This window comes from Aquarana catesbeiana, linkage group LG02 (genome assembly GCF_042186555.1).
Source record: "Aquarana catesbeiana isolate 2022-GZ linkage group LG02, ASM4218655v1, whole genome shotgun sequence".
Classification (NCBI taxonomy): domain Eukaryota; kingdom Metazoa; phylum Chordata; class Amphibia; order Anura; family Ranidae; genus Aquarana; species Aquarana catesbeiana.
Window position 1 is genome coordinate 697,522,245 of NC_133325.1, and position 72,089 is coordinate 697,594,333.

Genomic DNA, 72,089 nt, shown 5'->3' on the forward strand with positions numbered 1-72,089 from the left:
GTCCGTCCCTATACCCAATTCCAAATCATCCATGTCCATGAAACATTACAGTAGCAAAACTTTTATTTTTGTAGTGTGCTCTGAAAGTCCCCTTTAATTTAGTAGGCTGTTTTTTGGCTCTGTCCAATATTTGACATTTTAGTTTACCTGTTTACGTAGGATAGTCTAAGTAAAGCCATGTAATGTCAGTGATGTATCCCATTCCAGGTTTCTCTTGAACATAAAAAAACTGTTTACAAAGAAATAAACTTGGAAAGGCCCCCAGGATAGTAAGAATGATAGTGCACCGAGCCAGGATCCACCTTTATACAGTCTGAATAAAATATTTAATGTTTTAGGGTTCATCTTTATTACTCATCTGGACATAAGATAAACCTTGGTTCCTGTGGCACTCTCCATCACACTCCGTCACTCTCCATCACACTCCGTCACTCTCCATCACACTCCGTCACTGTCCGTCACACTCCGTCACTGTCCGTCACACTCCGTCACTGTCCGTCACACTCCGTCACTGTCCGTCACACTCCATCACACTCCATCACACTCCATCACACTCCATCACTCTCCCTCAGCAAGCTCCCAGTATAGACTGACTGCGGTGGCGCCTGAATTGGGCTCGCAGGTCAGATTTGTTCTTTGTAGGGGCATACAGATTCCAGTACTTTATATGAGGGTTTTTCAAAAGGTTTCCACACTTTAACTATATTAAAATATAAAAAAAGTGCAGAAGCTTTTTGAAGATCCCTCGTACTAGGTGTATTGGAATAACAGATCATTGTATGAAATTATGATCTTTTATGACTGCTTGAATCAACTATGATTATTCTGACAGTCAGTTGAGCATTTCCAAATAAGCCATTCAGAAGAGTTAATATATTACTGGAAACGGCACAGTGTTCTGTTAGAGCGGGATATGGATGCTGGTAAATACATCAGCAGTTTCCGGTTATAGTAATCTGAAGCAACTGCTTTTCAGTAGCAAATTTACTGCATTGTGGAGGTGGCATAGTCTGTATAATCATTTAGGTTTAGTGAAATAGGAGATTTAACCATAACTCACATTGCCTGAAATGGGAGGAAGCCTTCCTCCCCCCTCTCCAGTTCACTGTATACCTTACCTGCCAGGCTGATGGACTCTATGAACTACCCACCACCTGAAAGGGGCTCCTGGATTATTGTTTTTGCCCTGGTGAGCCCTAAAAGCATGATATTAAAGTCACCCCCAAAGAGTTTAGATCTACACCATGTAAAATGTTTTATCATTTTAAGGGTTTTACATGCATTTAACAACTGCCATAACTGATTTAACTTAAAGAGTTAAAAATGAAGAGGGTCCAGCTCTTCATAAAGCAGTGGGAGTAGTGCAGTCCTTTCCTGATCTCAAGGGACATAACTGAGTGAGGCCCTTTTCACACAGGTTGGATCTAGTTTTTCTCAGCAGGAGAGCCATTCACTGATACCCTGCTGAGCTGAGCTGAGTAGTGCCGCTGGGTTACAGGTACATGTTTGCTCCACTTATGCAGAGCGGACCAGGTACTGCCCGCTCTGCTCTTATGGGTAGTAAAATGTAAACAGACTGGCTATGCGATCAGATGGAGGAGAACGGATTCCCTTCCGTATGGTTTTATCAGATCGGAGGTAGCATTTTGTTTTGCTTACATCCGACTGCCCATAGAGGAGAATGCAGGGTCCAATTGGGTCCACCTGGAAAGTGAACAGGCGGAGCTGATTGGACCTCTCACATGAAAGGGGCCTTAGAATAGGGTTCCTTCACTAACCAAGGCTTCTATTTTTGCCCTATATGCTGGCCTTTGTACACCACTCAAACACTGGAGATGAACTCTCTGCCGTGATCCCATATTGACCATTCCGGAATACTCATATGGAGTCTGCCATTGATGAGTTTTTTTTTAAATATTTGTTGCCTGGCTGTCTCTGACTTTGAGAGCTTGCCACAAATCTGCTAAATCAATGATTCACGCGCAGTCAGAACTCCTGATGTCAGTGATTGAAAAAGACTAAAGCTATGAGATCAGCCATGATACTCAGGCCTCTGGTACAAGAAGTCAGAAATGGTAGCTCACATTTTCTTTTCACAGCGCTTTCCCTTTAAGTTAACATCTGGACGGAATGTTCAAAATGTTTCACCACAACCAATGATTTCTATATTCTATCATAGAAATGTAAATCTTTGATAAGCAGGGCATTACTGGTCACATCCTGGACAGATTCCCAGTGAGCACATAGTGATTAATCTCCCAGGGCTTGTTCACACCAACATTCTTAAACATGACAATCCAAAAAAATAAACGTTCCATTGCTCTCTACAGAACCTGTACCCACCGTTGTGATGCACGCTGGGAGAAGGGCCTTAATGCCGTATTTTTAGAACAATGCCAAGAGTTGTCCCATTGTAGCCAACTGAATGGAGCACGGTTCAATGCCTGTGAATGTGCACTGCAATGTGTTGTAAGTAAGAACAAGGCCAAATGTGTGCTAAGATAATACCTGACATTTCTAAACTGGTCTTTCAGGGAGCATTAGCGTTAAGAAAACATTTTTAGCACCTATTTACATGAATAGAAGGGCTAACATCCATTCTGGCAATTACTATCAGATTACAACTGGTGCATGTTGCTTCTTGTGGTGGGCAGACTATTCTGTTACAAACCGGTTGTTATTTACAATTATCACTACAGCCTATTGGACCTACCAGCTTTACAATCCGGTTCTCTGTAGCACATAAACATTTACTTATAGGTGTTATTTAGTGTTAAGAAACAAAAAGGAAGTAATGTAACCCACAGCATCCAAAAAATGTTGTTTTTATTTCTTTCCAAAATACAAGAGTGGGTTGCTCTGGGTTACCATTTTATGTCCCATTGTCTTCACAATGGCCTGTTGTACTTGTTTATAAACATGTAATATTTTAATAACATTTTATACCAGAACCCCAAACTTTCAGCACCGGGATCACCCAAGCCCTGAAGCACCAGATTTATTTAAGGATTTATTTGATGTTTTATTTTATTTTCACCAATATTATATTTATAAAGCCCGAATAAAAGCGAGATTTCTCAAGGGATTTAAGAAGAAAAGATGTTATGTATATTTTTATTTTGTGTCTGTACTGTTGCAATGTATGCATATTATTATGAAGTTAGAACGGAAACAAAAATAGCAAGGATAATGTTAGTTAATAAAACATTTAAAAAAAAAAATCTTGTGTTTTGATTTGGACACATCATTTATTTTACAGTGACCTTTCAACATAAAGTCAATTAGCTGCGGTGACATTCTTAGTTCTGCAGATAACAGTGGAACCTCAGCAAACCACAATTACACAGGAGAAAGACAAATGTTGGCAGGAAAGACAGTCTATGTATAGAACTCTGTTTAGTCAGTCTTGTGATTCAACCCAACTGCGCAGCCAAGCAGGTTACAATGCAGTTTCAACTTTACAACTCCAAGTCTCACCCTGCCCAGCTAAAGCCTGTTTATTTGACTGTAAAGCTGCATTATTACATTGGGAAGTAGTCCAGCAATTAAAGTGATCTGGTCAGTGTGGCAGAGCTGTGTAATTAAGAAGGCAGGCTGAACAGAATTACAAAATATGTGGCAGGGAAATAATTGAAATATGTATTTCCATTTGAAGTGTAGATAGTTACCTGGAGTTCCACTTTAAGCATATCCAAATCCCCTAATTGTGGGCATTAATACATTTGTGATCAACCACTGAATAATGGAGCCAATTGCAAGCTTTCAACACCTACATGTGAATAATGGCAATGTTATGGTGGAAAACAGGTTAGATATCCCAATTCTGTATCTCCATGAATACAAGGGTCATTTCCCTAAAGGTTGAAAAAAGCACACAATATTCATTATTAAAGTGTATGTATAGCTAAAAATAAGGTTATGGAAAATCTTTTTCTTGGTGTACATTATAGGACACAGGATGAAGTAATTCAGGAACATTAGGTTATGCTATCGCCTTGGACACTGGCAAAACAAAACTGTAAATACAGTAGGAGTGGATCTTGAGAACAGTGTGGAGGGGACTGTGCTCCATTATGTACTCCAATAAATTGTTTTTTGGAGCAACCCGGGTGCAGATCAGCCTGTAGTACCTTTTATAAAGGGCTCTAGGTGGAAAGGGGGGTTGGGTAAATTGTGCGACCTGTGGTGTCATGCCACACCTGGTCTTCCACCTGAGACTAGGCTCTTCTCTCTCACCCCATCATGGTGGGCATATCCTGGAGGGGTCTTTGACCTCTGGGTTCTATAGGGAGGATAGACCACAGCCCTGGAACTGTAATAGCACCATGTGGCTAACTACACACATTGCACAAAGTGCCAAGGTGAGCACACATGTAAGATCCAGTGCCCAAAGCAACATTACAACATCCCCATGGTATGAGGTCTGGGTCCGGTTCCCAGGGGGGGGTTTCCATTTTTTTTTGTTTTTTTGGGGTTTTTTTTCCGTTTTTTTTTTTTTCCGTTTTTTACACCAAGGTTGCATGAAGACAAGGAGTTGCTTGAAGTTTCTGAAGAAAAATAAACTAGTTAAAGGATAAGTTCACCTTTAAAAAAAATAATAAATGCAAATGTTTTGCAGGTAAAAAAAATATGGATTTATTATATTTTTTGTTAGGAGCCTGTAAAGCTTTGCACCCACATTTATCAGGTCGTGGGTGTAATGCCACGGTCCTGCAGACTGTCTGTATAGCTGTCTGCCAGTACCTCTGATATGGGCGGGCAGTTACACTCTGACAGACTCCATGGACTACCTAGAGTGCTTAACAGCGCCCTGGTAGTTCATTGATAACTACAAGCTGGCTGTCCGTACTTGCAGTTTTCACATTTAACCCTAAATAAATGATGCAGCCGAGTGGAGCCCCACACAGCCGCATTTTTTTTTTTTTTTTCAGATTGTGACAGTGAGTGGGAGAAGGAGATCCCCGCTCACTGTCAAAACGGGGGAATTGAGGGGGCGGGGGTGCAAGGGCAAAAGCTTGCTAGTGTCCAGTCACCTGAAAGTACCAGCCGAAGCTCTGTGAATATTTAGCCTGTGTCTTGTACTCCACGATATGGGGCTTGCAAGTAAGTAAAAAATCCTATTTTCTTAATCTTGTGTTACGAGACAAAAGATGCGTAATTCGGGCACATTGGGACATCCAAAAGCAATCCAATTAAGGGGTGGGCAACACAGCAAATGAAAGGGAACAGGCCCAAAAAAAAAACCAGGTTGAGGGGCTCTTTAGAACCTTACAACTGATCCCGACATCAGATGAGGCCTGAAAATCTACCTGGTAAAACTTAACATGTGAACAGAAGACCCCAGTGTCAGTCTTGCAAATCTGAGAAACATACTTGATGTTGATAAAGCCCTTGAAACACTGACTGATCTAAAGGAGTGTGCTATGACAGGAAAAGGGGAAACCTTGCGTAAATGATGAGCTGTCAAATCCATCAAGAAATAGGTGGCTGTCCTCTAGTCTACAGGGACCTTTGTGAATGAAAGACAGTTTCCCTATTTACTCCAAAACTAAAAATATTTTAGGGTATACATACACTATAGGAGTAGTAACGGCCCTTCTGATCATCAGAAACCCATTATCACTTTGTCCACCACTGCCTATTGTTTCCTTTATAAAGGAGAAGAGGGAACAATAGGATTTTTATAACAGCTTACCTGTAAAATCCTTTCCTTGGAGTACAGCAGGGGACACAGAGCCACAGTAATTACTGTATGGGTTATATAGGCACCTTTAGGTGATGGACACTGGCACACCCTAGACAGGAAGTTTAGCTCCCTATACAACCACTCCCCTTACTGGGAGTACCTCAGTTTTGTAGCAAAGCAATACATGTGTAATTAGAAAGAGGGGAGGGACCTCTGTGTCCCGCGATGTACTCCAAGAAAAACAAGATTTTTAAAAAAGCTTACCTGTAAAATCCTTTTCTTGAAGTACATCAGGGGACACAGAGCCATAGTTACTGTGTGGGTTATAGGCCACCTTTAGGTGATGGACACTGGCATGCCCTAAGACAAGAAGTGCACTCCCTATATATCCCCTCCCACTACTCGGAGTACCTCAGTTTTGTAGCCAAGCAATACACATGTATACCAAGAAGGGAGGGACCTCTGTGTACCCTGATGTACTTCAAAGAAAAGGATTTTACAGGTAAGCCATTTTAAAAATCCTGTTTTCTTTTCATACATCAGGGGACACAAAGCCATAGTAGTTACTATGTGGGATGTCCCATAGCAATGGCAACTGAAGGGATGGAGACACAACAAAAAAAGCTAGGGCATTAAGAGGCTAGAGGACTTATACTGCAGCCTGCAGTACACTACGCCCAAAGGCAATATCCTCATGACCTTTAACATCGATTTGAGAGAATCTGGTAAATGTATGGACTGAAGACCAAGTTGCGGCCTTGCAGATCTGAGCCATAGAGGCCTGGTGATGCACTACCCAAGAGGCACTAACAGCTCTGGTGGAGTGCACTTTAACATGAAAAGGCGGAATTTTCTTCTTTAGACCATAAGCTTGAACAATCACTTGACAAATCCATTTGGTAATAATAGATTTTGATGCTGCTTGTCCTCTTTTAGGACCTTCTGGCAGTACAAACAAAACATCTGTTTTGCGAACCGGAGCGGTCTCCTTTAAATAGATCTTGACCGCTCTTACTACATCAAGGAAAAGTAGTGCCTTCTCTTCCCTAGATCGAGGCTCTAGGAAGAAAGAAGGCAGAATAATATCCTGGTTAAAATGAAAACCTGTCACCACCTTCGGCAGGAATTCAGGATGAGGCCGCAATACCACCTTATCCTTATGCATGATCAAGTATGGCTCTTTACAAGACAATTTCCGATACTTTTCTGGCAGAGGATATGGCAACCAAAAAGACTATTTTTTTTTGTCAAAAGACCAAGGGAATTTCCCGTATAGGCTCAAAAGGCTGATTCTGTAAAGCCGACAAGACTAAATTCAAATCCCAAGGATTTAGAGGTGCCCTGACAAGGGGATTCATTTGTGTTACCCCCTGAATAAATAGTACTTGATAGTTCTTAAGGCCAGCTTCATTTCCAATCCCATTTGCAGGAATTCAAGGATCCTACCTATGACATACTTCCTGGGGTGCCAACCCCTGGATCCACACCAGGAAACCTATGCCTTCCAGACTCTATAGTAAATGACTCTGGAGGCCGGCTTCCTAGCATTAACCAAAGTAGACACTACAGAAGGGGATAACCCACGATCCTTTAGAATGTGGGTTTCAATAGCCAAACTGTTAAATTTAGCGTTTGTAAGGTAGGATGGAATACCGGACCTTGAGCGAGAAGGTCTGGCCACAATGGCAGGGTCCAAGGGACTCCTACCACCATCTTTATGATCGCGGCAAACCAAGATCTTCTGGGCCACGCTGGGGCCACCAGAATCACCTCTTTTTGTTCCTGCTTGATCCTGCGGAGAAGGCGCGGAAGTAGCAGAACCGGAGGAAGCGCAAAGATCAGAGAAAACTGATCCCATGGGAAGACCAAGGCATCTGTTCCGCACTAGCAGATCCTTCGTCCTTGACACAAAGTTGTCGACTTTGTTGTTGAATCTGGACACCAACAGATCCTTGTCCGGAATACCCCATCTTTGACATATCGACAGGAAGATGTCAGGGTGAAGGGACCATTCTCCCAGAAACAATTGTTGGCGACTCAAGAAAATAGCTGATAGGCAATGAATATTTCTTTCTGCCCAAGCTAGAACATGATTCACCACTTTTTGGGCTGCACGACTTGTGCCCCCCTGGTGACTGATGTAGGCCACAGCCGTGGCATTGTCGGATTGAATCCTGACAGGACAATTCCGCAGCCTGAGCGTCCAGGATTCTAGGGCCAGACATACTTCCCGAATCTCTAGAACGTTGATGGACAAAGTTCTTTCTGACTTGGACCATTTCCCCTGTACAGAAGCTTCTTCCAGGACTGCTCCCCAACCTAGAAGGCTGGCATCCGTTGTTACCACTTTGCAGGATACTGGTAAAAATAATTTCCACTTTTGGAGGTTGCTGGATATCAACCAATTGAGGCTCAGATACACCTCGGGGGATAAGTGCATTGGAAAGTCCAAAGCCTGAACCTTCTTGTTCCAGGCTGACAGAATGGTGTTCTGTAGCAGTCTTGAATGAAACTGAGCATAAGGGACGGCCTCAAAGCAGGCCACCATCTTCTCTAACAATTGCATGCACAGCCGAATGGAAGGATTTCTCTTTGCTTTGACAAGCTGAATCAGTTCTTTTATGGAGCCGATTCTTGCATGGGGTAGGAATACCTTCTTTTGTACGGTATCTATGACCAGCCCCAAATACATTAATCTTGATGGTTTTAAGGAGGACTTTTCTAGGTTGAGTATCCAGCCTAGGAATTCCAGGTAGCTTACAGCTGAGATTAAACTTTGGTTTAGACCAGAGACTGATTGATCTACTAAAAGCAGATCATCTAAATAGGCTAGGACAGTTATGCCCTGAGCCCTTAACCTGGCTAAGGGAGGTGCCAGGATCTTTGTGAACACAGGCGGTGAAGTGGCTAGACCGAATGGCAGAGCCACAAACTGAAAATGGCGATTTTCTACCTCCGAAGCGTAGAAATTTCTGATGAGCGGGAAATATCGGCACGTGGAGATATGCATCCTTGATATCTATCGATGCCAGAAAGCCCCCTCCTTGCAAAATGGAAACAACCGATCGGATTGACTCCATGCAAAAGGACTTGATATTTAAGTGCCAGTTCAGATCTTTGAGATCTAGAATGGGTCTTACCTCCCCGTTTGGTTTTGGAACCATGAAAAGGTTTGAATAAAACCCTGAACCCTGTTCCTCTAAGGGAACCTCTTATATCACCTCCGGAGATAAGAGATGATCCAGAGCTAGAAAGAGAGACTTCCTTTTTTCTCGATCTCTGGGAACATTTGATTTTAGAAAACGAGGAGACGGGAATTCTCGGGAACTCTAGTTTGTCACCTAAAGAAACTGAGGAAGCCACCCATCTGTCTTGACATTGTTCCTGGCAGATCTTTGAAAATTGCAGAAGCCTTACCCCCACCCGAGCGAGCGGGGGTGCTCCTTCATAAGGAGGCTTTAGCATTTTGTTTTGCGGGCTTTCTGCCCCAAGTCCTCTTTTGGCCCTGGGACTGCCCCTGAGGTCTTCCTCCTTGAGCTTGATGGTGGAGACCGTCGAGACTGCCTAGAGGCAGATACTCCTGGTACTGGAGAGGAGGCACGCTTAAAGGAGAAATGTTTAAACTTCTTCTTTACCGGTAAAAGAGAACTTTTCCCATTAGAGATTCTTTGGCTATATTTATCTAGATCATCTCCAAATAACCGTTCACCATAAAATGGGAAACTGGCCAAGAGCTTCTTACATGGTGCTTCGGCTGACCAATTCTTCAGCCTCAGGACTCTGCGTGTATGCACTAGTCCTAGCATAAGCCGTGAGGCTTGAATGATAAAATCTTTCATAGCATCCACCGTAAAACATAGTGCATCTGATATGCCAGCCCATTGCTGGGCCTGCTGATCAGGAAGAATCTTAAGTATCTCTACAAACTGATCCTTTAAGGACTGAGATACACCAATTGCCGCAAGAACCGGCTGCGCTACTGAGCTTGCCAGAGACATGTTGTTCTTAAAAAGAAATTCCAACTTTTTATCTGTTGGATCCTTTAACATCTGAGCATTGTCTACCGGACAAGTGAAATTTTTATTCACCGAGGCGATTGCAGCATCAATTGCTGGAACCCCCATTTCTTTTAGAATTCTTCCTCCATAGGATGCAGTGTGGAAAACTTTTTTGGAGGAAAAAACTGCTTATCCGGGTGTTCCCATTCTGAATATATCAGCTTTTTTAGCCATGAATGGATAGGAAAAGCATCCCCAGAAGGGGGAGGCTTTAGTGATCCCAAACCAGAGGTGGGCTCATCAATAGACTGCGTGACAGGCAGCAAAAAGGTTGAGCGAACCAATTTAGTAAGGGAGTGTACCAGCAAACTGTCTTGTGAGATTACTCCCTCCATATTAGGATCCTCGGAAGAGGATATATTAGTATCTTCCAGATCTTTTGGAAGACCTTCCTGATCCCCTGCCCCTTGTACCATAGGATGAGGGTCCTAAGCACTGGATGGGGAACTGCTACGTTTGGACCCACTATGGAGAGTGATCATAGCATCAATCTTCTTTTCCAAACTAGAAATGGTAGAAGAAAAAACCTCCTGTGTGATATATGGGCTGAAGTGTCCAGCACTGCTGCAACACCAGTCTCCCCTGACAGCTCACTCTGACCGGCCGCATCACTCTCAGATGTGAATGACATTCTTTTGGACATGGATTTATGTTGTTGTAAAACAATCAAACCCCTAGAACCCTTTGAGGAGTTCCTGGTCCCTCTTCCACTCATAGCCTGATGCACAAAGCAGAGGCACTACCAGAAAGAATGCATACACTGCTAGGCTATAGTCCAGCAATATAATGCTGCTATTAATGCCCAGACTGAAGCAGTAATAATGTGTCAAGGGAAATGCCTGATTCACCAAACCTGAAGTAATGCTACCTTTTTGCTCTTGTGTCCCTCCACATCCAGCAGCAGCACACAGTGTGCTTTTAAAAGCTTCCTCCACGTGCACCTGGCGTTGGAGAACGCCGATGCCGTTAGCCCCACCCCCCCCCGCATTGCCTATGGCCCCGCCCCCGTTTTTTTTTTTTTTTAAAGGACGGGTTTTCCTGCGCGAGTGGCGGACTACAGGTACCTTCGGACCCAGAACTAGCATGGCGGGGGGTATAAGAAGCCACCGGCCACTGCATTTTTTTTTTTAAAGTGAATCTGGGAATCCCAGCATAGGGGGGGGCACAGGCGGGGAGACAAGTCCCCCCTTTGCTTACCGGAGGATCTGCTGCTTTGGCCAGATGAGAAAGAGGAAGTAATCGATTTCTGACACAGTGCTGTTTCCAGCATAAGGTAGTGAGTGCTCAATACAGCCCCCAGTGATGACACATAGGCATGACAACATTATTTACTTAAAGGAGACATTCATAAGAAAATTCAAAAATATTTCTTAGAAAGCTCCACTTACCTTTTCCCGCCGCAGGGTTTTCTGTGGTAAACCAACAGACCCAATCTTCACCCTTCACGGTGGGCTCTGTAAACCTTCAGGAGCAGGGGAACCTAGAGGTAACCCACAATCCTGGACCTGCAACAGCACCCTGCCAGTAAAACTTTATGGCCTTACTACCAAAAAGTACTGGATCCCAGGGTCCAGCTCTCTAAAAAGAGAAGCATTCGCAGGCAAAACCTCATTTCTTCGGATACGAGGCCCAGGTACCATTAAATATGGCCCAAAAAAGGACACTTTGAATGGATCTGGTCAGCATGGCTAGCTCCAGCAACGATTGCTCCAGTGGAGCTCAGCACAGCACATCTCCACTCGTGACCAACACCTTAGACACTGGAGAAAAAAACTGAGGTACTCCCAGTAAGTTGTGGCCTTGCATATTTGAGCCATTGAGCCCACAAAGCACTAACAGCCCTGGTGGAGTGTGCTTTGATTTGAAAAGGTGTAACTTTCCTCTTCAAACCATAAGCTTGAATAATTTCTTGCCAAATCCACTTAGCAATAGTAGATTTCAACACTGCCTGTCCTTTTCTAGGACCTTCAGGCAACACAAACAAAGCATCAGTTTTCCGAATTTGAGCAGTCGCCTCCAAATAGACTTTGACTGCTCTCACCACATCCAGAAAATGTAGTGACTTTTCTTCCATAGAACAGGGTTCTGGAAAAAATGAAGGTAGAACAATATCCTGGTTTAGATGAAAACCTGAAACCACCTTCGGCAAAAAACTAGGATGAGGACGCAATGCTACTCTATCCTTGTGAATGATTAAATATGGCTCTTTACAAGAAAGAGGAGCCAATTCTGATACCCTTCTTGCAGAAGATATGGCTAACAGAAAAACTAGCTTCCTTGTCAACAGGACCAAGGGAATGTGTTGTATCGGCTCAAAAGGCTGTTTCTGTAATGCTGACAGAACTAAATTCAAGTCCCAAGGGTTCAGGGGTGCTCTAACCGGTGGATTAAGCCGTGTTACCCCCTGTATAAAGCTTCAGACCAAAGAATGCGAAGCAAGTGGTCGTTTAAACAAAATCGACAAGGCGGAGACCTGGCCTTTGATGGTACGCAAGGCCAGCTTCATCTCTAACCCCATTTGCAGAAAGGCAAGGATTCTACCTATGACATACTTTCTGGGATGCCAACCCCTGGATTCACATCAGGAAATGTATGCCTTCCAGACTCTATAATAAATGACTCTGTAAGCTGGTTTCCTTGCATTAATCATGGTAGATATCACTGAGCCTGAAAGCCCACAATTCTTCAGAATGTGGGTTTCAATAGCCAAACCGTTAAATTTAGCGTTTGTAAGGTAGGATGGAACACTGGTCCCTGCGATAGCAGGTCTGGACGTGGTGGTAGGGTCCATGGGGCCCCTACCACCATCTTTACGATACTCTGCATACCAAGATCTTCTGGGCCACAAGAACTACCGACTTCCTTTCCTGTTTGATCCTGCAAAGAAGTCAGGATGGCAGCAAAATAGGAGGGAATGCATAAATCCGTGAGAACTGATCCCACGGAGTCACCAACGCATCTATTCCGTATGTGAGTGGACCCCTTGTTCTTGACACAAAGTTGTCGACTTTGTTGTTGAACCTGGACGCAAACAGATCTACATCTGGGATCCCCCATCTTTGGCATATAGCCCAGAAGATATTGGGGTAAAGAGACCATTCCCCTGGAAAAAGCTGCTGGTGACTTAAGTAGTCCGCCTGCCAATTCTCTACCCCTGGAATGAAGATTGCCGATATGCAAGGCACATGCTTTTCTGCCCAGGTTAGGATATGGTTTGCCTCTCCCTGGGCTGCACGACTTCTGGTGCCCCCTTGATAAAAGCCACTGCTGTGGCATTGTTGGATTGGATCCTGACAGGACAATTCCGCAACCTGAATGTGCAGTATTTTAGGGCTAGGTATGCTGCCCCAATCTTTAGAATGTTGATGAGCAAGGTCCTTTCGGTTCTGGACAATTTCCCTTGGACAGTTGTCTCTTCCAGGACTGCTCCCCAACCCGAAAGGCTGGCATCTGTTGTTACCACTTTCCAGGTAACTGCTAAGGATTTCCCCTTCCCCAGATTCTTGGGTATCAACCACCAACTGAGGCTCTGGCCGGAAAATCTAGTGCCTGGACCTTCTTGTTCCAGGCAGACAGGAAACTGTTTTGCAGCAGTCTCCAATGAAACTGAGCATAGGGAATTGCTTTGAATGAAGCCACCATCTTTCAAGTGAGATCCTTCTCACTTGAAGAGGAGTCATCAGTCTCTTCACGGCCCCATTAGGGAGAATCATCTTCCCTCTCCCACTGTTCCTCTGTTTGAGGGTCCTGTGTGGTAGATGGGGACCTAATGCGTTTTCTTCCACTCTGTGAGGATGCTATTAAAGCCACTAATCATCAATCATTCCAATCATGGCTGAGGAGAAAACCTCCTCAGTATACAGGGGCTGAAATGCCGGAAGCAGTTGCAACCCCTGACAACCCCGATGGCTCGCTCTGACCAGCCTCCCTAGGCCTTTCGGGGGGGGGGTGGCGTTGCAGAGGGAGGGTCCTCAGAGCCTGAGGGAGATCCCTTTGAGCCCCTGTTTTTTGGGGTATTTGTACCTCCCCTTCTGCCCATAGTGCTAAGCACAAATGCAGAGGTACTACCAGAAAATGCACCCACTGCTGAGCAAATAGTCCAGCAACTGCCGCTGCTATCAGGCTCAGGCTGATGCTTAAGTAAATGTTTCCTGGGAATGCATGTGTCACCAACACTCACATGCCCCCATCTGCTCTGTGTCCCTCCATCAGCTGAATGCACCTGCAAAAGGTGTACTTATAGCCTACACAGCCCCTGTGTCTGTGAACGTTGAAGCACGTCAGCGCCACGTTAAGCCCCGCCCCCCTCTGACTTCCCACCGTGCCCCCCCCTCACTTTTTTCTTCAAAAAAGACTGCTTTCCGTGTGAGCGGGGCTCCGATCCGACTGGATCGGCATGTGGGGGGGGGGCTGGGGTGGAGGAGAGCTGCTGGAAAAAAACTGCCATACTATGGCGGTGGCGGTGGGGCACGCCCCCGACTAACCCATGCTCCCTTGGCCTCCTGGAGAGAAGAAAAAAACAGTCCAGGTGGGGGATTCTAAAAGAAAAGCCCCCTTCCAACATCTTACCTGGGGCTTGGGCTGGAGGAAGCGTGCACCTTGTAATGACACAGAGCGAGACTGACAAGCATGGAATCAGGTACGTGCTCTTGACAGTCCCCGGTGGCGACTTTAGGCATGACAACATTTTACTTAAAGGAGAAAACCCATAAGAAAATTCCTTAGGGATCTCCACTTACCTTATCCAGCTGCACGGTTCTGTGGTAAACCAGACAGACCCAATCTTCACCACTCATGCTGGGCTCCGTTTAAAAAAACCTTCAGGGACCAGGGACCCATTTTATGGGGGGATCCACACCCCTGGATCGGTAAAGCACCCCACCAGGAAATATGGCTGAAAAAAGAAAAGCACTGGATCCCAGGGTCCAGCTCTCTAAAAAGAGAAGCGTTACAGGCAAAACCTTGTTTCTTCCGACACAAGGCCTGGGTACCATTCAATTCGGCCTAAAAAGGCACTTTGAATGGATCCAGTTGCATAGCCTGCCCCAACAAGGAATATTCCAGTGGAGCTCAGCACAGCACATCTTTACTCGTGACCAACACCTAAGACACTGGCGAAAAAACTGAGGTACTCCCAGTAAGGGGAGGGATTATATAGGGGGCTAATCTTCCTGTCTAGGGTGTGCCAGTGTCCATCACCTAAAGGTGCCTATATAACCCATACAGTAATTACTGTGGCTCTGTGTCCTGTGATGTACGATAAAGAAAAAGCCTTTACATGTAATGCATGGATCTGTTAGGCAAATCCTGTGGCAGGTCCCTGGTAGCAAGAATGGGCAGATTTTTTTATTTTTTATAGTAATCTATCTTTTTATGCATGGCAACTTTAGATTTTCATCCCAGCCAAGCGACTGTTCTGATGGGAACAATCATTGTCTACTGTTGCCTATAAACTTAACCCCCTTCATGACCAGACCATTTTTTGCCACTGCTTTACTTTAACTGACAATTGCACGCTGTACCCAAATGAAATGTATATACGGTAATTTTTCCCAAATAGAGCTTTCTTTTGGTGTTCTTTGTTCACCTCTGTTTTTTTTTTTAGTGCTTTTAATGAAAATATAGCATACATTTTAAAAAGCAAACAATATTTTTTCCTTTCTCCTATCCAAGAAAAAAGTTATATCAAATTTCTTCATAAATGTATTCTGCTACATGTCTTTGGTTAAGAAAATCCCAATATTGATAGGTTTATGCGAAAGTTAGAGCGTGTACAAACTATGGGATATTTACTGTAATTTTTCTTTTATCTTTATACTAGTAATGGCGGTGATCAACGACTTATAGTGGCACGAATACAGTGATCAGTGCTAAAAATATGCACGGTCACTGTACTGACACTGGCTGGGAAGGGGTTAACATCTAGGGTGATCAAAGGGTTAAATTTGTGCCTAACCAGTGTTTATGTGTACTGTGAGGTGCTAAGTGTACTAAGGCATGTAACGGTTTTTATTCCCTTTGCAGGGAAACAAAAACCACTACATTCCTGCTGACAGGACACAGCTCTGTCCTGTGTTCCTCCTCGATATCCATTGGCTGGCACCTGCTGATAGGTTTGTGCTGTGTCTAATCACAGCACAGCCGGCACAGGCGCCCCCTGCCCAGAAGTGTTGGATCACGTACTAGGTACATGATATGGCTGAGAGTCACTCTGCCACCGTACTCATACATGAGGCGGTTGGCAAGTGGTATAACAATGATTTTCAGGTAGTTATCAGTTATCTACCCTGGTCTAGAAGATGTAGTGTCACCATTGGTGGAAATGGGCAACCGGTTGGTGCAGTGCAGCATTCACTGTGAGTACCCTGTGGCTCTGCCAGGATATGACTAATACTGGACCCAGCAGGGACAAATTTGCCACCATCTTTATCTGCACTGGGTGAATGGTATATAAGTAGGAGAGTCGTTAATAATGGAGCTGAGTGTAAGCATTTATTGTTTTGAGTGTCATAGGACCTGGTGAAGGTGGCAGTTAGGATGCAGAATAAAGCCAGTGCCAACCCATATGGAACTCACACGATTGATCATGTCAGTTCTTTGGATAAATCTCACCTGATTATCTGCACCTGGAGAGAAACAAAAACAGCATTTACAATGTTACTAAACCCAGGAGCCTCCATTCACTATTGCTGGTCTCCCACAGTACACACAACATGGAAATGCAATAATTTTAGTAAATATAAAATGCAAAATACCTTTTCTCATAAGCAGTATAGAGCAGTCTTGTGACTTCTATCAGTGCCTGGTTAAAGATTGTAGAAGGAGCGTTCATACTGCGCTGGCTGTCCTATCAGGATGCAGGACCCCTGACCCTCTGTCTGGACAGTGCTGATCACATGCTCTCTCCCAAGAAAAAAAAAAACTTTCTAGCAATATACACCAAACTGAGCGTGTGCGGCCTGACTCCAGTAACTCTGTCTTATCCAGACATGTTCTGGAGTCAGTGGAAGAGGAGGAGCTGTGCATACAGGATCAAACAGCCTTTTTTTTACACAATGCAGAGGATTAACTCCTTAGGTTCCACAGTGATTATAACAAGCATGCTTTACTGTATATGTATATATATATATATATATATATATATATATATATATATATATATATATATATATATATATATATATACACACACAGACTGATTTTATTGTTGTGGATTTAGTAACACTTGCTCTAAAGACTATACTAGTTAGGAGTTCTTGATGCTGTAACTTTTACTTCAGCTCAGGATTGACCGAGAAATGTTTGTAGAGGATTGTTAGTGATGAGCTGGCTGGAATACAGCTGCAAGCACTTGTGTGGCAGACAACATATAATAAAACACAGCTATGCTTAGTACTGAGCTGGACAGAGCTGTACCAGAAACGTGTTTGGACAATTACTGCACTGTGTCCCATCTGCAGGTGTTCACTCTGTACATCGACGAGGTGGCTGGTTAGCGGCCAATGTAAGCACAAGCTTTTTAGAAGCAACACTATTTACTTTGAGGTTAGAAAGCATAAAATAGACAGAATATTCCAAAGAGTATCTATAATCCAAACAGGAACCTTTTGTGCATCCTTCAGCCCTGGAATGCTATTACCAGAGATGTCCATTCTGCTCACACTGGTTTTGGTCCAGGTTCTGTACAAGAATGTTACTGATTTTCTTTAACAAATCTGACAATGTGCGTCATATCCATCCACCACTGACCTTACTATTCATTCTCCTGTGAGATTGTCTTCAGACAAATTAGAATAAATCACCTTTATGAAGTAAAAGGGGTCATGTCATTGTCACAATAAACCATAAACTCCTTTGCTACATCTAGTTACGAAAGAGGAACTCAGATAAGGGTTCTTGAAGCAGAACCAAACGGATGTGACATCTATGCCCATGTAGGTTTTAGCCCACATTTGGCAGCTGCAGTTTGCGGACCTGTGTTGGATCTATGGGCTGCTGGATGTAGACGGACTTGAGTTCTTCTACATCAGGTTAACGCTGATCCGTTGCCTTTAGTTATGGAAAAATGGGGAAGGAAACAATCCTTTTCCATTATCTTTCCTGACCTGGACTTATTCAGTTAGACAGATGTAAACAGATACATGTGCCTGCCCATACGCTTGGATGGCGCTTTTAATCAGGTCCGCCTGAAAAATTGACAGGCACCTACTAGAATCTAACCTAGTAGCAACCCCCTCCATGTAATAACAGAAGATATTAAAGTCCAAATTTTTTTTCTTAAAAAAAAAAAAAAAAGAATAAACAACGTTATACTTACCTGCTCTGTGCAGAATTATACAGAGCAGCCCCGATTCTCCTCTTCTCTGGTCCCTCGCCAGCACTCCTGGCCCCTCCCTCCTGCTAGGTCAGAGCAAGCACCTTGCTGGATCAGGATGGGGCTCAGGTAAGTACTAAGGGAGGAAAGCTGCTGCTGCACAGAGAAGGTTTTTTACCTGCTTGCATTGAAAATGCATGCAGGTAAAAAACCTTCAGCCTTTACACCCACTTTAAAAAAAAAAAAAACTTTCTGTGATAAACATACAGTTTATAGGGTGTGTATGTCAGGAATACAAAACAAGAAAAAAAAACATGGAGATTTTTGTGTGATTATTAACAGAGGGCCGAGCAAAACACACAGCATCTTCCAACAATAACAAAGGAGAGTGGCTGGACAACAAATTATTCTGGGTATTTGGTTTACTAAAGCTGCAAATTAGCAGCACTCCCACCATCAGAACACACAATTGTTAAGAGGCTATATTTAGAGACAATCATCCGTGTCAATGGAAACATGTAAAAACATCTTTGTTTAGGCCAAATCTCATTTTCTGTGTATTTTGCCCATCCTGAGAAAGTAGTAGGATACAGACAGTCTCAGACGCTTTTACAGGGTCTATGAAAAATATTCACCCCCTGGAAGTTTGTGTAGCCCCTTACTTTTTTTTTTACTGATCATATTGAGAATGGTGTGTCTAGGCAGTGTTTAGTATAATGGGCGAACGGTCCAAGTTTGGTCTCATCAGAGGTGGCTCTAGGCTTGGTGAGGCAAAATTTAGGCATGAGGCCCCACTCACGCCCATAACGGGAAAAATAAGCTCCAGAAGGCTTAGGTTACATGAGAAGTGAGTGTGACATGGCTATTACCGCAGCCAGCGCACAGCAGTTTTAGGGTGTCCTGTCTCCTCTAATATAAAGTCACCTTGCAGAGGCGTAACTACAACCTTCAGGGCCCCGATGCAAAAAGATATGATGGGCCCCCTGTCCCAAGCCTGGTGCCTTTTCTTTATCATCCCACTGCAGGCCCTCTTCCTGCCTGCCTTTAGATTAGAATGCCCCCTTACATCAGCTTGCCCAGTATTCCCAGAGCCCTTTGCATCAGAGTTCCCAGAGCCCCCATTACATCAGAGTCCACAGGGTTTGCCTTACAGTGCAAGCAGGAACTCTACAGACCCTGGTGTAAAGGGGAATCCTGTTTTTTTTTTTGTAATTCTTTATTTCTTTCAAAGACATCACATGTTAATTAACAGATATAAATGTAACAAATGACAGCATATACAGAGATGGTTGAGTCATAGGCATGTCACATAGAGGGTTATAGATCGAATCAGAAGTGGCAAACAAACAGGCCCCTTAATTATATGTTCAGTGTAGCGTATGTAGGGTTACAACCTTATGGTAGGGCAGTCCGAAAACCCAGCCTGAGCTAGGCAAAAAAAAACAAAAAAAAAAACTTCTCAAGTATCATCTTAATAACCCGTTTGAGTCTGCAAAGCAATCAAAACTGACTAGTGATAATAAAATTAGAATAAAAAAAAAAGAAAAAGAAATTCCCCGGCTGGCCGGAAGGGATTACCCCCATGCGACCAGCTGGGTCCAGTCGTGAGAGCATAGATAGGCAATGTGCATCAAGATATTCTCATTATCTGGCTAAACTTTCCCCACAACTGGAGGGGATTGAGGGGGAAACAGAGAGGGGGGGGGGGGGCAGAAAAGGAGGAAAGAGGGGAAAAGAAAGAAGAGGAAGAGAATACAGCGGCGGTGGCGTCCCCCGGCCAGGCAGGCAGCCCAGGCCCCGTAATCATTCAGCCCGAGCCATCTCCTGGAGGTACGATTCAAAGTAAAGTGTTGCCAAGGTCTCCAAGTCTCCCGAAAGGCCTCCTCCCTGTCGTACAGCGTGGCAGTTAGATCCTCCATATTGCGAAGTTCGTTCACTTTAGCATACCACTGCGTTTTTGTAGGTGGGGACTCCGATCTCCAACATAAGGGTATACATGCCTTGGCTGCGTTCAATAATTGAATGGTTAGAGAGGCTTTATATTTCTTGATCGGACGTTTAGAGAGATGCAGCAAGCAGGCCCCAGGGTCTCCCTCCAAAGCAACACCAGTAAGGTGTTCAACTGTGCGTGCCACCTCCAACCAGTAGGGTTTGATTTTGGGACAATCCCAGAAAACGTGAAGCATCGTTCCCTCTCCCTCCCCACATCGCCAACATGAGCTAGAAACCTGTGGGAAAAAACGGTGCAGAGTAGAAGGTACTCTGTACCATCTAGTCACAATCTTATAGCATGTTTCTTGAACCCTGGTGGCCAGGGACGATTTCTGGGCAAAATGTAGAATCTTTTCTCTCTGTGGTTCAGTGAATTGTACGCCTAGTTCTTCTTCCCACTTAGAGAGAAAGGGGGGTACGAATCCTTCTGCTGGTGATATCAGTGAGGAGTATATCATTGATAGACAATGGCGGGTCGGTTCTTTACGATAACAGATTTGTTCCAGCTCTGTAAGCTGGCGCGATATACCCGGAGTCCGTGCACAACGGTGTAGGAAATTGCGAAGTTGGAGGCCGCTCAAAAAGTCTAATGGAGGGTCAGAACCTGCCGACCCGGCGTCCGCCGTGAGCTGGCCAGTCGGGTCTAGAAAATCGTGGAGGTGTGGCCAACTGCCCTCCTTCGTTAAGTGATGGAATACAGGACCCTCGCAACCGGGTGGAAAATCAGGGTTGCCCGGAATTGGCACCATAGGTGAGGGTATTGGGGATATCGAGGAATGCCTGAAGGCATCTCTCGCCACCTAAATCGTGCTTCCTAGAGTGGGGTGAGCAGCGATGGCCTTCGGTATGGGAGTGGTGGTCCAGGGCCAGCTTTTGGCCGTGCCTTCGGAGTCCTCGAACTCCATTGTCACCCACTGCTTTGCCTCCGCATGACCATGCCAATCCACTACCCTGGTGAGGTGAGTTGCCCTATAGTACGCTTTCACATCAGGAAGACCAACCCCACCTTTGTGTTTTGCCATGTGGAGAAGTTGCAGTTTAATGCGCGGCTTTCGGTGTGACCAGATAAAGTCACGGAACAGTGAGTGGATCCGCTTAAAGAAGGGAGGAGGGAGACGAATGGGGAGGGCCTGTAGCAGATAGAGCACCCTTGGCATGGCTGTCATCTTGATGGCATTGCATCGACCAAACCACGTCAGGGTCAAGGAGTGCCAGTGGAGCAAATCCGTCTTGAGTCGAAGGAGTAGAGGAGTGAAATTCGCCTGATATAGATTGGCAGGGTCGGGGGTAATGTCAACTCCCAGATATGGGATAGTATCGGTTGCCCAATGTAGCTGGTACTCTGCGCGCAGGCAGCGTACTATGTCTGTGCCCACCGTGATGTTAAGTAAGGAGGATTTTGTTAAATTAATTCGGAACTGGGAGAGATCTCCATAGATTCGGAGGGAGTGAAGTAAAGTAGGAAGTGAGGCCAATGGGTCCGTCAGGAAAAAGATGAGGTCGTCGGCGAAAGCGGCTACCTTATGTGTCCCAGAGGATTTGTGGTAGCCGATAATGCCCGAGTTCGCCCTTATCCTGCAAAGGAAGGGCTCCAACGTGAGTATAAAGATTAGCGGAGACAGAGGACAGCCCTGTCGGGTGCCATTACGTATGGTAAAGTAGCTCGACCTTGTTTCGTTTACCTTAACTGCTGCTGTAGGATGAGAGTAGAGGGAAAGTATCCAGCTGAGCATTGATGAGCGGAGACCTATATGCTCCAGGGTGGCCTGTATGAAGGACCAATCTACACGGTCGAAAGCCTTCTCCGCGTCTGTAGACAGCAGGAGAAGGGGTCGCCGTGATGTCCTAGCTGCATGAATCAAATTGATTACCCTGATGGTGTTATCACGGGGTTCTCGAAGTGGCACAAAACCTGCCTGGTCCTTATGGATCAAGCTCGGCAAATGCAAAATTAGTCTATTGGCCAGTATCTTGGCAAACAATTTCAGATCAGTGTTCAGGAGAGCTATCGGCCGGTAGCTTCCGCACCGCAAGGGATCCTTCCCCTCTTTAGGGATAAGGGAAATATAGGCTCTTAAAGTGTCAATGGGAAAGGAGTTACCTTCAGTGATCGAATTTAGTGCAGATATCAGGGGTTTAGAAAGCGTCTCATAGAATGTCTTATAGTACGCCGGTGTAAACCCGTCTGGGCCTGGGGCTTTCTTAGGTTTTGAGTTCGCTAGTGCCACATCCAATTCTTCTAAGGTGATGGGTTCCTCTAATTCTTCCTGGACCGCAGTCGGGAGTGAGGGCATACCCGACATGGTAATGTAAGATCGGGGGGTGAATCCCCCGGCAGAATTAGGGTCTTCCAGTGGTTGCCTGTCAAGGTTGTAAAGGCCTTCATAGAAGGATCGAAACTCCGCTGCAATATCAGAGGATGCAGTCATCTTCCGACCAGAGGATGACAGGATGTGGGAGATATAGGTTTTGGTACGTGGGCCACGTAGTGCTCTGGCTAGGAGCGAGCCAGGTTTATTGGAGTACTCGTACATCGTTCGGCGTGCCCACGCCAATTTTTGTTTCGTTTTATGGAACAAAAGTGCGTGAAGCTCCTCGCGGGCTTTAAGGAGGTCATGGTGGGTGGATTGGGCAAGACTGGCCTTATGGGCACCCTCCAGGGTACGGATCTGGGCGAAGAGTTCGTCAATGCGGCGTGTTCTGTCCCGCTTAAGGCGGGCACCTATACTAATTAGCGTGCCCCTAGTAACTGTCTTGTGAGCCTCCCAAACCGTTAACGGGTTAGGAACTGAGGCTTCGTTGACAGCAAAGTATTCCCGCAACTTGGCCTGTATTTCTGAACAAATCTCCTCTGACTGCAACAAGGCTTCATTAAGCCTCCAGGAGGGTGGAGTCCGGATCATCGGCCCCAGCTGGAGTGTCATATGAATCGGTGCATGGTCTGAGAAGGATATGACATCTATGGAGGTATTCACCACCCTGGCTAGATCTTTATGTGTGATCAGCAAATAGTCCAATCTCGAGTAAGAGTGGTGGACTGAAGAAAAATATGTATAATCCCTATCCTGTGGGCGCGACAGACGCCAGGGGTCTATTAGGCGTAGAGCATGGAGGTCTGCCTTCAGTCGCTTGAGGCGTGCGTAAGAAAGATGGGACGAGCCGCGTGAGGCATCTAGCAAGGGATCCATTGTAAAGTTAAGATCCCCCCCAAAGACAAGCACCCCCTCCGAAAACTCCAGTAGCTGAGGTAGCAGCTTCCACAGGAATTGTGGGTGGTCTACATTGGGGAAGTAGACATTGGCGAAGGTGACCTGTACATCAGACACCCTTCCCTTCAGGAGGAGAAAGCGACCCTGGGGATCTACCCGCTGCGCCTCGAAGACCCATGGTACTGATTTTGCTACAAGGATGCTGACCCCCTTAGATTTGGAGATGGGCGATATGCTGTGGTATGCCGTTGGGAATGCTCCATTAGTCAATTTAGGAGTGCGATCACCATGGAAATGTGTTTCCTGTAAAAAAGCATTTTGGGTTTTGCCTTTACGCAGATCAGTTAGTAACTGGGAGCGTTTTTCTGGTACATTGAGACCACGTACATTAAGGGAGGTGACCTTTAGGAGACCCATAACGCCAGTTATCAATCCGGTAAGCAGGGACAGTAATGTGAGGTATGTAATCTTCTCCAGTCTCAGTCCCCACCCAACCAGGGGGCGGCGCCACCGACAAACAGAAAAGGGAACTAAGGAGGGGTGGAGAAGGGGGGGAGCAAGCGGAAGGGGTAGAGGAGAGGGAGAGCGGGCAGGAAAAGGAGGGGGGAGGGAAAAGAGAGGGGGGTAGGGGAAGAAAAAAAAAAATCTAGTGAGACAGTTACTCTCTGGACCTCCGATTAGCACTAAAAAGTCCAACGGGTATCTGCCCTAAATGGGGGTGGACAGGGCAGTGAGGATTATTTTTGATCAGAGAATTCAATGACCAAAAATTAAGCAAAAAAGGAATCATTGAAATAGGAGATGCACTAGGTATGGGCTATGAGAACCAATAAAAACAAATATAACGGTAGGACCAACTTAACATTAGTTATAATCAAGCGAACATGGAGTAAACATACCATAAGTAGATACCAGACTGCTGTAACCACAGGGTGTTGCTGCATGGGGAGGAGGGCTCTGTGGCTCAGGGATCTGACTTAGGTCAGGGATGCCAATAGGTGGAACCTGTCTGAGTTTTCTCCGTCCCTTCCCCCGGTGCCTCAAGACCGGGACACCATTTTCCTGAAGAGTAAATATCTGCAGCAATTAAATGTAAAAATAAGGTTAAGTGGGCTACAAAAATGAAAGATAACATTAGCAACGTAGATGCTGCAACAACCTGAAGAACATCTCAACTATCTGGAACCCACCATAGTCCGCTGCAAATAAAAATATTCAGGTCAACTCTTAGCATGATCTGGCAATCTAGGATGCACAGCACTCCCCCCCTCCCCACCAAGATAGTCCCCAAGTATAAAAAATAAAAGTAAAAAATAAAAGTAAAGGCAGGCACTCAAGGTGAATACAAGAAAGGTGGAGAGATGTCCTCTTCTGCTGCGGTTTTAGTTAACCAGCTATTTTCAAACCTTGTCCATGGGACAACAAAAGAAAAAGAAAAAAAATAATAGGTGTCGTCTCTTGGGTTAAACAGGGGTCTTGGTGGATGACGGGACAGTTTCAAAGGAAGTCATAGAAGCGGAACCGCTAATGGTGGAAACTGCAAGGAGGGAATACTGCACAACCCCACCAGACCATGCGGAAGGAGAGGCGGTCAATCTTCGGATATCGTTGGATGTGGTCTGTAGGCGTCTCGGTTGGGTGGACGGGAGCTTGGTCGCCTGATCCTCTGTTGCCTGGGCAATGCTGGACTTGGGGTGTCCTGAGACAGCAGGTAGTCAAACCAATTAGGCACACTGACAGCTGGTTTGGCAATGAATTGGAACAGGTCTGGTAGTTGATCTGGCGTGCGGAGGTGGAACTCTGAGCCTTGCTTCCGAACAATCAGGTGAAAGGGATGACCCCAGCGGTATGTGGCTTCGGCTTCCCGTATCACCTCCAGCAATGGTCGTAGCAGGCCTCTCATAACACGGGTCTGTCTGGATATGTCAGGGAAGATCCGTACTGGCGCCCCGTCAAAGTCAATCGTGCCTTTCTCCCATGCTAGGCGCAGGATCTCTTCTTTGATTGTGAAAAAATGCACTCTGCACAGAACATCACGGGGGAGATCTTGGTCTGCCGGGGCCCGCTGCGCTGTGGGGGGGGCCCGAGGCCCGGGTATACGGTGAACCCTATCCAGCTCCAGGTCTGCAGTAGGTGGCTTACCCAGAACCAGGTTTAGGATCGCCACGACAGTAGAGCGGAGATCTGGGCCCATAGTAGCCTCCGGGATACCTCTGAGACATAGATTGTTCCGCCTGCTCCTGTTTTCGCCATCATCGATCCGCAGGTGGACATCCACAAGATGGCGGCGGTAGACTTTATGTTCCTGTTCTAGGGAGGTGATGCGTGCGTCAGTGGTTGTCTTAGAGGACTCCAACACAGTCACCCTCTCCTCTACCGTATCCACCTGCCGTTTTAAGTCATGCAGTTCGTTTGTAAGTGCATCAACTATGGAGGTTGCCATAGCATTGAGATCCTGCTTTGTGGGTAGGCCTGAGACTATGTCTTTCAGGGATTCCTCCAGGAGGCTGTTCGTTCCCCCTGTGCTCTCAGAGAGCAATTGTGAGTTCAAGAAGGGGTTGGCAGGGGACTGTATGGGAGAGTGAGACCTGGGGGGGAGAGGGGGAAAATCTTCCTCCACTGCTGCAACGTCCGCTTGTCCCCCCCTCTTACTTGCTGGCGCGGCGGTACCTCCCGGCGGGACTCTTGGCGGCGCCATCTTGCCTCGTGCAGCCGGTGATGAAAGCTGGTGTTGCCGCAGGAAATAGTGGGAAATCTCGGGTCCCCTCCGTTCCTCACTGGTCGACGGGTGTTTACGATCCCCTGGCATGGGAAGCTGGCTCGTCTGAGCGGTTCTACGGGAGATTCTCGGCCCGTCCTAGTGCAGAGCTCCTGGCTGTGCGTCCTCACGTTTCCATGGTTTAGCCACGCCCCCGATTCAGGCTGTTAAGTCCGCAGCTATGCAACCCCCCAAAAGTCTGGTATCTGATTGTATGCGGTATAGATTGTCCTTTAGGCTGCAAATAGGATATAGACCTCTGCTGTGGCTTCTCCTATTGTCTGTGGTTGCAGTCCCTTCTGAAACACTGCACTAGTCCCAGGCCGGGTTACAGCTCCCCTTCTGCTGACTACAGCACCTGAGTGCAGGGATTGGTGTTTTTATCATTGAAGACCTCAAGATGGCGGCCGGCGGCTTGTATGTGCAGCCAGCCTAGTCTCTGCAGGTTGTTTCAGGTCCCCTCTGGTCTCCCCCGGTCCCCTCTGCCACTCACCGCTGGCCGGTACTGCTGTGAGGTGTGCAGCGGCCCTTCTCCCGCCGATCGCGGCACCTGAGGCCAGGGATCGCGGAGGCCTCATAGGCCTCAAGCTGGCGGATCCCCTCCAGAGTATGGAGCCAGCCGAGGGCCTCCAGGGTGGCGTGGATGTCCCCGCTCGTCTCCTCCGGGTCGCCCCCGTCTCCCAGACGGATAGCTGGTTTGTTGTGGCCCTCCTCCGGCCGATCACGGCACCCGAGGCCGGGGATCGCGAGGGCCGCGTAGGCTGCAAGATGGCCGATTACCTCCGGGACGTGGAGCCGGTCGAGAGCCTATCAGTCGACCGGCCTCCTCAATGCCCCTCGGCTCTGCTGCTGGCGGTGGCTGACAGCACTAAAAAGTCAGTTGTTAGGGAAATCCTGGATTTTTGAGGCAGGATTCCTGCAGATTCAGTAAGGACCGGCGGAGCTCCTCTGAATCACATCTGCTCCCCACTACGTCCAGACACGCCCTGGGGGAATCCTGGTTTAAGACGTTCTCTGGTCACCAGAGCCCCCCCTTACATCAGAGTTTCCCTTGCACTGTAACTCTGCTAACTTTGATGTAAGGGGGGCTCTGGTGACCAGCAAACCTCTTACACCAGACTTCCCCTTCACATCTGTCCACAACATTCCCCCTTACATCAGAGTCCGCAGAGTGAATACACTAAGGTGAGGACACCGATATAAAGGGGGACCTTTATATCAGTGCCCCCCCCATCCCTTACATCTGTGACCCCCAATAGGGTGACTGACTGGTGTCACGCACTAACCTGTAATTGCCTGCAAGCTTGGTCCTCCTCTCCCCCCCCCCCTTCCTGCAGATGCCTTCAAACTTGCTGGCAAGGCATCTAGCACCATGATGTCACCGAGCACTTGATCAGCAGCCAGCCCGCCAACCAGAACCCCCCCCCAATCCAAATTTAGCCTATTACTAATGCACAATTCTGATTGGCTTGAGTGGGAATGCTGGTAAGGTGCGCAAATCAGCTGTGATTTAAGTGAGACAGGGATCTTAACACTGCCTGAGCACAGCCCATTACCCCTGGGCTAATGCATTAAGCTGCCGCGATGCCCCTATGAGCATGAGGCCTTCAGCGACTGCCTAATTATAGAGCCACCTCTAGGTTTCATCAGACACCAGGAACTTCTCCCAGCTGACATCAGTCCCCCACCTCCCTCCACTAGGTGAGATTCCATGCGAGTTTTAGTATACAGCAGCTTCTTTTTTTTTTTTTTTCTTTTTGCCAATGACACTACAACTGATAAACAACCCAGACAATAGTATGTATTAGAGACTATACCTACAACTCTATGGATACAGGCATTGAGGCTTGTAACTAACTCGTATTCTCTTTCTTGCACAGTCACTCATAGAGCTGGGCCATACTCTTCATTTTAGGATTGATTGACAATCACAGACTTTGAAAAGTTCTTCTATCCAACCGCTGACCTTTTAATCACCTTTGCATGGAGTACTTTGAAGGGTTCTTTTATCGTTATGGTGCAAGTTGTGCTACAGTATAGAAATACAACCTACTGGACCTTCTGAATACATGTGTATTTATACTGCAATCACAGGAACCGCTGTGATCGCTATTTAATTATGTGACTTTGGGGGGACATATGGCATAAATAATATGCTCCTCCTTTCACCCTTTGACTGCCAGACCATGCGCCCAGTACAAACAGCAACCACCCCAACCTCTATGTAGCCTTTACAGCAAGGAGCACATGGAAGGGCAATGCATGTCAAGAAACAAATAAAAATTCCCAGCTCACTTACCAGTCAGCCTGCAACAAAAAATAATTGTCCTAACAGTCACGTTAAAACCAAGGGGTTTAATTTGCGCAAATATGCAAGCACATATTTAATAATGGATAGATTACCCACTTGCCTACCAGGCCAATTCTGACATTTCTCGCCTACATGTAAAAATCATAATTTTTTGGCTAGAAAATTACATAGAACCCCCAAACATTATATATGGGTTTTTTTTTAGCAGAGACCCTAGAGAATACAATGGTACAATACAATGCAACGGTCATTGCAACTTTTTATCTAGCACGGTATTTGCGCAGCAATTTTTCAAATTAGTTTTTTTTTGGGAAAAAAAACAGTTTTGGGCTTTCAAAAAAAAAAAAAAAAGAAAGTTAGCCCAATGTTTTTGCATAATGTGAAAGACGAAGTTACGCCGAGTAAATAGATACCCAACATGCCACGCTTCAAAATTGCACACGCTCGTGGAATGGCGCCAAACTTCGCTGTTTAAAAATCCCCTTAGGCGACTCTTTAAAAATTTTTACTGGTTACATGTTTTGAGTTACAGAGGAGGTCTAGGGCCAAAATTATTGCTCTCACATGTGTGATTTGAACACTGTTTTCATATGTGGGCGGGACTTATGAATGCGTTCGCTTCTGCGTGCGAGCTCACGGGGACAGGGGCACTTTAAAAAAAAAAATTTTTTTTATTGTTAATTTTACTTTTTTTATTTTAGTTTGACACTTTTTTTCCCCAAAAATGTTTTTGATCACTTTTGTTTCTATTACAAGGAATGTAAACATCCCTTGTAATAGGAATAAGCATGACAGGTTCTCTTTACAGTGAGATGTGGGGTCAATAAGACCCCACATCTCACCTCTAGGCTTAGAAGCCTGAAATTAAAAAAATTTTTTTTAAAAAAAACGATCACCGCTTTCCAGCCGAAGTGGCGCTGTTTTTTTTAATACAGAGGCCAGGCATGACGTCATCGCACCTGACCTCTGATCATAGAGACTCCGGCGACCATCTGGTCCACCGGAAATCTCTATGCTAAACATCCGGGGCTGGTGGATCCTGTGACCGACTCACCGATCGTAGCGGTGAGTCAGTACAAGCACCGGAGGGCGGCGGGAGGGGGGCACATCAACTCTCGCCTCCCGTAAGAACGATCAAGCGGCGGAACAGCCGCTATGATCGTTCTTATGCTGTGCAGATTCGCCGGCTCTAAAAAATGATATCTGGATGATGTCTGTAGCTACAAGCATTACTCAGATATCCCCACTCAAAGTGGAGGACGTCATTTGACATACGGCAGGCGGGAAGTTGTTAAGGGCAGGTATGCCTGGAGGGAGCACACTCCTTCTTAAAGTGGATGTAAACCCTCACATAAAGTGAACAGGCTCAGATGATACAAATATCCCTACCTAAGTTTTACATGTATGTCTGCTGTCTTCACCTTTATATACTGTTTAGAAAGTGCACGTCCTGTTCGATTTCTCACTTCCTCATTCTTCAGTAGGAGTGGATTATTGCTAGGCTGATTGGAGAAAAGGCACCCCCCCCCCACCCCCCACATGCAGAGCTTGCCTGTGAATAGTTTAGCAGTACGCTAATCTATTTATAGCACCCTCCCACAACACACACACACACGTCTATCTCCTGTCTAGGAGAGCTTGTCAGGCTGATTATGGAGCAAGAGAAAACTACTGGACTTAGTGCTTTGAAGAGAGATAAGAAAAGACTACAGATGTGTCCAGCTCAAATTTCACGAATCAGGTTTACATCCACTTTAATAAAGCGCTATAGCTGAAAGACGGCTACAGTGCATCTCTGTTGTTCTGGGAGGGCGTCCATGGACATCCTCCCAGAACACACCTCCCATGCACCCCCTGGTGTGTGCATCGGCTGCGCTCTTTGATCGTGGTAAAGGGCCAATCACAGTGGCGCTTTACCATGTGATCAGCTGTGTCCAATCACATGTAAATAAACTTGCCAATTATCAGCAGTCCTTTCCTCACACAATGTATCTGTGTGAGGAAAGGAGAGCCAGTAACTGGCAAGTCTGATGGGGCACATTTACACTGATTAACAGCGCACATCAGTGAAGAAGATAAAGTACTTATTTGCAAAATTTTATAAACAGAAACTAAGAACAACATATTTTTTTTCAAAATTTTCAGGCCCAGTGGTGATTAAATACCACCAAAAGAAAGCTGTCTTTCTCCAAAAATGATAAAACAATTTTATGTGTACAGTGTTGCAAGACCACGCAATTGTCATTCAAAGTGCAACGGCGCTGAAATCTGAAAATATGCCTGGGCAGGAAGGGGGTGATAGGGCCCAGTATTGAAGTGGTTAAAAAGGTATAGGGATGCACTGGACACCCAGTAATAGCACAATGGCAGCAGTCATCCAGTGCATCCCCTCACCAAACTATACAAATGGCAACCACCCTAACCTATAACTAATTGGTGAATTGGTGAAGGGAAGGCTTTCCCACCATCAGAATACACTGATCAGTGTTGGCTGCTATCGCCTGCAGTGCTGATCAAGCAGAAAAATACAGACAGGCTAGTTGTACAGAAGTCGATCAGTAGACAACCAGCCTGCCTATATATGGATCAAAATGTGGCCGGTCACTGCTCAACCAGTCCAATTTATTCCTGAAACCATACACCCATATTCTATGGTGGGAACGCAGCAACATCCACATCTAGCGGCTATGTTGATAAAATAGAACAATATATTTCTGATGAGGCAATTACCCAAAAAGGTCTGTAGATATAAATAACAGCGATCCACGAATAAATGTAAAGTGAAGCAACAAATACAGATCACATAAAAAACACACTGGAAAATCTAGTGTTATTTAAGAGCTATAATAACATATTTCTATACATTTATATTATATAATACACCAACACTCTTCATAGATGATGTCTCCGCTAGTCATAAGTCTCTTGACAGAACAACTGATAAAAGTCTTTTCTTGGAAGAGTCCATGTTGCAGGTATGCTCATTGGTCAATCAGTGGTTCTATAAAATGTCCGTGATGCAGCAGCGCCACCTTGTGGCACAAATCCACTATCGCAAATAATAGTCTATGACGGCAGAAAAAGCAGCAAATCCTCCACATCCAATAGCACCAGCTTTCAGGCCAGCTGTAAGAGAACACAATACCATTATTATTATATAAAGAATTAGGAATCAGGCCTACTTAACTTTATTTTTGACTAAGAGACAGGCAGAACTAATTGTTAAAAATGGATGAAGAATTTACTGGTGTTTAGAATTGTGTTTTGGGTATGTCAATAGCATAAGATATCTAAATCTGTCATTTCAGCCTCTCAGCACTATTTATAAGGTCATTACTCAGCTCTCGGTCATACCCTCCACCAATGCAGAAGCAGCATAACCTTATGGTGTCCATAGACTAGACGAAAAAGCTCTTGAAAAGCCGTCATTCACAGTTTGTTTTTCGTCCAGCTAATGGGCACAAATCAAAAATCTGTTGTGACATTTTTGAGCCAAAAAGAAAAAAAAAAAAAGTCATTGATATTGTTCAAAATTCGGTCATTACATGATGGCACTATCGCTTGCTCTTACTGCTGCGTGTTTGTTTTTCGAAAACGTGTTCGAACGATTTTTCAACTGGTGTACGGCTAGCATTAGATACTCAACAGAACCGGGTTAAATAATGATGCAGGAAACGACGCTTAGCAGTCCTGAAAAAACAGTAGACAAAGCACACTGTGGTCCTCACTTTACCCTTGTCCCCAGATAAATAAAAAAAAAAAAAAAAAAATAGAAGAAAAAAGTAGGCCCCTTTGTTTTTTTTGTTTTTTTTTTTTAGTTATAAAGATTACATGCTATCATCATCTGTCAATTATTTCCCTTCTGGAAACGTTATTTGCCATGCTTTGTCCCAGAACCTGCTATGTTATTCCCCTTTGTCTAAACAGCTGGGAAGGCTTGGTGTCCCTTTGTTACAATTGTTCTGTGAAGTTAAACAGGTGAGCCTGCCACATACAACTCTACCTACAAGCTAACTTCATAGTATTATACAAACAGTAGGAACACAGAACTAGAGCAAGCCTTACAGTGTATCAAAACCCAAAAGCGAAATTGTAATATATATATAGCACCTTACCAAGCCAGCGATGTGGCAGCTGCATTAGTTTTCATTTTGTTCAAGCATTTTTTTCCCTTTATTTTCACCCTGATACACACTTCCTGTCCTAGAATGTACTCCATCTACAAAGGGGAGGGTTGTCACCCTAGGGGTGCTCTCCTGGTTTGATCTACAAGCACCTCCACCTCTCCACTGCATAGTTGACAGAAGATAGCTAGCAAGGCATAGAACATTGTTCAACCCTGTTCACAGGAAGTTATAGCAAGTTAAAGCGGAAGTAAAGTAAAAAAAATCTTTTTTTTAAAATGGGTCCCACGGCAGCCTTAAGCCATATTGTACTAGTGTGCACTGCATACTGGTACATTATGACAGACTTGCCTACAAACGTAGCCCTCCAGTGCTGCACTCTCACTGCTCTCCCTGGTCCTGGCAGTCTTCATCTTCGCCCAGTCTTTCTTCCAGGTTTGCGATCTTAGGCCGCTTGATTGGCTGTGGCGGGGCAAAGTCACTTCCGCGCATGCACACGGGAGTCACATCACAGCGGCACTAAGAGCGGCCCATAAATGTTGTCTTAGCTGCGCATGCACGGTTCTGATCACATTACTCGCCGACAGGCAGGGGGGAGATTTATGACAGAAGAGACCTTTAGGCCTCATGTACACTGCTGCTGGTAAAACGGACATTTAGGAGCAGTTGGGCATTTTTTTCAATTGCTCCTGAGCTCTCCTCTACAGGTGATACTCGAAAAATTTGAATAGCATGCAAAAGTTAATTTTAAGTTGAAACTTAAGAGGTGAAACTAATATATGAGATAGTTCAAGCCACGATTTGTCATAATTTGGATGATTATGGCTTATAGCTCATGAAAACCCCAAATTCACAATCTCAGAAAATTAGAATATTACATGCAATCAATAAAACAAGGATTGTACATAGAACAATATGGGACCTCTGAAAAGTATAAGCATGCATATGTACTCAGTACTTGGTTTGGTTTTGCAGCAATTACTGCCTCAATGCAGCGTGGCATGGAAGCTATCAGCCTGTGGCACTGCTGAGGTGTTATTGAAGACCAGGATGCTTCAATAGCGGCCTTCAGCTCTTCTGCATTGTTCAGTCTCATGTCTCATCTTTCTCTTGGCAATGCCCCATAGATTCTCTATGGGGTTCAGGTCAGGCGAGTTTGCTGGCCAATCAAGCACAGTAATCCCACGGTCATTGAACCAGGTTTTGGTGCTTTTGGCAGTGTGGGCAGGTGCCAAGTCCTGCTGGAAAATTAAGTCAGCATCCCCATAGAGCTTGTCTGTGGAAGGAAGCATTAAGTGCTCCAAAATCTCCTGGTAGAGGGCTGCGTTGATGAAGCACAGTTAATGAAGCACAGTGGACCAACACCAGCAGAAGACATGGCTCCCCAAATCAACACAAACTGTGGAAACTTCACACTGGACTTCGAGCGTCTTACAGTGTGTGCCTCTCTATTCTACCTCCATACTCTGGGTCCTTGGTTTCCAAATGAGATGCAAAATTTGCTCTCATCAGAAAAGAGGACTTTGGACCACTGAGCAACAGACCAGGTCTGTTTTTCTTTAGCCCAGGTAAGATGCTTCTGACATTGTTTGTTGTTCAGGAGTGGCTTGACAAGAGGAATACAAGATTTGAAGCCATGTCCAGGATCTGTCTGTGTGTGGTGGCTCTTGATGCACTGACTACAGCCTCAGTCCACTCCTTGTGAAAGTCCCCAAGACTTTTGAATGGCCTTTTCCTGACAATCCTCTCCAGGCTTTGGTCATCCCTGCTGCTTGTGTACCCTTTTCTTCCACACTTTTCCCTTCCACATAACTTTCTATTAATGTGCTTTGATAAAGCACTTTGGGAACTTTGGGTTCAGACGCTGAGTATAGAGGCATTTCAAGCGCCAAACGCTAATAAACGTGGCTAAACATGGTAAGTTGCGTTTAGCCACGTTTCGTTTACAGGCGTTTTTCATTTTTGGCCATTTAAAAAAAAAAAAAAAAAAACGATTCTAACCGCAAACGCAGCAAAACGCCGTTAAACGTAGCATGGAAATGCGGCAGAATGGACATTTTAAACGTGGATTACTATCTGTCAAGTTAAATAGTTTAGAAGAGGTTGTAAAAACGTCCTGCGTACATGAAGCCCTAAGGTCTCTTATGGTTATAAAAACTTTGCCCATCAGCGATTTTTACAAAAAAATGACTTAACTACCACTTTAAAGCAGAGTTCCATCCAAAAGTGGAACTTACGCCCATTGTACTCCTCCCCCCCCCTCTGGTGGCACATTTGGGCGGACAAACAGCATACCTGTCTTTCACAGGTATGCTTTCCCCACTTCCGGGAGCCTCAGCTGCAGGTATTGACGTCAAGGCTGGGGCTCCCTCCTCCTCCCCCAGTCGCCGGGCTAGTAGGAGAGAGGAGTGGAGCCTCGTGCATGTGCAGTAGGGTTCCGTAATAGGGGGGATTATCTGACAGTAGGCAGGGGCCAAATCCAGCATTTTGCAGCCTAGGGATTAGGGTACGAGAAAGCCAAATAGAATCTATCTGTGACATGGTAGAGTGGGAGCTGGAAAAGATAGAGTAAGCCCGACATTTAGGATATGTGTGTCGCCAAATATCAACCAAGTTAAAGCTCATCATTGGGCATGTTAAAAACTGGTGTCTCAGTCTAGGTGTTTGTGATCCCAGGCCCATGCAGTCCAGATAGAGATTGGCCACCACGTTGAAGTCCCCAAACCAGATAGCCGGTATGGAAGAATGTTTGGCCATGAATGAGAATCCCTCACTGAGAATAGTAGAGTCATATGGGGGACCAACATACCACGCCAGGATTAACAACTCATTACCCGCCATCTTGGCCTGCAAAAAAAACATATCTACCTTGGGGGTCCAACACCACTGACTGAAGCGCAAAAGGACAATGATTTGGCAACAAGCACTGAGACACCCCTGGAATATGTAGTATGAGTGGCGTGGAATGCCCAACAAATCCAGGGGCGCCGCAGCGCCCCCGCTTTAAACATCCCTGTACATAGGTCTCAACTGAGACTATCACATCCGCCCATTGGTCCTTAAGAAAGGACAGGGCTGTGGTGCGTTTCAGTTTGTCTCGTAGGCCACAGACATTCCACGTTACAAATTTCAACCTAGCCATAAGGAGACCACAGAACAATGGAGAGGCCTAGAGATACTGGAGGCCCTTATATAAAGCGGTAGTGATGAAATGCATTCAGAAGTATAGCATACAATCAGCATGTAAATGGGTAGCAACATACTTATGGTCAAACATATAGAGTAAACATAGAAATTGATCACCAGAAAAATTAATAAGAACACCCTAACCCTCCCAACTCTACACATTCCCCAACTTGTGCAAGCATTAGTTCCAAGAAGAAAACCCAAAATAGTGCAGAATCATAGTAAACACCAGTATGGCGCCCAAAGCGGACAGGCCACCATCTGGGGCAGTAGACTTGAGATAGAAAAAATAAAAAGAAGGGGGATATTTCTTTCAGCTTAGCCTCCGGGGGGGGGTGTGAAAATCCTCTAAATAATAGTGCACACAGCAGGACTCCGGCAGTACGTCATCCGTGGTCAAAAGAGGAGATGGAAAAATTGACCACAAATCTGCTCAGAGTCCGCAGGTGGCAATAGGGTATGATATAGTTCCATATTAGGTAGGGTTTGTATCCCGGGTGTTAGACTGCCTAGTGGCAATAAAGAGAGGGGTGCACTAACCAAGCAAGATAACTAAACATGTGCTGAAATAAACGGTCATAACATGAGTGCACAGCCCTCTGCAAAACCTGGAGCCAAAGTAATAGTCAAAGTAGGATGGTGGGCAAAATCCTTCAATGTAGGGGAGACAGTATCCAAACAGGGGCCCACACAGTACTCACAGCTCAAACAGGGTTCAGCCGATTTAGCCAGGCAGCGTCAGCCTCAGGCTCCTCAAAGTGGACACGATCTTCACCAACTACACGGAGGCGGGCAGGGAACAACATCACGTTCTTCAAGTGGCGGAGTCGCAGGCGCCTCTTGATGTCTTCAGTGGAGGTCCAGAGGCTGCGTTGCCTCTGGCCCTCTGCCGAAAAGTCTGGAAATGCCATGACCTGGTGGATATGTAGGGGTATATTACCTTTCTCTCTGGCTAGGCGGAGGATGGCGTTGAGCTCTTTGTAATTAAGAAATTTTGAGATGAAGACCTGCGGCAGCGCTCCCAGAGGTGGTCTCTTGGCAGGCATCCGGTGTGCACGCTCCACCATGAAGGACTGTGAGAAGGCCTCACGTCCATAGGATGTAATAAGTAGCTCCTCGAAGAATGTAGCAGGGTTGTTGCCTTCTGTGCCTTCAGAAAGGCCTATGAAGAGCAAGTTGTTCCTCCGCATGCGGTTCTCGAGGTCGTCTTGCTTCTGCTGGAGTTGAGCAATGAGGCGGTTTGCCTGGTCAGAGGACTCCTGCAGAGGGGGGAGAGCATCTTCTACAAGGCCTAAGCGGTGCTCCGATTCCCTGACTCTCTCGCAATTGCTGCATATCTTGGCGTAGTAGACATATATCCACCTTCACCTCCTCTATTCTGGTGGTAAGAGGTTTGGTGGGTAGCGATCGCTTCCAGGATCTTGGTCTTGTCAGCAGCACGGGAGGCAGCCGAGGAGGACGGGGAGCTGCCATCTTTGGCCTGAGACTGTCCGTCCTGGTGACAGAATTTCTCTAGTTTAGCTGCAGTGTCAGCCGTTCTGTATGGTGGGGACATGTCTCCACAGTATACTGGGACTTCTGAGGCAGATTACTGGGCGGGTAGCTCAAGTATGTATTCTTAACTTAAAGCAGAAGTAAACTCATCCATAAAACAGCTTCATTTCCGGCACGTGCCGGAAATGTAACACTACCATTGGTTGTGCTCTCAACCAAACTGTCAAACCATCCAATGGCTGGTGTCATAACTGATCACATGTGCAGCATCATGGCAGTTGTAGATTAAACAGAGGCAAAGATGGCAGCTTCCTTGGCTGAAAACGATAGGAGGGTTTACTTACACTTTAACAATGTACCTTCTGTTACTCTCTGCCTCCTCCAAATATCCAAATTCCTTTGTTTTTGCTGCTGTGATTTGACTTCCTGTTAAAGGGCGGCTACGTCTTTTTCCCCCAGGGTTACACTGTCCATAGGAACGTAGCCACCCTCACTTGCTCCCTCCCGTGATGGATTAGGGACTATGTGATGTGTAGTGTGCATAGAGCAGTGTACATGACCGCAACTAACATGCACTGCTCATTCCAAACTAACAGAATGGAGAGGAGAAGGAGAATTTTGGGAACACATGGAGGACATTACAAGGAGGCTGAAAAAAACAGCAAGAAACTATTTCATGAAAAATAGATTGCAGGGTCATTAAGTAGTGGATGTATATGAATTATTTTTGGAAAATAAGGATATAGTTCGGTGTCACTTTAAGGCATAAGTTAAAGTTCTCATGCCCCACAGACAATCATCACTCACCTCTGAAGCCAATTGCACCCCCTGTTATACAGCCACTGATCACACTGTTCTTCCAGTCAGATTTCCCACGATACTAAAATGAAAAAAAGAAGAACCATAATATACTGTAAAACATTTGTAAACAGGATATCAACACTGAGACTTGAGAAAGTGACACAAGGTACAGGTACAGAAAGTTAAATATGAGACCGTTAGGTCCCCAAATACAGCAATCAAAACTCCCACCGATGAGAAACGTGTCGCGATAGGCCGTTACTGAAGACATCACGCTAGCTTAGCCTTTACCCATGGCGTTCCTTTCTCATGAGCTGACAGTCTGCTAGTCTTTGATTCGTTTGTGCCCGTTTACAACCTTTCAAGGTACTTCTTACATATTTTAAATAAAAGGACCTAAATGTTAGCAGGCTTCACTATGCTTGATTATTTTTTTTTTATTCCTGATCCATTTGGAGCTGCTGCTGAGCAGCCACCACCCATCTCGGATGCCGGGTTATTTTGTGCTTTAATGACCATTATAATTTATGGTCCACGCTATCTGGTAAGAAGCGTATGCTAATTGTTTGTGCTTGATTTCATCAATTAACGTTACTTACACACCTTTTTGCACTTTATGGACACACTTGTTTATTATTGAAAGGACTTTTTCATTGAAAGGACTTGTGTTCACCTAACACTGGATTTTGCACCGATTTCATCATATCACGTTCATATGATTGCTGTTTTTACATTTTTTGTGTTATATTTTGCTCATATTTTTTTTCACTGCATGTTTAATTGTTTTCATGCCACATCATTTACCATATGATTATTCATGATTATATCAAGATTTAGTGCCGCTTCTTATTTATATTGTATATGTAATACCAGTGGCATTAATCTGCTGTGTAACTCACTGCTGGAGACATATCTTATGTCATGGGAATAAAAGTGTTAAAATAAGGGGACAGCTGCAAGAGAAAGCCATTTGATATCTTATGCAAGATTCCTAATGGCCCATACACACGATCAGAAAATCGTACGAAATACCAATTTTGAACCGATCATACGATAATCTGATCGTTAGTACCCAGTTTTCAATAGCTGATCATGAAAGTTCATCCGATATTATCCGATGGTGCAAGCACAAAAATTTTCCTCATACAATACCAGATCGTACGATTTTCATTTAATCAGTACAGTTTTCATCCGAAAATACAATACAAATACACAACACATCACTTCCGATTTTTTATTCTCTTGTAGGAAAATTTTCGTAACTTTAGTAAACTCTTGAGTTTCGATCTGCGATTAGCATGCAAAAAAAAAAAAAAAAAAACGATAATTTGTTCAATAATCTCATTATGTGGCATGGTCTCACAGTGCTGAGTGTGAATCACAAGACTGGCTGAGAACAACAAACATGCAAATATATATAGTTGCTGCTGTGTATTTAACAAACCGAATTATCAGTCAGTGCAGCCACTATGTGATTACCCCTTACACCACAAAAATCATCAAACATATAAAACAGAAGTATGAAATTGTGTATAAATCAATAATTAAACATGAAGTTGCTGCAAGCACCATAAAGTGGTTTCACTCTACCACTCCGTAAATAATGCAGCAAAAGAGCATGCGTAACCTACAAACCTTTACTATAAAATAATAATAAAGCCCAAAATAGTAAGATCTTCCACCAAATTATCCACGTGTCCCAATAGCTCCATGCGCCAATATCTTCTATAACTGATCAGTAGTGCTAATCATTCATACACCTCCCATGAACAATATATGCTCACCTCCAGTGTAGACCCTGATGGCTAGTCAAGGGTCACATGCGCTTTTGCCCCCTTCATGGGCTGCAAATAGGACACCTCTAAATTCACTCCACCACAGATAGCTTCCACTGTGCCATGGATCCTCCACTCACATAAGATCTGTTATTTCATTCATGAAAAAAGATTAGGGACTGATAGTGTACTTTGTGACACTTCTGGTTCAGGAGCCGGCCACGATGTCACTTCCTGTTCACTTGGGGTTGCCGTAGTAATGGGTGTAACATGTATAGGCATACTGTGGGGTCAGTCGGTGGCCATCTTGATGTCGTAGTGGAGGTGGTGGGACAGAGAACTGCCTGTGTTTGATATGGGCTGTACATCTTGTGAGTGTCCTTTTAAATAATAAATAAATGTTTTTACTGTATGGAGAGCACTATTCTTCTTTCATTTATGAAATAAAACATCTTATGTGAGTGGAGGATCCATGGCACAGTGGGAGCCTATCTGTGGTGGAGTGAATTTGGAGCCGTCCAAAGCGCATTTGACCCTTGACTAGCCATGAGGGTTTAGTCTGGAGGTGAGCATACAGTGCCTTGCAAAAGTATTCGCCCCCTTGGCTTTTTACCTATTTTGTTACATTACAACATTACAGCCCTTCGTTCAATGTTTTTTTAATCTGAATTATATGTGATGGATCAGAACACAATAGTCTAAGTTGGGGAAGTAAAATTAGACAAATATATATATATACACACAACTATTTTTCAGAAATAAAAAAATGATAATTGGCATGTGCGTATGTATTCACCCCCTTTGTTATGAAGCCCATAAAAAGCTCTGATGCAACCAATTACCTTCAGAAGTCACATAATTAGTGAAATGATGTCCACCTGTGTGCAATCTAAGTGTCACATGATCTGTCATTACATATACACACCTTTTTGAAAGGCCACAGAGGCTGCAACACCTAAGCAAGAGGCACCACTAACCAAACACTGCCATGAAGACCAAGGAACTCTCCAAACAAATAAGGGACAATGTTGTTGAGAAGTACAAGTCAGGGTTAGGTTATAAAAAAAAAAAAATATCCAAATCTTTGATGATCCCTAGGAGCACCATCAAATCTATCATAACCAAATGGAAAGAACATGGCACAACAACAAACCTGCCAAGAGACGGCCGCACACCAAAACTTACGGACCGGGCAAGGAGGGCATTAATCAGAGGCAGCATAGAGACTTAAGGTAACCCTGGAGGAGCTGCAAAGTTCCACAGCAGAGACTGGAGTATCTGTACATAGGATGACAATAAGCCGTACGCTCCATAGAGTTGGGCTTTATGGCAGAGTGGCCAGAAGAAAGCCATTACTTTCAGCAAAAAACAAAATGGCACATTTTGAGTTTGCGAAAAGGCATGTGGGAGACTCCCAAAATGTATGGAGGAAGGCGTTCTGGTCTGATGAGACTAAAATTTAACTTTTTGGCCATCAAAGAAAACGCTATGTCTGGCGCAAACCTAACACATCACATCACCCAAAGAACACCATCCCCGCAGTGAAACATGGTGGTGGCAGCATCATGCTGTGGGGATGTTTTTTTAGCAGTCGGGACTGGGATACTGGTCAGAGTTGATGGTAAATACAAGGATATTGATATATGAATAGTTGAATAGTTATGAAAATGGACTTTTTCTGTTATTTTGTCCTATTTGTTGTTTGCGTCATAATAATAAAAAAAAAACAAAAAAAAAAAACACACATCTTCAAAGTTGTGGGCATGTTCTGTAATTCCTCAAACAATCCATGTTAATTCCAGGTTGTGAGGCAACAAAAACTCAAAAAATGCCAAGGGGGTGAATACTTTTTCAAAGCACTGTATCTTGTTAATGGGAGGTGTATGAATGAGTAGCACTAGTGATCAGCTATAGAAGATATTGGCGCAAGGAGATAATGGGACACGTGGATAATTTGGTGGAAGATCTTAGGATTTTGGACTTTATTATTATTTTATAGTGAAGGTTTGTGGGTTGCGCGGCATCTTTTGCTGCATCCGTTGTGTATTTAGCCGTCTGCCAGCTTTAAAGGATCCCCTTACTAAGAGAAATATGAAGCCTGCGATTGATGACCTCCTTTTGAACATTGCTAAACTGCAAGACGGTTTAGTACTTTGAGACCCAAATAAGCATGTAGACTGGGAGAGTCAAAATGAAGTTAGAACTCCTTATCTGCATAACTATTTCCAGTTCAACACACAGAAAGTATTGAAGACACTGGACTGACATGACCGCCAGGGAAAGGCAGCAGTAGCAGCCTTCATATTTCTTCAGTACAGGTTTCCCGCTGCACAGAAAGTGCTCATTTACACTACCAATCGACCTCTGAAGAGCAATCCATGGTGGGTATTTTTTTAAGAGGCGGTTTGACAGGCAGTGAAGTGTTACGTAGATTCCTCACTGCCTGTTTTAACCTCTAAAAGCCCATGCCACAGCCCTAAACGCAATGGGGGGGACATTTTCACTGAGCAGTGATCTGTATACCCCTATGTGGCTGCGGGCCGTAAAAATGCAGCTCGACTGCCTGTTTTTTATTTTTATTGCACCCCAACCACAAACTTAGCCAAAGACATTCAATCTCTATGGTAAGGCTTCATTCTAGACATCCTTAGGCATCCATTAAACTCCCATCAGTGTAAACTAAGCAGTGAAATTTCCAGCCTGCCAAAATGTACAATAGGCTGCAAGGATGAAGCAATTTGTATTTATATACAGTATATTGAATAGACTAGCAATGTACAATTATTTTATTACAAATAACGGCCCTCTAGTTAAGCAAATTGGATATCCATTCTTAATCCATTGTCAAGCTATATGATCCAAACGCAATAAGAATAATGTAGAGTGGTGATAGTGGGATGTGTCATTGTCCTCAGTGTGTGGGCAGAGCGGAGCTTTGTGTCAGGATGTAGAATGACACGATTTCTACAGACGAATAATGCCTGGGATCACCGTGTTCTTCGGCTCAGTTTGGAAACTGCTAAAAATATCAGCAGCACAAACTCAGCCCCCACATTGCGTTATGACTTCTATTCAGCTCATTGTGTGCATCCATATGACTGCTGGGGGGGATGTGAGCTCGGGATTCACTGTACAACAAACAGGGCAATCACTGGAGGGGAGAAATCAGCAGCCCGAAAAGATTAAATAACGTGTTAACCCTTTCATGCCCACAGGTTATGGATGCCCAGCTCCAAATTTAGCAGATGCAATATCAGGGTGGATTTGATTTAATTCAACTCGATTTAAATCATAATTTTTAAAGAGCAACTGTCACCTCTGTCCCACAGCAGCTCCTCCTCTGACCCGCTGTTGACTCATCGACAGTCCCATTCACTTTAATGGGATGGCTGGTGATGCAGCAGTGACACAACAAGGTGAGGGACGTGGCGGCAGAAGGTGAGTGGATACCAGGCGCTGCCATGACAGGTGCTCTTTAAGCCTGGTTTCACACATGTGCGGTGCGAATTGAAGCTCAGGTTTCACTGGGGAGATAACAATCTCCTGTTCAATGGATTCATTGCGTTTTTGCTCAGGATTAGAGAGCAGGGAGAGGGGGAGGGAGGGGGGGGGAGGGGGGGGAGGTGTAGTGAGGAGTAAGAGAAAATCCATGTTCAGAACGCAATGCATCTGCGAATCAGATGCGTTCCCATAGGAGATAATAGGTTTGTAGTTCGCACCGCAATGCCCAAAAAACGCACACGTTTTTTGTGCAATGCGCAGTGCGAATGCAACGCACATATGTGAACCAGATACATTCATATGAATGTATTTTAAAATGTCCTGCGATTTAGATGCGGTGTAAGCCGCATCTAATTCGCATAGGTGTGAACCCGGGCTAAATGTAAGGACTTATTCTTGCTGGTAGTTAGAATCTTTAATATTTGCAAACAAAATGAAGGTTTCCTATTTAGAATAATAAGCTGTCATGTTAATAAAACAGCAATATCAGAACTGATTCAATCATAGTTTGTGGCGTACATAGTTTTTAAAAACAATAGTATAAAAGGAATATTTGTGAACTTTGTTTTATCTCATAGTCACTGTGAAATATTTAGAATGTAACAATGCAGTGCATGTTATCTCCGCTTGGATTCATTAAATGAATTTACCAAAAATGTAAATATTGCAGAATATACAGCCTCATACTATATAACTAAGCTCCATTTCATGCTGCATAAACTAAATTATTAATGAATCTTAAATAGAAAACTATCTTTAGATAGATTTTTACCCCAAAAGCATTTAATTAAAATAAAAAAATAAAATTGATTTAAATAAAAAAAAAAAAAAAATTAGGCATCAGCATCCCCCTTATACTTTCCTGAGCCCTTCATTAGATGCAGTGCTGTACACATCTGCAGCGGTTCTCTCCCCTCACTTCCAGGTCTCACTGGCTTTGCTGGGGCACTGGGAGCCATTGGCAGTCAATCAAGCGGCTTCCCATGGGGGAACTGGACAGAAGAAGGGTCCAGGTGCACCGGTGGGGGGCCCGAGAAGAGGAGGTTCGGGCCACTCTGCAATTCTAGGCAAGTATAAACATGTTTCTTAATTTTTATTTTTTTACCTTTAGCATTTGCCTAATGGCACACCGCATGCACTGGAAATCACACCTGCACTGCACTTGTGGTTCCTGTTGTGAGCTTGCGGCTTCTAAAATGCTGCAGGAACCTTTTCCCTGCATTTCAGGAGGCACAGCAGCTCTTTTAAATGAATGGGCTGCCATTCCCCTGCAAAACGCGGCTCACAGAACCGCATATGTGTGAACCTAGCCTAAATGGGACCATACCTGCTTTAAAGCAGGGTCATCAAAACGCAGGAAAAAGTGACCTGAGAGGCATAAAAGTGGTTTATACTTTACAGATGACTTCCCAGATTCATTTTTCCTGCCAAACACAGTGTGAATGAGGCCCAACTCTGACTAGTTTATCTACATAAGGATTTACAGTAGAAGACTATTTGGTACAATGCTTTAATAAAAATGCAGCACAGATTTCCTATTGTAGGTAGACAAATAGACACAAAATAAATAAATAAATAGAATATATTATGAGGTACTCCAAATCCTGAAAACAATTCTAAGAACGAAAAAGGTGCTAGCAAAAAAATGTAGTCTTAACACAGCAGAGCTGTAAAAAAAGACATCCATCCTCCTAGGACTCCTAGAACAAACCCGAGGCATGCTAGTAGTGGGTAGGGGGTTACAGGTTGTTTGCCAGTGTCCAGTCCTCCTGTAGACGGCAGTTTAATATAAAAGACTTCCTGTGTCCCCCAATGGACAAGTAAAAAAAGCCTTTTTGTTGTTTTAGTGTTCAGACACGCTGAGCAACCATATCAGCAGCACTGTCCACATACATGACAATGTACTGGATTCTTCCATTGGTGCCAGGAACCCAATACCATGTTTCTCATGAAAACAGCTGTAGTCCCGAAAGATTTTCCACACTAACAGCACAACCCAAAGGAAACATTGTATATTGGGTTGATCAGCATCACGTCTTCTGTATAAAATCCTGGCTAGATTTACAAAAAGATTAAATGAAAAATGTACCAATCTGCATCCAAACCAAACATAAACATATGATTATTATAGTCCTTTTTGTGACGGACACCCACATTGAGGCGGATTTACAAAAGTCGCGGATTACTGTATGTTCACATAATAAATCATGTGAAGATTCAGTACAATTTTCCAATCATGCGAAAAGTAAATTCCAGATTATATGTCTGCACATGATTAAGGCTGGGTTCACACCTATGCGAATTGGATGTGGATTTTCCAATTCGCATAGCAGGAGAATGTGACCGGCTCTCTATGGTTGACATATCTGCGTTGCGGAGCGCACTGCACAGAAACACTGTGCGTCTTTGGCTCTGTTTCAGGGCTGAATTCAGGCAAAGATTCAGCCCCGATTCATCCCTGAAACAGAGACGCACAGAGTTCCTGTGCGATCTGCAGTCGGTTCCAGTGTGCACCAAGCCTTAAAGTACATGTAAAACACTCACCTTGTAACACAGCCCATTCAGTTTAAAATTAAAAAAAAGAAAAAAAAGGCAAAAACATTTGTGTATAAATATAAAAATGATAAATACCCCATTTTCAGCTGGATAACAATATTAGAGAGCTGGGTGAGGAGAAACAGCAGAACACTGGTCTTCCCAGTGAATGACTGTGCGGGGGCGGGTCAGGTGTCAGGACAAGTCTGATCATTTAGGCTTGGTTCACACTTGGGCGATGCGGGAACCCTGCGAATACACTGCGAGTTCCCGCATCGCACCCGAATCACACAACAGTTCACACTGCCATATGCGAACTGCCGGAAGTGTCAATACATTGTGAATGACACCCCCATTTCAGCTCACATATCGCACTGCGAACCGACAGTTCGAACATGAATCTGATTCTGGTGCGGACCAAAAAAAAAGGGTCCTGTGCAAGTTTGGTCTGAATGCGATATCAGCCATACTATCTGTATGGCTGAAATCTCATCGCACGGACACCGCATGTGATTTGCACTACAGTGCAGAGCGCGCTGGTGTGAACCGGCACTTAGAGAGAGCAGAGAGTTCTTAGCATAGCTAGAGAACTGACCACACTATACTCGCATGCCTAGTTTTTGAAAGGAGAGCTGAGGGACTAGCGGGAACACCAGGGATTTCACACAAGGGAATACAAAGAACAGGAGACTCTCTCATACAAGTACATGGTACAGCAGACACATATCAGGAATATGAAATGTTGGGTTTACATATTCATATATAACTGGAAGTGTTAAAACAAGTCAGAAATATACCTACCGATTCCACTAGACACTCCGTGCAGGAGAACATGGCACCCACTATTGCAAAGTTTTTGGCGTAGGACATTCCCCTCTGTCCCATGTCTTTCAACACCTCTTTAGCAGTAGGTGTACGATAAGGATCCTTAGGATCAAAACCCACGTTGGTGTCAATGCCGGCAGTGAACACGCCAAAGGCGCCACCCAGGACAAAACCTTAAAAAAAAAAAAAAAAAGGAGGAAGCATAAGGGACATTTTCTCTACTGGGACTGAATGAGGCACACTTACAAGGACTGTATATAGGTGTGGGCAAATTCAATCCGCAACCTCATCTCTGCTGCCAGTTTTGAATCTCTACTATGGGCACACCTTAAAGTGGTTTTAAAGGCTCAAGGTTTGTTTTACCTTCATGCATTCTATGGAAGGTAAAAAACCTTCTGTGTGCAGTGACCCCCACAGCCCCCTTAAAACTCACCTGAGCCCCCTCAATCCAGCAATTTGCACGAGAGCTGACCTTTTCCCCAGTTCCTCATTGGCTGAGACAGCAGTGGGCGCCATTGGCCCTGCTACTGCCAATCACAGCCATTGAGCCAATGAAAAGAGTGCGGGGGGCGAGCCACCGCTGTGTCTTACAGATGCATAGAGTGGGGCTCGGAAGCGAGCATGCACCAGTGCCCCTATAGTAAACGGCTTGCTATTTGGGGCACTGGCTGAAAAGGAGGAGCCAGGAGCGTTGGTGGGGGACCCAAAAAGAGGAGGATCGGGGCTGCTCTGTGCAAAACCATTACACAGAGCAGGTAAGTAGGACATGTTTGTTTTTTTTTTAATTAACCTTTATTGTCACTTTAATTATCTTGGGGACATACCCTTCCAAGGTCAACAATATATCCAAGAATCAGCCACCAATTGATTTAACCACTTCAGCCCCGGAAGGATTTACCCCCTTCCTGACCAGAGCACTTTTTGCGATTCGGCACTGCGCCGCTTTAACTGACAATTGCGCGGTCGTGCAACATTGTACCCAAACAAAATTCACGTCTTTTTTTCCGCACAAATAGAGCTTTATTTTAGTGGTATTTGATCGCCTCTGTGGTTTTTATTTTTTGCGCTATAAACAAAAAAAAAAAAAAAAGGAGTGACAATTTTGAAAAAAAATGCATTATTTTTTACTTTTTGCTATAATAAATATCACCCAAAAATATATAAAAAAAAAACTATTTTTTTCCTCACTTTAGGCCGATGTGTATTCTTCTACATATTTTTGGTAAAAAAAAAATTGCAATAAGCGTATATTGATTGGTTTGCGCAAAAGTTATAGCGTCTACAAAATAGGGGATAGATTTATAGCATTTTTATTATTTTTTTCTTTTTTTTACTAGTAATGGTGGCTATCTGCAATTTTTATCATGACTGCGGCATTATGGCGGACAAATCGGACAATTTTGACAAATTTTGGGGACCAATGGCATTAATACAGTGATCAATGCTATAAAATTGCATTGATTACTGTAAAAATGTCACTGGCAGTGAAGAGGTTAACACTAGGGGGTGCTCGAGGGGTTAACCATGTTCCCTGGGGGGTGATTCTAACTGAAGGGGGAGGGGACTGACTGGAGGAAGTGACTGATTGTGGTTCCTAGCTAATAGGAACACACGATCTGTCACTCCTGTCAGAACAGAACAGGGAAGTGTGTGTTTACACACACTCGCCCCTGTTCTGTCTCTCTTGCTTACGATCGCTCGTGGCCAGCGGTCATCCCGATCGTCGGCACCCCCGCTATGCAGCGGGCGCATGCCTGCTATCCCGACCCCTAGAGCCGACGTATAGCTATGACGGCTCGCGCAGGGGAGCCAACCTGCCGCAGTATAACTGCGGCGGTTGGTAGGGTAACGGTTAAAGTGGAATAAAAATAAATAAAACCATCACCCCATGTTTCCGTCACTTTAAGAATGAAGAAAGCCAGGTTACCAGCTTATTGGCCTAAACTCCTCTCTATGTCGGTAGCGCTCACATCGGAGGTGTGTCTTTTGGTTTTATTAGATGAAGAGCAATGGACTCGTCACCTTAGAACGATTCTGTGTGAATCCTTATTTTTGGTCCGGAAACAGATAGAAATTAAATGGATTCAACCCTCTCCCCTCTTTAACACAATGGCTGAATGTAGTTAAACAAATATTACCTTACATGAAAGTTTTATATGAACACCGGGGATGTCCACAAAAATATAATAAAGTATGGAATTGTTTGGTGCTCCTCAGATCTCACCATTGTTAATGACTAATGTGTGTATGGTCTTAGCGTGCTTTGGCCCCAAACGGTTGACTATATTCAATTTAAATATCTTTACAAGTCATCTTATTGTATAAGTTGTTCATGTGCTGTAAACGTTTGTTGTCTTTTGTTTTTGTGCATTGATCACTTATTTTAGAAGATTGTACACATTCTGGTTTGTAACCGGATTATTCAGAATTTCATACTTATTATTTTGTTTTACTTTTGCAATAAAAAGTATTTTTTTTTTTTTTTTAAATGAAGAAAACTACCTGTTAACCACTTGGCACTTAAACCCCCTTCCTAACCAGACCAATTTTCAGCTTTCGGTGCTCTCACATTTTGAATAACAATTACAGTCATGCAACACCCATTAGAAATTTTTGTCCTTTTTTCACACAAATAGAACTTTCTTTTGGTGGTATTTAATCGCTGCTGGTTTTTTTATTTTTTTGCACTATAAAAGAAAACTGAAAATTCTGTAAAAAAAAAAAAAAAAAAAGCATTTTTCTTCGTTTCGGTTAAAAAAATTTTGCAAATTAGTACATTTTCTTCATAAATTTTGGCCAAAATTTATACTGCTACATATTTAAAAACCCAAATTGGTGTATATTATTTGGTCTTTGTGAAAGTTATAGAGTCCACAAGCTATGGCGCCAATCTCTGAAAATTGATCACACATCTCATTTCTAACAAGCCAGGAAAGTACAAATACCCCCCAAATTACCCCTTTTTGGAAAGTAGGCATTCCAATGTATTTAGTAAGAGGCATGGTGAGTTTTTTGAAGTTGTAATTTTTTCCCACAATTCTTTGCAAAATCAAAATTTTTTTCTTTTTATTTTTTTTCTCCACAAAACGGTTATATTAGCAGGTTATTTCTCACACATAGCATATGCATACCACAAATTACACCCCAAAACACATTCTGCTACTCCTCTCGAGTATGGTGATACCACATGTGTGAGACTTTTACACAGCATGGCCACATACAGAGGCCCAACATGCAGGGAGCACCTTCAGGCGTTCTAGGAGCATAAATTACACATCTAATTTCCTGACTACCTCTTGCACTTTTGAAGGCCCTGGAGCACCAGGACAATGGAAACGCCTCAAAAATCACCCCATTTTGGAAAGCTAACACCCCAACGTATAATCCATGAGGCATAATGAGTCTTTTGAACATGTCATTTTTTTTGTCCATTTATACAATATTTCTAACACACAGCATGTACATACCAAAAATTATACCCTAAAATACATTCTGCTACACCTCCTGAGTATGGTGATGCCACATTTGGGAGACTTTTCTACAGCCTGGCCACATACAGAGGCCCAACATGCAGGGAGCACCGTCAGGTGTTCTAGGGGCATAAATTTCTCAAATTTAATTTGCCTACCAATTACCCTTTTGTGAGGCACTGTAGTGGCATGGATGAGGCTGCAATGTGGCATGGATGAGCATGAATGGGGATGGATGAGCCATAAATGTGGATGGCTGAGTACGGCTGAGTATGGATGGGGTGGCTAAGCATGGATGGATGAGTATTGCCGAGTATGGATGGATGAGCATGGATGGATGAGTATTGCTGAGTATGGATGGCTGAGCATGGATGGATGGATGAGTATGACAGAGGGATGACTGAGCATGGATGGATGGATGAGGCTGCAATGGGCACAAAGCAGCGCTGTGGGCACTACAGATCCAGCCCACAGCGCTGTTGTAACCAATCTCTCCCCTCTCCGCTCACACTGTACCGATCGTTAAAGAGGGGAGAGAGATCACGTGGTAAACGGCCGCGCGATTCTGGGAGGACGTCAATGTATGCCCTCCCAGGGTTATCGAGTCGCGCTGTAGCCGTCATTCACCTATAGTGCGGTTAATCTGGCATAAAACCCAGCCCTCCGTGCCGTTTCTTCACTAGCAAGTGCCGCGACCGACAGCTCCCTCGCGCATGCATGGGAGGGATGTCACACGACTCCAGCCAGTCACAGAGTCGGAGTCCACGGCCCCTGGAAGGAAGAGGGGCGAAGATGGATATGGCCACAAGAGAGGACAGTGCGGGCTTCGTTTGCAGGTAAGTGCCACATACTGGGCTGGTATGCGATGCATACCAGCCCATTATGCTTTTACTTTGAATGGGGGAAAAAAAAGAGGAAGTAAAACCCATCAGGGTTTGCTTCCTCTTTAATGGTTTCCTGGCAGATCAATGGGAATTATTTCTGCAACTGCAGTGCTGTGAAGACAGAACACCTCCCTAATGGGGTAACAGGTAGGAATAAAAAGCTGGCAGAAATTGTATCTCATTTCCTCACTTGTCTGGAATTAGACTGTAAGTGAATGATAAATAATAAAATTGAGTACAGCTAAACTATTGACTGATTTGACTCACTTTATTACAAGTGCACACCAGTTTACTGCCACATAAAATGCTTTCTAAATGTCATAAGAAAATATGATTTTCATATTCTCCAATATAAAGCCCTACTGAACAGGATGCACCATGTAAATAAACGGCAGTACTGGGTACGGGTAGTGGAGAAGCTCAGCAGATGGAGAATAGGAAGGCGAGAGCTTTTATTGGCGAGTTTACAAGTGCAGGGAGCATCTTCATCAACATTCAGTTCAAACAAATGAAATGGGATCTCTTCCCTTTCATTACTGACACAAGACCTGTGCTGAGGAAAGTGGAACCCTATCTTTGTGACACTGTAAAAGAGAAGAATTATATATATATATATATATATATATATATATAGATAGATAGATAGATAGATAGATAGATAGATAGATAGATAGATAGATAGATAGATAGATAGATAGATAGATAGAGAGATATGTCACATAGGTCAATGTAGAGGTCAGCAGGTAAAAGAGGTCAACAGGGCAGTGATTTTACCCATATGCACAGAAGGGACATGGTGGTGATAATCCCCGCTAGCCCTCCTCCCCTGTCCCATCCCATCTGTCGTCAGGCACATGGCTTCTCTGCATCATTCTGAAAGTGGGGGAGGAACACCAATGTCTCCGTCTTACCAATGGAGGCTCAGCAAGATGGGAACTTAACTCATGCGGGATTGGACATGAGTCCAAACCAGCCACAGCTTTCCCACCAGGAAGTTGTCAAAGCAGACAGCCATTCATAGACAGGGAACAACTCTGCCACCTGTGATTGGCTATCAGCTTTGATAGATTCCTGGCAGGATAAGAACACCATAGAGGATCCCTGGCAGAATTAAATCTATTGGGCATTATTGGGTTCAAAAAACAAAAGGTTGTCTAAGTATGGGATGACTGATATTCCTTTCAGTCTCAGGGGGGGCCAGTGCCTCCTCCAGGATTTTTACGAAAATCCCCTCAAAACGTGCAACGAAGGGAGGGGCGAGAGAGGAGGCAGACAAGCAGTGTTTCCCCTTTTGGGTGGAGCTCCGCTTTAAGGAGATTTTTCCTCTTCTAAAACTTCTGGTCATCTGTAAGTGAAATTGTCCCAATGGGGACAAAAGCCTGCAAAAAAAAACCAGATGCGCTTACCCTTCCCACACCACTAAATAAAATAGATTTTTCCATGGGTTTCCCCCCCCCCCCCCCAAATCTCTGAAAATCTCTGAATGAGGAGAGCAGGAGGTAATGAACTACAACACTTCTGATTGCCAGCAAAGACATCTAATGGATCCTGGTGGGACAGGGACGGGTCTCCTGGCGGGACTGGAGCTGGGGACAGGGTCGGGTCGCTTGGAGGGGGCGGAGACAGGGACGGGTCGCCTGGCGGGACCGGGGACAGGGACGGGTCACCTGGCGGGACCGGGGACAGGGACGGGTCACCTGGCGGGACCGGGGACAGGGACGGGTCACCTGGCGGGACCGGGGACAGGGACGGGTCACCTGGTGGTAGGGTTGCCACCTTTTCTTCAAGTCAATCCCGAACACTTTAGTGGCGCACAGTATTTTTTTTTTTAATAGTATAAACTATACATATATTTTGCAATTAAATGACATTTCTAATCATATGAGGTTAATCACAACAGTCTCCCTTTACATCAGAGTCCACACAGTTCCCCTTTTACATCTAAATCCACAGAGTTTCCTTACACTGTAAGGAAAGAACTGATGTAAGGGAGAACTCTGGGGACTCTAACATAAGGGATGCTCTGGGAACCCTGATTTAAGGGGGAACACTGAGTACTCTGATGCACAGTGAGGACTATGATGTAAGGGGGAACACTGTGGCCTCTGGTGTAAAGGGGAACTGTGATATAAGGGGTGCTCTGAGAACCCTGATTTACCTTAGTGTACTCACTCAGAGGCAGGAGAGAGAAGGGGGGAGACTTCAGTCACAGACAGGGATGGATGGTGAGCTCACTCACCACTTGGCAGTCAGCTCCTCTCATCCAGATGTATCTGAGGCTGCTAGACTTCAAATTTCCGACCCCCACTTCCCTTTTCTGAGGCACAGCACCGGGGATTGCAGTGTGAGCAGGCACAGAGGGGCAGAGGCTGGAGGAGGAGGAGCAGATCGAGCCCTCTCTCCTCTCCCATCTGTATGTGGGGGGATTGTTAGTGCTGGCTTTGGGCAGTGTGAAAGAGAATGTAATAGACACTCTCACTTTAGACAACTGCAGCCAGCAACCCTGCTGGGAGGCCACAGTCAGGTCTGAATAATGTGTCCGGGTTTCAGGCAGTTTGAAACCTGGACACATGATTCCAAACCTGAACTGTCCGGGTGAATCCCGAACAGGTGGCAATCCTACCTGGCAGGACCGGGGACAGGGACAGGTCACGGAGAGATGTCCCCCGTCTATCCTCCCTGGGGGTGTGTGTGGGGGTGGTAGTTCAGCCCTGTCAGTAATGAGGGATGATTGCAGTCCCTAGGAGCACCCCCGGCCCCTCACACTCACCCCCCACACAGGCCAGGGCCGCTTTGAAGGCACAGGACTCCATCACCCGCTCCATCATCTTCTGCTCATCGGATTTGATGGGTGTGAGGACCCCTCCGAGACCCCCAGGGATCATCTCCTTCGGTCTCCTCTTCTCTCCCACAAGGTGCTCCAATATCATACTGTATTGCAAAGTGCCATCCCCAGGGGGTATATGGGGGGACTGGACACCGATCCCGGGGGTCATCATGGAGCTTCCACCGGGCGCCGCCATGACACTCCCACGTGACTGATTCCGCCCCGCACTTTCCACACAGCGAGCCAAAGTCAGGAAATCACTGGAACCGGGTGATAGAGCATAGAACGTGGCGGATAGTGTTCTCCGGTCTGTACGGTCTACAGATGATTTTTTCCTCAGGACTGGGTGTACGGGAGACCGGAAAACAGAGGAGCCTTCTCAGTGAGAGTGACAGATTCGCCTCAATGTGTGACAGCGGTCAGGTGTTCCATCAGAATGCCGCTGTTTCGTCAGAATATGTAACGGAAGTGACGTTTCGACGCCGCCATCTTGCTACACCCCGCACTCGTCCACAGTAAGGATAGAGTAAGAAAGCGGAAAGATGTAAAAAAGAGAGATGATAAAAAAAAAAGATAGAGGATAAAAAGAGAGTGGATAAAAAAGATGATAATAGAAAGATAAAAATAGACAGTTTTTTTGTTCTTTTTGAGTTGTGTTTTCTGTAAAACTTTATATAAACACCTTTTAAAAAAAAAAAAAAATTATTGTAGGGTGTACTCCAGGTGCCAGCAGAAGTGTGGCAGTCAGTCAGCACATTGCTGGGCACCCCCCCCCCCCGCTCCCTCTTTCCATACAGGATGCAGGGATCCCGCACAGCGACCCCCGCTCTCCTAACATGAATGACACTTCCTGCACACTCCCCCAACCTTCTGAGGGAACACACAGCCTGTTTGGTAATCTCCCAAAGCCGCTGAAGTGAGGCCGGACATTTTAGTTAGCCTTAAGCACACCCAAGCCAAGCACCCACCTGGCGACACCCCTGCCGGGGACAGACTTGGACTGGGGACAGTGTCCTCAGTCCGGGGGACTGTCCCTGGAAACATCTATTCACCCTAACATAAAGACACACACAGGTACTCCCATATCTGTATGCATCCAGGGTTGTCACTTGCCCACTATTTTCCTAGTCAGGGTCTCACGCTCTCATTCTAATAATATAAAGCATTTAATATACTGCAGCTTACCAATCCTTGAAGCCCATCTCTGGGAAAAGTCTTCCCTTGCAGTGCAGATGCAGCTGCCTGTTGGGCTCCCCCACCAGACAGTGGTCTGTCCCTCAGCATCCTCAAGTCTATGGTCCTTGCATTGATCAAGGACATCCTACCACCAGAGTGGGGGGGGGGGACTGCAGAGATTGGTCTAGCAGCACAGAGGAGTTTGCAGAAATGGAGGATCAGGCAAGTAAAATGGAAAATTGTATCAAATACTTACCATAATTTTCCTTTCCTGGCGCCAGTCCATGGCAGCATACATATGATATAGCTCCTCCCCTATAGCCACCCACAGGACCTGTCCAAATCTATAAAAGTCTGACTGAGAGAAACCTCCCCCATTCTCCGTAACAATATCAAGATTAAAAAAGGGAGGGTTCGTATGCTGCCATGGATTCGCCTCTGGAAAGGAAAATTACGGTAAGTATTTAATACAATTTTCCTGGCGCCAACATGGTATACATATAATAAATAGCAAGCTAAACAGGGAGGGCTAAAATGTATAATCAAATTTATATTACAATGGACATGAAAGGCTGGACCGTCATTCCATTGATGTACAAGACCTTGGATCCCTGTAGCGCCTGAGGCAGGTGCACTGTGCCAACCAGCCTGCTACTTTGCAAATGTCTCCACAGACCAATGCCTGAATTTAGAGATCTAAAAATGGACCTAGCTGAATGAGCCTGTATCACTTCTGGAGGCTCTTGCCTGGCCACACAGTTTTCTGGATGACCTTGACTCTCCAAGATGACAAGGTTTTGCTGTAGGCTCCTCCACTGTTTCCATCAAGCAAATTCAAACAGCCTTCCAGATGATTTTACCTAAGAAGCTGCTCGAAGGTAGGCATTTTAGACACTTGGTACATATTTAGGTCTGGACTTTGACTGGGCCGTTCTAACACATAAATATGCTTTGATCTAATCCAATCCATTGTAGCTCTGACTGTATGTGTAGGGTCGTTGTTCTGCTGGAAGGTGACCCTCCGCCCCAGTCTCAAGTTTTTTGCAGTCTAACAGGTTTTCTTCTAAGCTTGCCTTGTATTTGGCTCCATCCATCTTCCCATCAACACTGACCAGCTTCCCTGTCCCTGCTGAAGAAAAGCATCCCCACAACATGATACTGCCACCACCATGTTTCACGGTGGGGATGGTGTGTTCAGGGTGATGTGCAGTGTTAGTTTTCTGCCACATATAGCGTTTTGCTCTTAGGCCAAAAAAAGTTAAATTTTGGTCTCATCTGACCAGAGCACCTTCTTCCACATATTCACCGTGTTCCCCACATGGCTTCTCACAAACTGCAAACGTGACTTCTTATGAAACAAAGAAGAAAACTAATGCGCAAAACCAAAGCGAGCCAAAGCAGCTAAAGAGGACTAAGAAGCCTACTCCATGCCAGCAACTGTTGTTAACATCACTCATGAAGGATCACGGATGTTCAGGGCTCATAATAAGTCAAAAAGCAAGAAGAGAAGCGCACATAGCGTAATTCTGTTTATTGACTGTATTCCCTTCCACATATAAAAAAACACCCCCCTTCAATAAATAAACGTACATCAATTTTCTTAAAAAACAGGCAATCAATCAAGCAGGTAGTGAGAGCGTATCTACTTCACCATGAGACGCCAGCGCCGCTACACAGGAAACGTAGATTACTTCCTGGTTATGCAGTTGGCTCAGGTGGAGTGCACGCGTCACTTCCTACGTCGCGTAAGCCACGTTCTGACGCGTTTCACCCCATGGTGAAGTAGATACGCTCTCACTACCTGCTTGATTGATTGCCTGTTTTTTAAGAAAATTGATGTACTTTTTTTATTGAAGGGGGGGTGTTTTTTATATGTGGAAGGGAATACAGTCAATAAACAGGATTACGCTATGTGCGCTTCTCTTCTTGCTTTTTGACTTATTATGAGCCCTGAACATCCGTGATCCTTCATGAGTGATGTTAACAACAGTTGCTGGCATGGAGTAGTATTCTGAATGCTCTATTACTTCCCAATTCTGGTGAGTTTAACCCCCTAGGGGGAGAGTGGTCGCACTGGGTGGAATCCGTAGTGATCGGTGGAAGGTGCACGCTGAGGAATTTTTTCATGATCACCTGATAAATTTATTTTTTGGAACTACACCCTGAACTTTACATCACTTCTTTTTTCAAGGGACTTTCTCTTAAGGGACTTTCTTTTACAGGATTTTCCTATGCATGTGTTGTTGGCCGCATGTTTAGTTTATAACTGCTCAACATTAGCGCTGTCTAGTGTGACAATTTAGTCTAATTGTAGATCATTTGAAACACTGTGTTTATATTTATGTATTCTTTTTTAGACGGCTGCTTTTTCCTGCTTTGATGCTTTTTTCTCTCTGCATAGCTGCAGAGTGGATTGCACTCATATATATGCACTTATGAATTTTTATTTGCATTTTTTATACTCATCTGCATTTGGGATCAGCATCGTGACCTGGCGCTGAGTGGTGTTTCTGCAGGCCTGGTGAAACACCTGATTTTTTATTTTAGGACTAAGAAGCCGCCACACATACGGCAGTGTTCCCACACAGAAAAACAATAAAGTAAATAGAGATATGTGGCGCTAACTCAAAGTGCATAAATGTGATGAAATAAATAGAATCCAATTCTTCAAGTAAAGTGCATATGCGTAAGGAGCAAAACCACATAAATAAAGTGACTAAACATCCATTAAATTCATAAGAAGTGACATCGGATAAATAACAGTGAAAATTCATGAAATATGACATCAAATAAATAAATAAACAAATCCAAATGAAGGTGAATAAATCCACTTTATGCGATTTTTGTTATTGCATGCAACTTTTTTATCTCATGCGATTTTTTAAAAAATTTTTTCTAAATTTGTGAGTTTTTATTTATCTTAATGCACTTTTAGACTATTTTTGGATTTATTGAGCTTCATTTGGATTTGTTTATTTATTTATTTGATGTCATATTTTATGAATTTTCACTGTTATTTATCCAATGTCACTTCTTATGAATTTAATGGATGTTTAGTCATTTTTTTTATTTTATTTTGCTCTTTATGCATATGCACTTTACTTTTTAAAAAAACATGGCCCCTACAAATCTGATACCAGAACCCCAGCCGAGCATGCAGTCTGGCAGGCCAGAAAGGGGGGAATGAGTGTGCACCCCTCCACTCCTGAGCCATACCAGGCCACATGCCCTCGACATGGGGAGTAGACCTTGCAAAGGGAACCCCCCTACCCCCTGACAAGCCACCTCCCCATGTCGAAGGCATGTGGCCTGGTATGGGTGAGGAAAGGAGAGCGGTGCATGCTCACCCCCTCCCCCCTTTCTTGGCCTGCCAGGATGTGTGCCAAGGAGGGGGTCTGGATTTTGGGTGGCCATGTTTTTTTTTTCCCAATTTTTCCCTGGGGTTCCCCCTTTAATGGGGAAGAGCAATTTTTATTTATTTATTTTTTAAAGCTATGATATGTGAATGGGAACACATAACAAATATAAAGTAGGAGTAAAAAATGTGGATGAAAAATTGGAAATACCTTTTAGGTGAGCTCAGTAGAGGACGCATTGGTGCAGAGACCTGTCTTGGTACAGCCGTACCTGGCCCTGGGAGGGCTGATTACCATTTCCTCAAGATAGCTGAGATGGCAGATGCCAATAGGTCATGGATGTTTTTTTGAGCTGTACCTGGTCCCCGGGAGGGCTGATGGGAAGACCATCTGTTTACTGGATAGGCAGCCGCCACCAGTGTGGAGACCTGTGTTGGTACAGGTCCCTGGGAGGGCTGATGCGAAGACTCTTCGGGTGCTGGAGTGGCAGCCACCACCTGTGTAGTAACCTGTGTTGCTACAGCTATATCGGGCCCCTGGGAGGTCTGATTAGAAGATCCCCCAGTTACTGGAGTGGCAGCTGCCATTAGTGTAGGAACCTGTGTTGGTACAGTGTACCTGGTCCCTGGGAGGGTTCCTCTGACTTTTTGTTGAGTCTTCTTCTAGGAATAGCCAATTGTCTTGTTTGCCCAACTACATTGCTAGTTGGTGATTCAGAAGCTGCAGAAAGGGAAATAAAAGGTTGATGGGAAGACCCTACAGTTACTGGAGTGGCAACCGCCAGCAGTGTAAGAACCTGTGTTGGTACAGCCATACCTGGTCCCTGGGAGGGTTCCTCAGACTTTTACGGTTACTGGAGTGGCAGTTGCCACCAATGTAAGAACCTGTGTTGGTACAACTGTGCCTGATCAATGGGAGGGTTCCTCAGTCTTTTTGTTGAGTCTTCTTCTAGGAATAGCCAATTGTCTTGTTTGTCCAACTACATTGATAGTTGGTGATTCAGAAGCTGCACAAAGGGAAATAGAGGGCTGATGGGAAGACCCTCTGGTTACTAGAATGGCAGCTGCCACCAGTGTTGGAACCTGTGTTGGTACAGCCGTACCTGGTCCCTGGGAGGTTTCCACAGACTTTTTGTTGAGTCTTCTTGTAGGAACAGCCAATTGTCTTGTTTGTCCAACTATATTGATAGTTGGTGATTCAGAAGCTGCAGAAAGGGAAATCGAGGGCTGATGGGAAGACCCTCTGGTTACTGGAGTGGCAGGAACCTGTGTTGGTACAGCCGTGTCTGATCAATAGGAGGGTTCCTCAGACTTTTTATTTTTTGAAAATTATTTTTATTGAAAAATTTCACTGTGGAGGTACAAAACAGGGCCATTGGGGCATACCCTGTCCAATTGGTGCACATAGCCATGTGCATAACAGTTTACAACTCACCGTGTATCTCAAAACGAAACATATCTAACTATAGTTAAAATTAACTAACATATCTAGTACCCAGTTTTCACATGGCAGGATAATGGTAGGAGATATCTATTCCTGTAGGACCTCTCATCCCTCTTATCTGTCTGAGCACGACGTTATAAGGACAGCTAGGGTTGAGTGTGATCACTCGACCTCTGGACTAACACCACCACTCACTTGTCTGGGGCCTGGACCCCAACACTCAACAGGGCCAGGTAGTTATTAAGAGTATCTAACCAGGGCAGTCCCCAACAGGCTGATCATCTGTCATAGACTCTGAGTGTATCCACAAGTGCCAGACTTTTTCATATTTTTTGGGGCATCCTCGGGATAAATTGCTTTGTAGAGGGGTATCATTGTATTAATTACTGTTTTCCATGATGACAAGGTAGGGGGGTTGGCTGACTTCCATTTTAGTACTATGGCTTTCCTCGCGTAAAATAATAGGATACCTATTAGGGTGCGGGTTGCTTTAGCTAATGCCAGCTGTTCCACAAGGCCAAGGAGACAGACACTGATTGTCAGAGGAATAGGTATTGTAGTCAATCCATGGATAAATTGAGTTACCTCCCTCCAATATTCTAGAACCTGTGGGCAATCCCAGAATATATGTAGAAAGCCAGCAGGGATACTAGAGAATCTCCAGCAAGCAGCCGATGAGGTTGGGTGTTTGCGATTTGGGCGTTGGGCCGTATAGTATATTCCGTGCAGGATTTTGAATTGTATTAACTTGTACCTAGTTGCAACTAGTGGTTGAAGCGGGAAATCCCACATGTCTTCCCAGTCTTCACTGTCCAGCTCCTGTACCTCTGCCCGCCACAGGTCCCGCAACCCATCGAATCAAACCTGAATGGATGACAGCAGTGCCGGTATATTTGAGATAGTGGCTCAGAGAGTTTAGCATCATTTAGCAGAGTTTCGAGGGCTGATGGGAAGACCCTCCGGTTACTGGAGTGGCAGCCGCCACAAGTCTAGGAACCTATATTGGTACAGCCGTGGGAGGGTTCCTCAGACTTTTTGTTGAGTCTTCTAGGAACAGCCAATTGTCTTGTTTGTCAAACTACATTGATAGTTGGTGATTCAGAAGCTGCAGAAAGGGAAATAGAGGGCTGATGGGAAGACCCTCCAGGTTTTGGTGTGGCAGCCGCCACCAGTGTAGGTACCTGTGTTGTTACAGCAGCTGTGCCTGATCCCTGGGAGGGTCCCTCAGACTTTTTGTTGAGTTTTCTTCTAGGAATAGCCAATTGTCTTGTTTTTCCAACTACATTGATAGTTGGTGCTGTAGAAAGGGACATAGAGGGCTGATAAGAAGACCCTCTTGTTACTGGAGTGGCAGCCGCCACCAGTTTAGGAACTTGTGTTGGTACAGCCGTACCTGGTCCCTGGGAGGGTTCCTCAAAATTTTCGATGTGTCTTCTTCTAGGAACAGCCAAATGTCTTGTTTGTCCAAATACATTGATAGTTGGTGATTCAGAAGCTGCAGAAAGGGAAATAGAAGGCTGATGGGAAGACCCTCTGGTTACTGGAGTGGCAGCCGCCACCAGTGTATGAACCTGTGTTGGTACAGCCATACCTGGTCCCTGGGAGGGTTCCTTAGATGTTTCTTGAGTCTTCTTTTAGGAACAGCCAATTGTCTTGTTTGTCCAACTACATTGATAGTTGGTGATTCAGAAGCTGCAGAAAGGGAAATAGAAGTGGCAGCCACCACCAGTGTAGGAACCTGTGTTGGTACAGCTGTACCTGGTCCTTGGGAGGGTTCCTCAGACTTTTTCTTGAGTCTTCTTCTAGGAACATCCAGTTGTCCCATTTGTCCAACGATGTTTCGGGCTGATGGGAAGACCCTCCGGTTACTCATACTCGAGTGGCAGTAGCCACCAGTGCATGAACCTATTTTGGTACAGCTGTACCTGGTCCCTGAGAGGGTTCCTGAGACTTTTTGTTGAGTCTTCTTCTAGGAACATCCAATTGTCTTGTTTGTCCAGGTACATTGATAGTTGGTGATTCAGAAGCTGCAGAAAGGGAAATAGAGGGCTGCTGGGAAGACCCTCCAGTTACTGGAGTTGCAGCTGCCACCAGTGTAGAAACCTGTGTTGGTACAGCCGTACCTGGTCCCTGGGAGGGTTCCTCAGGCTTTCCACTAAGTCTTATAACACTTTATTCCCACACACAAAACTTGGACTTTGCAGAAAAGATACTGTGGCACTCCTGTTGAAGACAGGTGCTGATGAGAATTTTTCAAGAGGGTGATGACGTAGTGGACTCCAGTGATGATGTCTTGACTTGAAGATCTTCTCCCTCATGTTTACTAGCAAATTATCCTCTGATCCCTCCTCCTCATCTCCTAGTTTAAATTTTCTTCCAACGTTTTGGCCATCTTCACTCCCAAAAAAGCTACACCCCTCCCATTTAAGTGCAATCCGTCACTGCTATAGAGCCGGTAACTGACCGAAAAGACAGTCCAGTTCAGTTCACATTCTGGTGGAGCGTCAACCTGAATTTCTTCCAGCTTTTTGGTCATCCTCTCTCCCAATAGAGCGGCACTCTGCCCATTTAAGTGCAGGCTGTCCTTGCTATAGAGCTGGTAATTGACCGAAAAATCAGTCCAGTTCTCCATGAAACCAAACCCCTCCTCACTGCACCAGTTCCTCAGCCATTTGTTAAGTACCATAAGCTCCTGCTGTCTCTCTGGTGTGGCTCGAGGTACAGGCGTTATTTCAGAAAATATTGCCTTTGGGGACCTTTTCTTCAATATAGCCCCTAAGTTCCTGAAATCATTTTGTAGGGCGCTCGAACTTTGTCATTGGTACCGATATATACCATGACAGCTGGGTCCACTCCAGCCCCATCCAACAATCTGTCCATACAATCTGCAATGTTCCAAACCTGAGCACCTGGTAAACAACATACTGTTCGGCGATAATGGTCTTTGTGACAGATTGCCCTCTGTATCCTTCCAATAACTGAATCCCCTACCACTAGTATCTGCCTATCCTTTCTTGTAACCTTGCCCCATCTTCACTGGAGACATTCCCCTGGCATTTTGGTGGATTCTCTGTGTGAATGTCACATTCTGGTGAATTCTCCATGTGAGTGTCATATGCTGGTGGAGTCTCAATGTGAATGTCACATGCTTGTGGAGTCTCCATATGAATGTCAAATGCTAGTGGAGTCTCCATGTGAATGTCACATGCTGGCGGAGTCTTCGTGTGAATGTCACATGCTGGTGAAGTCTCAATGTGAACGTCACATGCTGGTGGAGTCTCCATAGGAATGTCACATGCTGGTGGAGGCTCCATATGAACGTCACATGCTGGTGGAGTCTCCATGTGAACATCACACACTGGTGGAGTCTCCATGTGAACGTCACATGCTGGTGGAGTCTCCATGTGGACATCACATGCTGGTGGAGTCTACATGTGAATGTCACATGCTGGTGAAGCCTCCTGCTGGAATCTCTGTGTGAACTTCACATACTGGTCGAGTCCTCGTGTGAACTTCACATACTGGTGAAATCTCCATGTGAATGTCACATGCTTGTTGAGTCCTTGTATGAACGTCACTTTATGGTCAAATCACTGTGTGAACGTCACATGCTGGTGGAGTCTCCATGTGAACGTCACATGCTGGTGGAGTTTCCGTGTGAACGTCAAATGCTGGGGGAATCTCCATGTGAATGTCACATGCTGGTGGAGTTTCCATGTGATTGTCACAAGCTGGTGGAATCTCCATGTGAACGTCACATGCTGGTGGAGTCTCTGTGTGAAAGCCACATACTGGTGAAGTCTCTGTGTGAACATCACATGCTGGTAGAGCTTCCGTGTGAATATCACATGCTGGTGGAGTCTCCGTGTGAACATCACATGTGGTGGAGTCTCAATGTAGCTTTCACATTTTGTCTCGTGAGCTGTGTCTTCAGCTGTTTCTGTGAGCTGTGTCTTCAGTAAATACAGCGTATATCTGAAATAAAAAAGAAGACTCAGATTTAGCACCTTCACCTACATTTCATATATTTTTTATACAACATCAGGTTCTAGAGAGAAAAGTTAAAAATTCCAGTGCCAGGGACAATAAATAAACCCAACATGACAGGGACACAGGGATGACTAATGTTGGCCTTCATATAAAAGTTCTGGTTGCCTGACAGTTATGCCGATCCACTGAAATGAAGTCAGAAAGTCAGAAAGGGGACTGATTAAAGGCATTAAAGCATTTGTTAACCCCCCAAAAAATGCTGTCTCCTTAAAGCTTGTTATACAGCACAGTGCTTGTGCTGTGTAATTTGTCCCCCTGTATACCCTAAAAAACCTGAATATTCCTGCCTGACTATACCCTCCCCTCTGCAAACTGACCACGATAATCATGGCTGCTGAGCCCTGACATCATGGTCAGTTTGCATGATTCCGTCATTTGCTGCCCTGCCATCTGCCAGCTGTCTCCTTTGTCTGTGTCTCCTCTGTCCTCCTCACAGAGGAGGTATAGTGTTAGAATTATTGCTCTCACTCTAATGATCGCGGCAATGCCTCACATGTGTGGTCTGAACACTGTTTTCATATGCGGGCTCGACTTACGTATGCGTTCGCTTCTGTGCACGAGCTTGGCAGGCTGGGGCGCTTTACATTTTTGTTATTATTTATTTTACTTTTTATTTTTTTGTTTTACACTGTCCTTTTGAAAAAAAATTGGGTCACTTTTATTCCTTTTACAAGGAATGTAAACATCCCTTGAAATAGAAAAAAAGCATGACAGGACCTCTTAAATGTAAGCTCTGGGGTCAAAAAGACCTCAGATCTCACATTTACACTTAAATCCAATAAAAAAAATAAAATAAATGTCTTAAAAAAATTCCCCCCCTGAGACATTTTTACGTATAGGTAAGCCTATAATAAGGCTTACCTATATGTACTGAAAATATCTCTTAAACGTGGGCCATTTAGGAGAAATTTACCTGTGATGTCATTGGTGCATGCGCAGTGAAGAAATTGACCTCCGTGCCGTTTCTTCCCTAGCGTGTGCCGTGACTGGCGGCTCCCGCGCGCATGCACAGGAGTGACGTCATACTAGCCCATTATGCTTTTACTTTGCAGGGGAATAAAGAGGAAGTAAAACCCATCAGGGTTTATTTCCTCTTTAAGACCATTGGGCAGAAGTGACGTTTGATGTCGCTTCTGCCATCCAATGGTATGGAGCCGAGTGGGGGCCATTTTTCCCTCACTTGTCTCCTGACTGTTGAGGGGAGAGGACACGATTGTCTCTGCCACTCCCGACGGCTCCGATAAGCAGTGGAGATAACCGGAGTGTGGCGGGAGGGGCAGACCCTTTTCCGCCTCCGATAAAAGTGATCTTGCGGCAAATCCGCCGCAGAGACCACTTTTATCTGAAAGAGGACCGTCCGCTGTTGAAGAGGATACTGGGGTTATGGCAGCTATCTGCCATAACAACGGTATTGCACTTTAAACAGCCTATAATGACGGTGGGCGGTCCGCAAGTATTTAAATAAGCCCAGTATGTAATAATGGGAATGCAAAGCTTGTTAAAAAAAAAAAGGCAGCAGCTGATAGGTGTTGATAGAGAGAGGAGGGGAGACTTGGCTCCCTGTATACAGCGCCAAGAATTACTGCTTGCTTTTTGCTCTTGGTTTAAAAATCAACAGATTGCTGTTTACAAGACAAAAGCCAGCAATGTCCATGGCCATCCCTATACATGTGTACATATTGGGGGACCCCTCATCAATGGGAAAGAAGGATCCAATGAAAGGATCAGTTATGTTGTATCTATCAATATCCACAATACTTACAAATCTGTATTCTGGTGTCTGTATCCCGGTGTGGTCCATTGGATTTACAGCCAGAACCAAAGCATCCAACAATGGCTCTGAAGCAGCCGCGCACAAAAGCCCGAACCCTCTTCATTTTGGGGGCTTATGGTTGGAGTATCTGCAGGCTGATCACTGATAACTCATTCCATAGCTGCCCTTACTTTGGTGGGTTTCTCTTTGGTATTTTTCAGAGAAAGAAGCTGATTACATTAAAATCAATTCATTATTAGGGCACTTTCACACTGAGACGGGGCATCGGCATTAAAGCGCTGCTAGTTTTAGCGACACTTTACCGTCATTTTAGAGGCACTTTTCGGCCACTAGCGGGGCGCTTTTAACCCCCGCTAGCGGCCGAATAAAGGGTTAATAGCACCCGCAAAGCACCGCTAGCACGGAGCTTTGGCTGTGCTGCCCATTGAGTTATATAAGTGTGTATATAAGATACTGCTTGTAGAACTTTTTTTAACGTCCCACAAGCGCACCGCTCCAGTGTGAAAGCACTCAGGCTTTCATACTGGAGTGACAGGAGAGGCGCTTTACAGGCGGTTTGCAGGTGCTATTTTTAGCGCTATAGCACCTGTAAAGCGTCTCAGTGTGAAAGTAGCCTTAGGAATAAAGAAACACGCTTTAAACATACGACAATGAAATTGAATCGAATTAAATCAAATCCAATAAAATCGCAAGAAAAATCTCAGCAGAGATAAAAACAGGTCTTCACTGGTCAATGTCAGTCAGCTTCTGCTGCCAGCATTTCCTGTGACTTCTTATATTGGGTCAGCTAATGACATCACAGTGCACTTGTTTATTGTTAGTGTTGGATGGAGTGGAGAGAGATTAGAATCCCTGTCAGGTTTTTATTGCTGTCTGCGCCCCCTTAAGGCTGCATTCACACCTGAGCATTTCAAAGTCGGGTGTTTTTACCGCGATTTTACAGCGATTTTGCTGCGTTTTTACCGTAATTTTGTTTAGGTCACCAATGTAAAAGGCAGAAAAATGCCTGTAATCTGCCCCAAAGAAGCTCATGTTCTCTTTTGAGCTCAGGGCGTTTTTCAGGCGTTTTGCTTCCGGTGACAAAATGCTCAGATGTGAACAGGTGCCATTGAAATGAATGGGATTTTGCTTGTTTGGCGTTTTTCAGGCGTTTTTTGGGTGTTTTTATAGGTTTTCTATGAGCTGAAAATGCTCAGGTGTGAATGCAGCCTTAGGGAAATTCATTCTCTCTATTTACCATTACCACCAAAAGTGAAAGAAAATTCCAGATTTTGGGTTGTCACCAGAACAGGAATTAGAGGAGAAATCTTCCAATGGGGTACTAGTTCTGGTGACACCCAGGGACTTTGTCACTTTGGGGGGATTTCTCTCACTTCTTTTTTGGCTATGGGAAAGGAAGTGAAGGGAAATCCCCCCAATGGGGACACAGATGGCAAAGAAAACCTGACAAGGGTTATAGCCTAGTTATAGTAGATTTTTAAAAAAATGTTTGTCTTTAGTTGTATTTTATCTTTTATCTGGTATGCATGGGATGGTGGGGACTAAAAGTGGGTGCAGCATATTACACATGGGGTATGGGGGGCGGGTGTAGCCACTGCTAGACGGGGGAGGGGTGAGCGCTCAGATCATTTTGAGGGGTATTTGAACCCTTTCATTGTTGGACATTTTTGCACACTTGCTAACTGCTGATTTCTGCTCTGCAAGCATTCCATAGTTTGTGAAATGATAAAGGCCTCAGTCACACCTCTGACATACACCCGGATGGCAAACACCCAACAAGCATAAAGCAGCCCATTGATTTCAGCGCACTGCCTTATGTGCCACAAGCGTGGCAAAATCGCTCATGGCGCGTTCTGGTTTGTTTTATTTGCCACGCATTTTGCCACATTTGTTGTATTGGCGTCTTACATTTGGGGGGACATTTACAATAAATGGCATTACAAGTGTGAGGCACATTTTTTTGCATGTTCCGGGATTGCGTGGAAATGTGTATTTCTGTGCGCATTACCAGAACGTGCAGATGTGAACAGAGGCTGATATGGTGGAAATTTGTCACAGTGGCATACGGTGTTCCACCATATTTTAATTTTTTATCGATTACCACCAAAACTTGTGCTGGGCTTTTTTTTAGAAGCATGTAGACATGTGTAAGGTCTGCATGTTTTCTTTGGATGGAAATGTTGGAGGAAAGTTCTTTATCTCCTTTACTCCTGAGCAGGGGCGTTGCTAGGTCTGCAAAAGATCTGGGGCTAGAGCCCATAGCAGTGGTCACCAACCTTTTTGCAGGCCCGCGGGGGAGGGGCACGCCGGTGGTAAGCCATATTTGACTGGCAATGGGTGGTGTTGGCGCTTCAATCATCATGGCACCATGGTTGATATGGTGTCAGGATGATTGAAGCGCATTGTTTCTATTGTTAAATTCTAATATATAATGAAGTGGTTCAACTCACCATAATGCAGAATCAGTGGGAGCCCTGGGCGTGTCACTTGCCCTATCTCCTGCCACCAGATGCAGCGTGTTACTTGCCACCGTCACTGCCCCCAGATGTGGATTGTCGCTTGCCACTTTCACCTGGCAGCAGATGTGGATTGTCACTTGCCACGTCACTTGCCACCATTTACAGATTGTCACTTACCACGTCTCCTGCCACCATTTGCAGATTGTCACTTGCCACATCACAAGGTACCAGATGTGGGTTGTCACTTGCCAACTAATGTGGATTGTCACTTGCCATGCCAGCCTGTGCCACCAAATGTGCATTGTTACTGCATTGGTGGCAGGCTGGCAGCACTGGTCCATTTAGTGAGGGCAGGAGAGCGGTGATGTGGGCGGGCAGTGAGAGATGATGTCATCTCACTGCTCCCTGCCGCACCTCCGGCATTGAAGCAAGGGGGTCTGACTGCAAAGTGGAGCTCCACCGATGACAGGAAGCACGTGACCTCCACTCCACTGCGCTGTGAGGGCGGAAGAGCGCTGATGTGTGGCGCGCAGTGAGAGATGATGTCATCTCTCTGCTCCCCGCCGCACCTTGCTCCCACATTGAAGAGGCCCGGCGGTGAAGAGCGCTGATGTGGAGCGGGAGGAAAGAGATGTCATCTCTGCTTGTCTGCCCGCTGATTTCTCTCCTCTGCCAGTCTCATGCAGCCAGCCCGCCGCAGCAGGCACGACCGCGACCCGCTTGTTAGGCAGGGACCCTGTGGCAAGAGACTCGGGGCTATGGGCCCCAGATTCAGGGCTATAGTCTCAATAGCCACCCCCTAGCGATGCCCCTGCTCCTGAGTATGAACAGCTGTAAAATGTGGAGTGAATGTGAGCAATACTGGACCTTCTACAGATAAGTCCCCAGAAACCACAAAGCTTCCCAAAGCTGCAGAAGATGGAAGGAAAATGGCTGAGATTGCTACTAGTTTGTCAGGAAGGGGGCCACATTTTCTTAGAGGTGGCTCCCCACAATTTCTGGGTTATAGGGGGGTCTCTGGCAAACTTTCTGCTCACTGTGGCTATGGAGATAAAGGGTCTCGCTAATTGTTGTATCTGTTCTTTAGCTCCACAGAAGACCGTACAAGCCCAGAGGACCCCCGCCACCAACAAACCTGTCCAGGGGATTGGCAGGAAACCTGCAGGTATCAGCAGTGGACAAGAGGAGTCTGCAGAGCCAATCCAAAAGGTAGGCAGGATTCACCCGGACAGTCCGGGTTTGGAATTATATGTCCAGGTTTCAGTCTGCCTGAAACCCAGACACATTATTCAGACTGGGTTTTGGCTCCCCAAGTAAGACCCCTTTCACACTGGGGCCTTTTTCAGGCGCTTTAGCATTAAAAAAGCGCCTGTAAAGCGCCTGAAAGAAGCCTCATCTGCAATCCCAATGTGAAAGCCCGAGTGCTTTCACACTGGGGCGCTGCGCTGGCAGGGCGTCAAAAAAAGTCCTGCAAGCAGATTCTTTGCAGCGCTTTCGTGTTTTTGCCACCGGGCTGGGTGCGCCGATGGCCCGAGCCCTTTCACACTGCCAGCGCCCGAAAAACGTCTGAAAAACACTCCAGTGTGAAAGGGGTCTTAAGCGACGCTTTACAAGCATTTTTCGGGCGCTGGCAGTGTGAAAGGGCTCGGGCTTTCACATTGGGATTGCAGAGGAGGCTTCTTTCAGGCGCTTTTTTTAACGCGAAAGGGCCTGAAAAATGGCTGAAGAAAGCCCCAGTGTGAAAGGGGTCTAACTGAAACAATCTGTTGCCATTAGGCCCCTTTCACACTGGGGCAGGAGGTGCGTTGGCGGTAAAACGCCGCTATTATTAGCGGCGCTTTACCATCATTTTAGCGGCGGTATTCGGCCGCTAGTGGTGCGGTTTTACCCCCTGCTAGCGGCCGGGAAAGGGTTAAAAACCACCGCAAAGCGCCTCTGCAGAGGCGCTTTGCCGGTGGTATAGCCGCGCTGCCCATTGATTTCAATGGGCAGGAGCGGTGTATACACTGCTCCTTCACCGCTCCGAAGATGCTGCTAGCAGGACTTTTTTTTCCCGTCCTGTTAGCGCATCGCTCCAGTGTGAAAGCCCCCGGGCTTTCACACTGGAGACACAGCAGCAGCTGTTTCGGGTCGGTTTGCAGGCGCTATTTTTAGCACAATAGTGCCTGCAAACCGCCCCAGTGTGAAAGGGGTTTTAGTGAGCTTTAGACAGGTTCGGCATCAATGGGACACTGGGGGTGATGATGTTAGCAAGAGCGGTTTAGCCACACCCACTGTTTGCCGCAGCACGCTGCATTACCACTCTCTTTGGGACACCCAAAGATGTCCCAGGTCTTTTATAAATCTATAGTGTATACTATGAAAATAAATGTGCCCTGTGCCGCTAAAGTGTTCGGGTTTGGCTTGAAGAAAAGGTGGCAACCCTGGCAGGGACAGGAAGTGATGTACATAAATAACAGTTATGCCGCGTACACACGATCGCACATTCCGACAACAAAATGCATGTTTTTTTGGATGTTGGCTCAAACTTGTCTTGCATACACACGGTCACACAAATCTTGTCGGAAATTCCGAATGTCAAGAACGCGGTGACGTACAACATGCTGAGAAAAATGAAGTTCAATAGGAAGTGCGGCTCTTCTGCTTGATTCCCAGCATGCGTGGAACTTTTTGCGTTGGAATTGTGTACACATGATCGGAATTTATGACAACAGATTTTGTTGTCGGAAAATTTGAGATCCAGATCTCAAATTTTGTTTGTTGGAAATTCCGACGGAAAATGTCCGATGGAGCCTATACACGGTCGGAATTTCCAACAACAAGCTCCCATTGAACATTTCCCATCTGAAAATCTGACCGTGTGTACGCGGCATAAGACGCATAGCTGCCTACAATCGCAGACAGCAGATCTCTACACTTTTCATAAATGATGTTACAGGAAACAGTTGTGAAATCTGTTATTTTATTCCATTGAATGACTCCACATCATCTGATCGCCACTTTCCTGTGTGTAATAATCTGTCATACATATTCATCAGCTCAGGGACAGCATAGCTCAGCATTAATCCTGCTGGGATCACAAAGTAGAGGGGGGATGGCTCCGTGAACGAGTTAAACAGAAGAAAAACTGCATTGTATATCTGCAAGGACATGTGGGGGCGCAGGTCGTTGCCATGGCGAAGACTACAGCCCCCAATAGAAGCTTGCGCTCGTCTGGTCTTTAGGAATGCCGGGAATTGTAGTTCTCCGAGCCCTGGTATGCTCTCGCACTACAGCACGCTAGAACTACATACACCATCATGCAACGCGGCGACTGCGGAGGCGGCGGGAGGGAGGCGTGCTGATGTGTACGCCTGCTGCCCTCTAGTGCATGTGTGTGAGTATGACACCTGGTACCTGTCAGCTGCAGAAGAGATCGGGGCTTTGGTAGAGCGAGGTAAGGCAATTAGTGGGTGACTGGTGGGCAGAGACTGCGGTGGGTCTAATTCTAATGTGGGATTGCTGGTGCAAGTGGAAGAGAAGCTTGGTATGATGTTCTTTTAGCTGCAGCAGGCATCACCTGTTCAGTTTTTATTGCATAATATTTAAGTAATGTGCAATGCACATGTATGGGGTAGATAGATAAATGGGGTGATGTATGGGGCAATGTGTGCTTTCCTATGGCCATGGAGAGGGATGCTGATGTTGGGTTGGATGAGTAGGATACACTTGTTCCTGGGCTCCTCTGCTGCTGCTAGGGAGACTCTGCAGTCTTCTGACAACTGTTAGCCTGGCTCTTCTATAGGAGGAGATGTAATAATGAATGATGGTCCCAGTATTGTGTACAGGACATAGAGAGCGGGGTGAAGGACACCGCATCTACCCGCCACACATCCTTATTTCCAGCATCATCTTGTCCCAGCTCCCTATATTCTTCAATGCAGTCCCCAATCGGGTGCATAGACACGGTGTGATCTGGATGATTAAAGAGGACCTGTCCTATGGGGCAGGCTGAGACCATGCACAAATCACCTTTAGGGCTTATTTACACTTGCTTCAAAACAAGGCTTCGGACACACTTTGTTAAAGCTCTCTGAACGCC

At 45.1% G+C, this 72,089-nt stretch overlaps 3 protein-coding genes across 8 annotated transcripts in view; 2 read left to right on the top strand and 1 right to left on the bottom strand.

Annotated features, from left to right (window-relative positions):
- Positions 1-3,098, top strand: part of ABR (ABR activator of RhoGEF and GTPase) — a 637,383-nt gene extending 634,285 nt beyond the window's left edge. For all 6 annotated transcript variants that reach the window (XM_073616867.1, XM_073616868.1, XM_073616869.1 and 3 more), the window contains one exon: positions 1-3,098. This exon is cut by the window's left edge and continues 5,339 nt beyond it. The gene's annotated coding sequence lies outside the window, so the exon portion shown is untranslated.
- A 28,058-nt stretch (positions 3,099-31,156) lies between these two features.
- Positions 31,157-54,184, bottom strand: TIMM22 (translocase of inner mitochondrial membrane 22). Its single transcript, XM_073616873.1, has 4 exons — positions 53,694-54,184; positions 46,546-46,742; positions 37,940-38,012; positions 31,157-31,454 (listed from the first exon to the last, which is right to left on the bottom strand). The coding sequence occupies exons 1-4, from the start codon at positions 53,944-53,946 to the stop codon at positions 31,378-31,380; spliced, it is 600 nt and encodes a 199-aa protein (XP_073472974.1). The 5' UTR covers positions 53,947-54,184; the 3' UTR covers positions 31,157-31,377.
- A 17,163-nt stretch (positions 54,185-71,347) lies between these two features.
- SPECC1 (sperm antigen with calponin homology and coiled-coil domains 1) overlaps positions 71,348-72,089 on the top strand; it is a 588,472-nt gene continuing 587,730 nt past the window's right edge. The window contains exon 1 of the mRNA XM_073616875.1: positions 71,348-71,444. The gene's annotated coding sequence lies outside the window, so the exon portion shown is untranslated. The remainder of the gene's footprint in view (positions 71,445-72,089) is intronic.

What these genes read in the sequence shown, in the direction of transcription:
- TIMM22 (XM_073616873.1), bottom strand. Translation starts at nt 53,946, where the DNA reads ATGGCGGCGCCCGGTGGAAGCTCCATGATGACCCCCGGGATCGGTGTC. An exon ending in GGCCCTGGCCTGTGTGGGGG is followed by an intron (nt 46,743 to 53,693) that starts GTGAGTGTGAGG and finishes TTTTTTTTTAAG; the next exon opens with GTTTTGTCCTGGGTGGCGCC. An exon ending in CGGAGTGTCTAGTGGAATCG is followed by an intron (nt 38,013 to 46,545) that starts GTAGGTATATTT and finishes TTTTCATTTTAG; the next exon opens with TATCGTGGGAAATCTGACTG.